We start from the raw sequence: 71613 nt of genomic DNA on the forward strand, positions 1-71613 counted from the left end.
TAGTCAAAAGGGCGGTGTGAGAGGGGGTGTGCGGGAGTTGCGGTCTCCGTCGGCTCGGTAACCGCACCGGAGCCAGTGTGAGCAAGGGGTTAGGGGCCGGTTATATTCCTGCAGCAGTGTGTTGCAGTGAGCTTGATGGAGACATTTTTGATTTATGCCCTGTATTGAAGCGTGGTCGGCGCTATACGCTGTGGGTCTAGATACGGCCGAGGTGGTGAAGAAGTGGGGGCGAGTTTGTCCGACAACGAAGGGGCATGGCGGCAAAAAACAGCGGGGATCCAGGTGGGAAAAGGGTCCCAGCTTTCTTGCAAACTTTGCTCTTCTAGCTGGTCCAACTTTACAAGTTGTTTACCGCAATTTCAGTCATAAAAACAAAACAAGCCGACCTCCTGTCTGCGGCACTGTCTGTGGTCACCTACAATTTGGGAGAGGTGCAGCGGAGTGTATGCGGAGGGGGCGGGGACGTCTTTTTGTGCACTGCAACACCTACGCAGACGACCTAGATTCAAAGTATAAATCAGCCTTTAGGCAACCAGTGGCCACCCCTACCATTTTTTTTCTCTAATACAGATGGTGGCAGCAGTAATATTCTCAAGTGGAATATTCAAAACATTTTATTTTTTTGTGGTCAATTGTACACATAAATATACTAACATCAAAGATGATACGTACAGAATTCCTGTTCATTTTGTGTTTTATGGAGTAAAGAGAAAATGATGTGTCTCTGCAAGTCATCTAGGAGTCTTCAGTGAAATCAAAAATAAAATTTTTATAAAAACTTTTCAAATATTCAATTTATGTAGATATTAGTGCTTGTAAATATAAATTGTATGCAGAATGTTTATTGATACAAGTAGGTAAGTAATGACAATGGTGATTGATTTACACCCCAGAGCTTAAAACTGAGTATTATCCACCTTTTATGTAGAAATTACAGATGTTTAAATATATTGGTCTATTTGTTAGCAAAGGTTGTAGGAAGGTATTTCTTTATTAAGAAAATATGGATGTTTTGCTTGTTAATTTTCCTGTTAGAACAGTGTAGAGTGACCGTGAGGTTCTGGTGCCTATCCGCTTTCAGCCACCCCTCAGTATACATTGGTTTTTTGCCTGGCCACCCTTATAAAAATGTCCTGGCTCCGCCTCTGCCAGCAAAGACTGAAGATGTCTTCTGTCATCTGCAATTCAAAGCAAAGACAAAGCAGCAGTAGCTGAAGCTGGGATGAGCTTCAGCTATAATAGAATCTGAGGGCTTAAAAATAGAAGGGAGGATTTTCAGGCACTGACCACAAAGCAAAGCTTCACATGTTTGGGAAATTTGAATGATCACTTTGGTGGGAGGCGACCTTCAATCTGCAAATGTAAAGTTTTTTTTTGTTTTGTTTTGTTTTGTTTTTGTTTGTCCAGTTCAGCTCAGTAGCTTTTATTTTCCCCAGTATGGGCAATGTTTGTGCAGTAGTAGTACACCTTTCACACACACATTCACACTTCACACATAAAAACACAAGAAACACATAAAATACTTTAAAAAGATAAAAGTAAGGTGGATAAATAAATACATATGTGCAGTGCAGAGGATGAATAAAAGCATAGGACTATATGTATGCAACGTATGACTATCTGCTTTTCCTAGTAGATTTTAGCAGCTGAAGAGCAGAGGGAATAAAGGAGTGTTTGTATCTATTGGTCCGAGCTGGTGGATATTTAAAACTGGAACCAGAGGGTAGAAACTGAATTCGTTATGTAGGGGATGGGTGAAAATATCCAAGATGGACTCAGCCTTCCTAATTACCTGCTCTTCATACATTTCAGTCATGTTTTCTGTTGACCACCCGTTATCTTACTGCATACCTTAATAACCCTTGCTTATCTTTTTACCTAGCAAAACAGTATTATGAGTGTGTTTGCCCTCCAGCATTATGCAGTTTTGCTCTTAAACAGGGCGGCAATGTATTATTATATGTAGTATTATTATTAAAGCCTAAATGTGAGTGTGCATGATTACATTTGACCGTTTTTTGGTGGAAACATTTGTGAAGGGGTTGATGTTGGATGATTATCTCTAAGATGCTCTGGGCAGACCAGTCATATTCTTCACTCATTCATGTTTTTATGAACCGTACTTTGTGCCTTTAAAGCTACAGTGTGTAATTTTCAGCGACATCTAATGTCCAGACTGCAGACCGCAGCAACATGAACATCTCCCCCCCACCGTCTCTCCCCCCCAACAGTACGGCGAGCGTTATGGGACAAAATGTCTTCCACGACGTCCACATCACCTACCTTCTCAAGTGATGAGGTTTGTTTACATAGATAATTTTACAGGTAGTATTTCATTAGTCTGTGTAGGGTATAGATTTCAGTACCGTCTCAGTTCATCTCTCTCAACTTGTCGTAGTTACTTTCGAGCGTAATGGGCGATCTCGCAATCGCTAGTTTGTTGGCTCTGCGCTGCCGTAGCGCAAAGATGTCTGCCTCCATGGCTGCGAGACCCGCTCCTATGTAATTATAAATAACAAATTCTAAGGCAACGCAAATATTAAGGTTAAGAGGCTGAGCTCGTAGATGATGATAAATAACATAGTTATGTATAATATATTACATTTCTGACTGTATATCCCTGTAATTATTACACACTGTAGCTTTAATTGTATACTTAAGCATTAGAAATTCAAACAAAAGGATGGACTAAAGACTCTTATCAAAAATCATTGATTTGCACCAAATGGACAAAATCAATTTGTACTAGTATTATTTATTCATTTACAGTATTTGTAGGACTTATATTATAGGAATAGTTTGGTTTCAAACAGGTTTGGACAAATTGACTTTTATGAAATATGACAGATTATGAATTTTGTTTAAATAAACCAAATTAAAGAGTACCTACTGTTACAGGACGATAATAACTGAAGTCATAAACTACACTTCTTTATTATAGAAAGTAGACAATTTCTTACAGGTACGAAATGCTTTCTAGGGGCTCTGAATGATGTAGGTTTTTCATTTAATTCTTTTGGAACATGGTTACATTCGATTCCCAGCAATGGTGGGGGGTTCAAGATCTCTCTTGCTGTCAGTTTTAGTGTTTAAAACTAAGAGGTTTTTGAACATCTAGATTAACCCTTAACCTAAAATAATATAGGCAAAAAGTCTTAACATCAAATGAGTGGAAATGTCAATATGAGGCTGTAAAATAAAGGTTAAAGTCCGGCTCTTTTTTTTATTACTCCTTTGTGAAATTACATAATCTCACCTATTTGTTTGATCTCCTGTTGCAGTCTGTCTTACAGGAGCTCTGGAGAAGCCTCTGACTGAAGATACTTTTGTTGTCTGACAGTCTTATATAGAGGAAGGCTTGGGGTCTTTTTGTGTTAATAAAGGATTCCTCTTTGTGAAATTAATCTCCAGAGGTTCTAAAGGAGTTCCCAGGACAGACCAGGCATTCTTTATCAGCTTGTTGAACTTCTTTAAATCATTTGCTCTGATGATGCAATCCCATCAAATGATGCCAAAAGAGATTGCACTCTCCACCAGAGACTTATTGAAAATATGCAGCATATTACTTCAAACAGTGAATGACATAAGCTAAGCAAAAATGAATGATCCTCTTTTATGTAATTTTATTCCACTTTTGCTGGCTTTCCTTATTTACTAATATCGTGTGTTTTCTAATTGACAATATATGTCGCTGGTTGAGAGGGATAGACACCGGCTGGTTGTCGGAATTGCGTTTCTGTTGAGCGGAAAGCTAAGCTTTTACTGTTGTGCCTCCGATGCCCTGTGCAGGCAGTGATAAAGTTGAATAATGTTCATCTGACCTGCAAGTGGAGGCAGTTACAGAGCAAAGTTCACATTCATTTGCAAAAGGAGGAAACAAGCACAACACCAAGTTCAATGTGACCATGTGCAAATCACAGACTTAGGCTTGTTTGCTTACTTTGAAGTAAACATGGCAAAGAAAGGTAGACAGCTACTTTTTAACGTAGGAGTATTTTCTTCTAAATAAGAGCCAAAGATATTAAAAGGCCACTGAACAGCTGGATGGATGGCACCACCTTTTACAGCTGCCTTTTGCATCTCTGCTTCTGTCTCCTTGAAACCCAGTCAGCCTTAGCAGATGGCTGCTCACACTGAGCCTGGTTCTGCTGGAGGTTTCTTCCTGTTAAAAGGGAGTTTTTCCTCTCCACCGTCGCTACAAGCATGCTTGGTGTGAGGGATTGCCTTTTGAGTCAATGAGTGGGATGGATGGATGGATGGATGGATGGATGGATGGATGGATGGATGGATGGATGGATGGATGGATGGATGGATGGATGGATGGATGGATGGATGGATGGATGGATGGATGGATAGATGGATGGATGGATGGATGGATGGATGGATGGATGGATGGATGGATCTGGGAGAAAATGTGGAAAAACTAATATTTTTTCTCATTCCCTATACCATTCCAGATGTGGCCTAGTTTCCTTTCGGAATGGGGAGTGTGATCTGCAGGAAAAAACAGTCTGTGAACCAACAGAATTATATAAATATAAAGAGTCTATAGTAGTTTTGTCGATTTTTGTGCATGTTAGAAAATACAACAAAATGTAACAGATGAATTTTAAGAGTAGATCACTGCATATGTTCATGTCAAATACCTTTAAATGTTTTAATTTTTGTTACACAATACAAGATGGCATGCAAGACATAAAACTTGAAGGGTGTTATTAAAGAACTTTGACCGCGACTGAGCTGTTTAAAGCTATTAAGCAACAAAACAATATCTATGTTCAAAGGTTTAAAGTAGCAGAGGTCAGATACCTGAACAAAACATGAATTTTCCTGCATAGACAAATCATTTTTTTAAGTATATTTCCAACGCATTTTTTTCTATAATAAACCACATCACCGTCTCATCAGTGCATTATGCTCAGAGCTCAGTCCAGAGCAGTATAAAACATTTTAATGCAGAGGTGTTTTGAAAAAGCCCTGTCTCCATGGCACCACATCTTTCTGCTTTTGTTACTATATTAAGCATCTGGACACATTGTGCGCATGCGCCCTGCTTGCCTATCAGAGGCCTCCAGAACAGTCTGGAACTCTGCGGAGGAGGCGCCAGAAGCCGCGCAGTCATTCCAGCAACCTTCGCCGCAGTCGGCCGCGTCCGGATACCGTCTTTCTCAAATACCTCCTGATGTGGAACTTTATACCGTTATAAATCCATTAAAACCATGGGAGTACAAATTTACTATTTTGGTGGATCGACCAAACACCAAAAAGCAAATGTCGTCATCTGTGGTTTTCAGAGTTGGATTACTTTGGACACTGGACCGTCAGGCTCACATTGTTCCCCATAGACATTTTTCGGAGAAGGAAGTGGAATGACATGTCAGAAAGCTTCTGTTGGAATATGTCTGTCTGCCCTCAGCTCCTAATAAAGACACGTCTTCACACCGACGTCAAAATGTGGATTTCACTCGATGTGGGTGTCAGAACATAAACCACGAAAAGACGACTAGTTTTGAAATACGACATCTTAATCTCAGTCGGACGTTAAAGCAGCATTTGGTGAAATTGGCTTAACAAATCGCCGATTCCACACTTCGATGAAATGAAATTTCACACATTAAAAAAAAAATTAAAAAGCCACTAGGGGCCTAGCTCTTTGTTCCACGCCATTTTGTGAGCCTAACATCACTGTTGGTTTGGTCAGCCATTTTGCTTTTTTCATTAAAATAACGTGAAGGAAGCAGCAAAACAATGAAATGTACACGTAACCTTACAGTCTGTTAACAAACACAAAATAAATATCAGTTATATGGAGAATTTAAATAGCGTCACTTGCTGCCTACTTTGTAATCGACGCTTGAGCTCGGATAACCTTATAATCAGTTAATAAAACATCTTGTCATGATTCAGGGGAGTTTAAACTCTACTGTAATGTTCAGCTTTAAAGTTATTTCATTTAGAATACTTAACAGTTAAAAAGAAAAGCAACTTTTTACTAGAAAAAAACTACCTCTAATGTAGGTGTACTAGCAGTAAGTAAAAGTAATAGGAAGCATTCATAAAAGAAGAAAGGTTTAAAAAAACATAAAAAAAAAAGAAAAATGAACAAGAAAAAATATTTTTTATTTTATTTAAATATAAGATTGCAACAATATATTGGTATCTAGGTTCTTTAATTTAAGCAATGAAAAAAAAACTTTAATGTCAGTAACACTAAAAATAAATACAAGCCTCTTGTCACAACTTAACTTTTTATCTTTTGTTTTTTTTATTTTGTTTTGCTCAGTCAACTTCAAATGAGAGTAGCATACAGTTCTATAAGTTTATTTATTCCTCAGAGTTTTAACTCTTTTATATGGAATCAGTTTCAAAATAAGTGTTACTGTAATGTTCAGCTTTAAATTAATTTCAAGAGATAATCCGCTTTTTACTAGAATAAAACTATCCTTCATGCAATTTTTATGTAGGTGTACTAGCAGTAAGTAAAAGTATTGGAAGCATTCATATAAGCACAACGGTTAAAAAACACATCAAAAATAAAATTAACAAAAAAGAAAAATCTTATTTTTTATTTTATTTGAATGTAAGATGGCAACAATATGATATTGGTATCTAGGTACTTTTATTTAAGCAATAAAATGTACTTACTAATAAAATTACTGTAATGTTTGGCTTTAAAGTTATTTCAAGAGATAATCCACTTTTTACTAGAATAAAAATATCCTTTATGCAATTTTAATTTAGGTATACTAACAGTAAGTAAAAGCAAGCAATAGGGAGCATTTCTATAAGCACAAAGGTATATATATTAAAAAAAAAAAACATCCAAAATAAGAGAAAAATGAACAAGAAAAAAAAGAAAAAAGTTATTTTTATTTCATTTAAATATAAGATAGTAACAATATGATATTGGTATCTAGGTACTTTAAATTAAAAAACTTAGCAAGACTAAAAATAAATGCAAGCCTCTTTTGTCTAAATCTACAGCTCTTTACCCAGAGGTCTGAGGGTTTTGTTTTTATTTTGTTTTGCAGTCAACCTCAAATGAAAGTAGCTTACAGTTGTAATTACAAGTGAATTTATAGGTTTACTAGCAATAAGTTAAGGCAATAGGAAGCATTCATAGAAGCACATAGGTAAAAAACATAAAAAATAAGAGAAAAATTAACAAGAAAATGTTGTTTTGCTCAGTCAACCACAAATGAAAGTAGCTTACAGTTTTACTTAGAAGTGAATAAATTCCTCAAAATCCTGTCTTTGAAAATAAAAAAATATATAGTGCAGTTTTTTTAGAGTAGTGATTTATTACTAATTGTATAGAGAGCTAAGGTATTAAATAATATGAGAACAACTTTATAAAAAGATTCATCAACGCCAGTCTAAACACTGTCCAGTAATCTGATCTTGCTCATTATCACATCCATAGAACAGTCCATGCTGTCTTTAATGCTGCTTCTCATGTGACTGTGATGTTTGTCCACGACGTCTCCTTGTGTAGTTTGTAAAATCTTCCTCCTGTGTGGAAAGAGCACATAAATAATTACAGATATAGAATATTTACAATTAAGCCATAAAAATCTGACTACTAACAGATAACGTGACTTAAATTGCACCGGCTATAAGCACCATGGGTCACTATATTCACAAAGATGTTACTTTACATTAGTGAAAACCGGATTCCAGCATCAACCGGGCCTGCCAGTTATTGCTGTTGCAGATTCCAGCAACAAAACAATTCAGAATTCTTTTAAAGACGTAGATAGTAAAGAAAAATCTTTTTTTTTTATGTGTCTTATATTAGCGTTAGAGTTGGTCTGCAGACTGAAATTAATAATGATTCAATTATCAGTTTAAATAGAAAATTCAATGAAAATTTTAACCTAATTGATTTTTAACCCTGATTTAAGATAACTAACTTTTTCTATTTCATTATTATTGCAGTTATTTGTGTGTTTGATTTAGATAAGTGAAGCATAAAAACCAAAGTGTGCCTCTGGGTATGATGGGTAGACTTGAACCAAAGACATCAGAGGTCTGGACAGTTTATTCCCTGAAAACAAGTCTGTCATGTATTTTATTTTTAAGACATACAGTGATTCATAAACTAAAATAAGTACTTTAAACTTCTGAGATACAGCAAGGACTTTAGAACTGGGTCGATGTGCTTTACGTCCTTAGTTGTAGTGAGGACGCAGGCAGCAACTCAAGTCATCTGACTGGTTTTTAGGCAGACCAGTGAGGACACTGTTGAAGTAAAGAATTTAGCTAAAGACAAATACTTGAATAAGTTTTTAAAGATCCTTTTGTGACATTAGTCTTTTAATCTTGATGATTAAAAGTCAGCTTTGCCTTTATGTGTCATTGAAGGTCCATTATTACACCCAGATTTCGGGCTTGATAAGTGGTTGCTAACTATATTTAAGTATCTGGCAGCTTCTAGTTGTTAGACCACCTGGAGTAAAAAATGAAGATGTTAGATATTTGAATATCATTATTACAAATCACGATTGATGTTTGACCTGAATTAGTAGCTCAAATCAAATTATATTATTGTTCCAATAAAGTCCTTTGTTTTCCTAAATTAGCATATTAATCATTTAGTTTTGTTTCACCTGCTCTGTTTTAACTGCATTTGCTTTAAAAACCCAGTTGTTAGATACAGTAGGAAAAGATCTGCAAAGAATAAATGGGCTTGTTTTTCCACAAGTTATAGATTACCCTGACCCAAATCTGTCGTGGTGCTCCTAAACCTTTCCTCCTCCTGGGATAAAAGTGGAAGAAGTTCCTTTTTCGCCCTGGGACGAAGTTTAATAAACACATTGCTATTCTGCCCCACTTTACTGGTCTCTGGAGAAACCGACCGACCTGTGAGGACGCCGCATCCAGAAGATCCATGTTTGGGAGGAGACAGCTGGCCTCACCGAGGAAACAAATTAGGATGTGGAACACATCCGCCCAGCGTCCCACAGTCAGCATCAGGACCATCAAACCCCCGAGACGCACAACAACTGCATTGAGGACAGCTTGACTGCTCGGCAGATTGTGCTGCTGTTCTGTAGGATTAAGATTTAAACAGAGGGAAATAAAAAATGATGGTTAGGTTTATCCAGCTGCTTAAATATTAAAAATTCTCTAATAATGAAGAGTTGATGGGTGTTATTCTCATGTTCAATGATGTCTATGCTATCTTAGTAGCCACAGATGCTGGGTTTGAATGCTTTGACATGACCCTCACCCTGCGTGTGAACCACCAACAATGTATAGCAGATGGTCAGCGGTGTCCAAAACCTCAAGGCCTCGGTTGCAGAGAGAAACTGCTGGTTGATGACTGATACAGCTGCCAGCACGGCCACGAGGAAGGCAATGATCATAGTCCTGCAAAGCATGGGCAGCAGGTAGCGGCCTGAGGTGAGCAGGCCGATGCAAATGCCGCAATAGCGCTGGGAGCTGTGGAGCTTATACAGAGCAATGACATGATGCAGAAGGGCTGCTGCCTTCTTTGCCAGATACCAGCTGAGGGCTGCTGCCAGGAGAAGACATAGCCAGCGCTGGGATGCCCCCTCATGGAGATAGTGTAAACTGCAGCTGATGGCACAGCCCAGGGAGAACTGGCTTTGAACTAACAACTGCTGCAGAAACTTCCTGCTGTCCTGGGAGGGAGAGTAAAAATATGATCAATCATGACAAATTGGCAGATTTATTACATTTAATAAGTCATTGTGACATAGTGAAATATAGAAATTAACTCATCAAAGACCCCACTGTGATATACTAAACATATATTAAAGATAAAGAGGAGGATTTTCTTGAATTTTTGAAAAGACCTGCCCTCTCGACTTTAAAAGCAAAATGCACATGCACAACCCTGTACCCGCTCCCAAGAGGGAACATCTATTAGATGCGTGCGAGAGTGTGCACAAGCCCATTTCTCCTTCTGCACGCTCTGTTTAAAAGTTTGCTGTTTGCATCTCACATACAAGCTTACTTTCCAAAAGAAGATTTCCAATTTTTCCAAAATGTCAGTCTCACCACTGGTAAGTGAAAATGGGGATGAGCACGTAGGACGGCCTTACATAAACATACCACCAGAACAATTAGGAGGACCACTTATTTTGATGATCCACCTGGAAAAAGAAAATCCTCCACTTTACCCTTAAACAATGAGGCTGTTGGGTGTGGTTTTAAAATTGGTTGATAAACCTTTTCTTTCTGTCTCATAAATACGCATAGATACGATATTAACTCTATAAAAAACATGGTCGCCATCTTTTATTCTCCTGTGCACACAAAATCTTTTTCAATGTGTAAGCTCTGGATATTGCAGAAACTCAATGATAATAAACAGATTTATTCTCCACTTTAGCTTTATCTATGCTCAGTCCTGTTAAGTAGACGTGCAGCTTTAAACTATAGTTCAAATAGGACAATTCTAAGAGGATGTTCTGAGAGCCATGGTACAGAAACACTCCATCTCATGTGGAATCAGTAACATAAAGTACCAGATTAATTCAGTTATGTTAAAAGATCTTCTACAGTTATATGACACCACCTCAAACTTCAATTGAGTTTAATCAGGATTTTACTTTACAGAACAACACAAGCTCATACATACATGTAGTGCAAGATAAAAGTGTGTTGTTTCCTTTTTAAATTTTTCTTGTCTAAATAAAACTATAAAGGAAGCTTGTATATGGAATCCAACCCCTTCACAGTTTTGCTGATAAATAAAATGCAGTTCAACCATTGACCCTCAAAAGTCACCATATAAGTAAATGCAACTCAAAAGTGTGTAATTTAATCAAAAAATAAATACAGATACTGCATGGAGACCTCTGCAATGGGTTAGAGAGCATTACTAAACACAAACCTTCATTAGAAAGAGACCAGACTGATGTGGGATAAGGTTTAAAGCACAATTAGGGTCTAAATGTGTCATATATCATAATTAAACCCAACAAACCCAACAAGAAATAACTATCTGACTAAGATGACCAGCTAGGCAGGTAGAGTATTTCCTTAGAAAAGCACAAAAGAGGCCGATAGTAACTCTGGAGGTGTTTCAGAAATGCACAGCTCAAATAGATTTAATTAACAACAATTAACATACCACTTAAAATCTGGCCTTTTACAAAAGAGTGGTAATAAGAAACTTGTCTTAAGACAGATAGAGTCTGAATTACAAAAAAAAAAAAATATATATATATATATATATACACTATATTGTATTTGCTCACCTGCCTTGACTCACATATGAGCTTAAGTGACATCCCGTTCCTAATCCATAGGGTTCAATATGACGTCGGTCCACCCTTTGCAGCTAGAACAGCTTCAACTCTTCTGGGAAGGCTGTCCACAAGGTTTAGGAGTGTGTTTATGGGAATTTTTGACCATTCTTCCAGAAGCGCATTTGTGAGGTCGCACACTGATGTTGGACGAGAAGGCCTGGCTCTCAGTCTCCGCTCTAATTCATCCCAAAGGTGTTCTATCGGGTTGAGGTCAGGACTCTGTGCAGGCCAGTCAAGTTCATCCACACCAGACTCTGTCATCCATGTCTTTATGGACCTTGCTTTGTGCACTGGTGCACAGTCATGTTGGAAGAGGAAGGGGCCAGCTCCAAACTGTTCCCACAAAGTTGGGAGCATGGAATTGTCCAAAATGTCTTGGTATGCTGAAGCATTCAGAGTTCCTTTCACTGGAACTAAGGGGCCAAGCCCAGCTCCTGAAAAACAACCCCACACCATAATCCCCCCTCCACCAAACTTTACACTTGGCACAATGCAGTCAGACAAGTACCGTTCTCCTGGCAACCGCCAAACCCAGACCCGTCCATCAGATTGCCAGATGGAGAAGCGCGATTCGTCACTCCAGAGAACGCGTCTCCACTGCTCTAGAGTCCAGTGGCGGCGTGCTTTACACCACCGCATCCGACGCTTTGCATTGCACTTGGTGATGTATGGCTTGGATGCAGCTGCTCGACCATGGAAACCCATTCCATGAAGCTCTCTGCGCACTGTTCTTGAGCTAATCTGAAGGCCACATGAAGTTTGGAGGTCTGTAGTGATTGACTCTGCAGAAAGTTGGCGACCTCTTCGCACTATGCGCGTCAGCATCCGCTGACCCCGCTCCGTCAGTTTACGTGGCCTACCACTTCGTGGCTGAGTTGCTGTCGTTCCCAAACACTTCCATTTTCTTATAATACAGCTGACAGTTGACTGTGGAATATTTAGGAGCGAGGAAATTTCACGACTGGATTTGTTGCACAGGTGGCATCCTATCACAGTTCCACGCTGGAATTCACTGAGCTCCTGAGAGCGACCCATTCTTTCACAAATGTTTGTAAAAACAGTCTGCATGCCTAGGTGCTTGAATTTATACACCTGTGGCCATGGAAGTGATTGGAACACCTGATTCCAATAATTTGGATGGGTGAGCAAATACTTTTGGCAATATAGTGTATATATATATATATATATATATATATATATATATATATATATATATATATATATATATATATATATATATATATATATATATATATATATATATATATATATATATATATATATATATATATATATATATATATATATATATATATATATATACTCTTGTCTTTATCTGACAAGAACCAAGCTATGTGAAGCGAACACTAAGCATTTAGGCAGCATTATTCAGTAGTGAATATGAAATAATAATGATCAGACATAAATACACACTGGATAAACATCTAGAAATAAGCAAACATTTCTTAAATTAAGTGTGTTTACCCTTAATTTGAGTACGTAAATTACCGTAGATGATTTGCCAATGGAATGAGTATTTTTACTCTTAAAATAAGATATTTAGATAAAATGCACTTAAAATAAGACAAAGCAATTGTCTTTTCTTATTTTTTATGTAAATTGTCTTGTTCCATTGGAAAAATGTCTCTTTAACCTTCTCAATTCAAGAACAAATGCATTTATTTTAAGAAAAAATTACTTATCTATATTTTGATTTTTTTTTTCCAGTTAAGGCCAATCCTATATGTAGGTCTGATCATTATAATGTCTTTGTATTAGTCTGTCAAAATAAACATCTAAGGTTCCTAAAAAGGAAAACTAATCAGAGAGGAATGTTTTCCTTTGAAAGACAACAAAATTACAAAAATGAGATAAAAATATAGCGCATAGCTGCAGTCAGCCTCTTGACTAAACTTTGAAGCACAACGTCATCAACTAAAACTCAAACCTGGTTTGCTTTGCAAGGAAGCATGTATAAAATAAGGCTCAGAGTGAACAAGTGTTTACAGCTCAGTAATAGGGTTTGGACCGCTCACCAGGCCAGGCAAAGCTGAGAAAGTGCTGCATCTATTTGGGATTCAAATAAAGGCCCAAACACTTCCCAAGTCTGACAGACACAACTTGTTTGAATTTTACCACTGTTACCTTACCGGCCCAGCTGTAAGCATTCCAGAGACAGCTCGCAGGCAAAACTCCAGAACCACCAGAGACGCCACACGGGACCCCACTACGGCCAGTATCCCAGTCACAAAGACAAATTGGAGCATTCCAATAAATCCATGTTTAGCCCTCACCGGGGTGCTGCCTGACCCCATACCTGATGTGTCATCATTATTTTTGGCATTCCAGCTGCAAATTATAGAAAAGATTAAATAAGAGACAGATTATTTGTAGAAAATATAAATATAAACCACAATAAAGACATAAGAAGGCTTAATTATGACAGAATCCAACATATATATCTAATTTTTCCTCACCTCTCTTCTAGATGTAGATGCACTCTCAACAGGGAACACAGCACAGAGATCCCACATGCCCCCACCAGCCCTGCAAGTCAACCAACAACCGCTTTAGGTCACATATAAGCTTCTAGATGCAGGTTCATATTTTTGGGCTCAAATCAAAACATGCATGGATCTGTCCTAAAGTTTTCTGTTTCATCTTCATGTCACAACCCACTTCTTCTTTTTTTTTTATCCAACAGCTACTCTGTTGTACTTGCCTGTATACCAGCCTGAAGTAGGCTCAAACAAAAAAAAAAAATACACCATCCTTGGTCTGGATAATTCAAAAGCAGATGAGGAACCAATGCATAAACATCTATAAGTAAAATAAAACATATAGAGGCATTTTATTTCCTATTCTCCACATAAGCAGAAGAGATGGGAGTCGTAGAACAGACGCAAATAAGACGTCTCAGTGATTCCCTTAGACTTTTAAGACGATATTCAGCAGGCTAAAACAAAATAGGAAACTTTTAGAGTGGCTCTTGTTACATCTAGCATAAAACTAACAGTGTTTGTGATGAAGAACATCATACTAACAGTATAACATGATTATGGTACCAATAGGAGGGGCTTCTGTACTCTTATGTACCAGGCCAATAAATCATTCAGTTCAGCTTATCTATACAGCACAATTTAACAACAAATGTCTCAGTGCATTCATCTTTGATGGACAGACAGACAGATTTTATTTGTCATTTTGTTTACACAAGTGTAAAACAATAAGAAATTTCGTTTGCAAAAGCTCTCTGGACAATTTCATCTTTTTTAAAAGTGCAGCCTTGAAAAATAGTAAAAATAGTAAAATAAATAAATAATAAATAGACAGTAATATAAACATATGACTGTATATGTTTTTTTCTATGTTTTTTTATATAACGATAAAATATAATAAATGAAATATAATAATCTATAACCTATCTATCTATCTATCTATCTATCTATCTATCTATCTATCTATCTATCTATCTATCTATCTATCTATCTATCTATCTATCTATCTATCTGTATAGTATTTAACAGGAATTTCATGGAATCCCCCAAATAATACAGTCTAATTTTGGCCCCTTATCAAAATGAATGACCAGACTTAGAAAAATGTGGATACATGCGGCTTTCAAAGGGACGCCATGTGAAAACTCCAGCCTTTCACACAGAGTCGCAACAGCCTGTTAAGCGTTCTTGATTTCTGGAAAATAAATGAATGAGGAGCTCACCTTGAAGTAAACCAACTAGCGGATTTGTGTCCAGAATCAGCCACCCTGGTAGGAGGTAGGAGGTCGGCAAAAAAGATAGAAGGAAGGAAAACATGTTTTACACGACTACATGGAGGAATGAACCTAATAAACCCTCCTTAGTCATATATTCTATCTCTCAGATCAGATTTCAGAACTGTTGGAGTAGTTGTCCCGTTTTAATTTCCTGTTGCTTCAGCGTTGAGCTTTGCTCAACCCAAACCCTGTTCAGGGTTCTTGTACCAAAGGTCATCTGAGTGCTGCTGGAGCTGAACTAGATAGTAGAGGCCATTCCTCTCTGACAAGCTGATACTAATGCTCCTGTGAAGCACTATAAAATGTAGTCTGACAAAGACAAGTAATTTTAGGACTATTCAAATGTACTAATTTACATGTCATGTCTATTAAAATACTCTTACATTGTTTATATATAAGCTTAGATTAACTATACTTTGCCTATCCTGTATCTAAAACCAACATTATTCACAATAATGTATTAGTTGGTGTTCATTTAATCACAAAAAAGTGGATTTATTGCAGTAATCCAATTGCAAAAGTGAAACCTGTATATTATATTAATTCATTACACACAGACTGAAATATTGACAGTGTTTATTGTTTTTATATTGATGATTAGAACTGACAACTAATAAAAAAAAAAACCTCAGTATCTCAGAAAATTTGAATATTAGAGACTTAGACCTAGAGTCTTAGTCTTAGAGACTTATTACTTGAAACCAATACAAAAAAATCTACATACCGGTATATTTCTAGAAATGTTGGCCACATGGAAACTTTGATCATGTACAGAAATCAACATTTTAGTGGGGCTCCTTTTTCTGGATTATTGCAGTAATGCTGCATGCCCTGGAGTCAGTTAGTCTGTTGCACTGCTCAGGTGTTATAAGAGCCCACGTCGCTATGATTGTGGCATCTGACTTGTTGAGATTTTTGCTCCATGGTTAAAGTATTTAGATTTTTGTAAATAACTTAAGAAGAAAATTCAGTGCAAGGCTACTTTATAAAGAACCAAATAACAAAAAAGTCATTTGGGTATTGGTTCCAATTTGTTTCTGGTGTTAAGCCATAAAATATTTTTATTAACTAGTCCTTCCGTGATGGGAAGTAGTATTGCAAGGAAATCTTCAATCCCTTCAGGCCTCCTGGGCAGAGTAGAAGGTATGAATAAATTAAAATGAATAAATTTAAATTATAAATTGGTATGAATATCTAAATGTCCAATCATCTTATCAGTGAAAAGCCTTTTAGAGTACTGAAAGGGTGTGTTCACATACTAAGGGGATTTAAATCTAAAGTCTGGAATTCCTCAATGATTAAAGAGATTTTTCTTGTGCATCTATTTTGCCTCAAGGGGGCGCCATAGCTCTGAAGTGCTTTTCAGGTCTTATAAGGACACAGTTTTGAGGGTGTCATTTCACATTTCTGCCCTTCTAGTAGGGATTCAAAAGGAACCAGTAGTTTCTTTTTGTGTGGGATGATAATCAGAATGCTCTACCGAGTCCTCATCATCCTCATCACTTAAATCAGCAGGGTCTTCAGGTTTTTATGGCCAGAAGATGCATTCAAGGGCCAGAAGATTACATGGTCTTGCTTGGTAGAATATTATCCATCTAGTAATAGTAAAATAAAATAAAAAGATGGGGAAAAAATAGTTACAAACCACAGTATTTTGCTAAGGTAACAGTATTAGTATCAGTATAGGTCATTTTCAGTGGTGTCAAAAGTGCACACATTTGTTACTTATGTAGAAGTATAGATATTGCAGTTTAAAAACACTGGTAAAAGTTGAAGTATCAACTTGACCTCTTTTCTCAAGTAAAAGTGAAAAAGTATGTGCTCCAAAAACTACTTAAAGTATAAAAGCATAAAGTAACCTTTAAAAAAAAAAACAGCCAGATGCCACTATATGAATAGAAAGCTTAATTTTTCGAGTATTATGAAAAATTCTTTGAAATAGGGCCAAGGATGGGGGAGGTCTTGTTGGTCTCCATCTCCCGATACGCTCTCGCCTGTGTCCGACCTTTCAGACAATTCAACATCTTTTTCTGAATCCAACATTGTAGCATGGCATAGACGATTCCCGTTTGCAGTTTGAAGAACTCCTGCTTGCTTCTGATGATTTCCTTTAGCTAACCAATGAGTGTTTGCGTTATATGACTCATCCAATGACACTAGTTTTCACTAGATGTGGATGGCGCCAATGATCTGCATTAGATGGTGCACATGACGTGAAATAAATATTTATAACCATTAAACTGAAACCAAGAGTAACGAGTAACGTTTGTTTTAAAAATGTAAGGAATAGAAAGTACAGATACTTGTGTGAAAATGTAATGAGTAGAAGTCAGAAGTAGGAATAAAAATAAGTAATGGAGTAAAGTATAGATACCTAAAAAGTGTACTTAAGTCCAGTAGTGAAGTATTTGTACTTCATTAGCTGACACCTTTGGTCATTTTGTTGAAATTGAATCGTATTGGAAATGATTTCCAAGTATTTCCATTAGATATTTAGCACATTGGCATTAGGGAAACATCTTAGAAAATGGACAAAGCTTGCAAAAACTTGTTTATCCGATTATTTCAGCGCATTAATGATACAATACGATTCATATTTAGAAAAATAAAGAAAAACGTTATGATTTCTAACCCTAACTGTAGCTAAGCTAACCATAAAGCACCAAATAATTTGCTTGTTTAAGAAAGTTTAAAAAATATATTATATATTAATTTTAGCATGGAATAAATAAACATAAATATGTTCATTAGGGTGGCTGACAGTCTGATATGTCAAAAAAATGTATTTACCTTAACGGTGCCTTTGTCATGATTTTATTAAGGTCTGACCTCAAGATGCAGAAGACCAAACAGAGAGACCAGGGAAAAGTTTAAACAGGTTTATTTTAAGAATAATGTGATGAATCCAGTGCTGCTCTGAGCACTGCTCAACAGGGACTGAAAGGTGAGGGGAGGACACTGCGGTTAGTTCAGGCTCAGTGGGAAATTTGAAGCTTAGGTTTAGAATTGGAGGAAAAGGTTGCAGACTCACTTCTCCAGGGAAAGATGTTCTTTATGGAATCCAGACTGAGAGGATTGTACCAGAGATTGTCTTGCTTGGTGATGGGTGGACTGGGTGACACAGACTTGTCACTTGGTGAATGGAGAAGCTTACTGCCACTCAGATTTCCTGCAGTACTTGAACAGGCTGAAGTGCAGAAGAAACCTTTGCTTGGTGTGAAGCTCAAACGACCTCTTGGGGAAAGTTGATCCAAACTTCCTGTTTGGAGTGCCGAGAGGCAAAGACAAAAACCAAGTTAAGACTCAGAAAAACTCAGCTTGGCTAGAGAATCCAAAACTGGCAAACAAAAACTCAGGTTAGACTCTGCTAAACTAAGCATGGCTAGAGTACCCTGTATTGGCAAACACTCTGGCCTCGAGGCAGTGGCAGTCAGCAGCTTAAAAACACCCTACAGGTAATGAGGCAATGAGCTGCAGGTGTGCAGGGAGACCCAATGAGGACAGGGCACCACCTGGTGGAGGAGGAAAGGAAACACAAAAACAGACCACACAAACTGGATTCCTGACAGCCTTCATGTTCTATAGTAATTATTGTAAATACCAAAAGCCAACATGTAAATTGCACATGAAGGCCCACTCATGTTGTAATTTCCACTGGAAAACTGGGAAAATTCTATGATACCCGAGTTGCCAAATTGAGGTAGATTTTGACCTTTCAACATGGTGGAGAGCAGCAGAACAATTCTGCATGGTGAATACGGCACCGTTAAGCATTTCCTTCTGTTGTGTTTGTAACCTACACAATGCTGGTATATATGTATTTAAAAAATATATCACCATTAAATTTGTGTTAGTTTTGAAATGACCGTTATTGTTTGATTGTATCAGATGCTCGCTTGCAGTCAGTCGATACATTTGATACATTCATTTCCTTCTGTAGCAGATGAACTAGGAAGTCTAGGCTGCGTCCGAACGTCCGCCCTAACCTCTACATCCCTCAATCACTATATAGAGCAGGAACTATATGGCGGACTTTATAGTGAAGTCAGTTTACTGACCGTTCAAACTTTGGAACACATACTGACTTTTCAAGGTGCGTGGTGAGAAATTTCGAGTCCCCTACTTTTTCATCCACTAGACGTTCAGACACTCATTTAAAAATGCCGAAACCACTATAAAGATCCCTATATAGTGATTAGTGAGGACATTCAGACACGGCCTAACTGTCTTGCCCATGTAGCATGTCGGGATAATCTTTGGATCCAACATGTTTCTCTTCTCTACCACAACAAAAGCATTTGAACACAACACGCTGGTAATTTCCACTTTACAAGTGGTAAGAAGCATTTTTACCAGACCTCATGAAGGCAGCATTAGTTTCAAGACAGGGCTACATGTCTGGAACAGTTTTCTTGTTTAAAAACATCTAAGTTTACTAATCCAATTAAGCACAGTTAAGTAAATTGAATATATTTTCTTAAGGCAACATGAGTAAGTGTATTTTGTATTTGTATACAGATTACTTGTCAAATACACTTATTAGTACTGGGCGTCTATAAAGCTAATGTGTAATATTACAGGGATTTACAGACAGATATGTAATATTTTTTACTATCCAGAAAATTAAAGTCTCAACCTTTATGTTTGTGTTGCCTTAGAAATTGCTATTCATGATTATATAGGACCTGTTCTTGCTTGTATGGAGGCAGATATCTTTGTGCTACAGCAGAACAGAGCTGACAAACTAATGACTAATGTAGAAATCACCATTATAGTCAAATGTGACTGCAGCAGGTTAGGCCTCTATAAAATCTATATGCACCTGCAGAAATACCACGTCTTCTCTGCCACGGATGGATAGAAGGCATAGGACAGAGAACTGGTCATTCAGTAGTGAAAAAAAATTTTTTATTTTTTTTTTTCCAGCTTTTATTGTCATATCATCACAAGTACAATGCAATGAAAGTCACTCTCTGTGTTTAACCCATCCCTTTGGGGAGCAGTGGGCTGCCATTGTGAGGTGCCCGGGGAGCATTGTGGGGGCCGACAGTCTTGCTCAGGGACCCAGAGTGGCAGTCTGTGGGAGTGGGTTTTGAACTTAGAACCTGAGGATTCCAAACACAAGGCCCTAACCACTAGACCCCCTGAGAAGAGGAAGAGACTTTTTTCACTTAGAATGGTCCCTCTCGTTTCTCCTTAACTTCAACTTAAACCTGTGTCAGTAGACAGAAAACATGTTGTCCAAACTTGATCTTAAATAGGCTGTCAATGAAAGGACCAGCATGCATCTGTGTGGGCTTATGGGTTGTTTTTTTTCCAGCCCAAGAGAAATATGGAGGAAATGCTTGTCCTTTTTTGTTTGCTCGCTTGCTTAAGGAGAAATAAACCACAAAATTAAAATACTTTACCTGGAAAATCGATTTCTTTTTGCCTGTGTGAAGTACTTTTCCATGTGCATCTGTGGCCCCTGTGTTGTCAAAGCAGGGTCACAACAATTATTGATCCACCTTAGCATTCTTCTCCTTAACATCTGCACGTCTTTTATCAAATATCTCTGCCAGGTTTTTTTTTTGCTGTTTTTTTTTTTTTTATAGAAATAGAAATTGAACTTTATTGATCTCAAAATGGACAAACCAGCTCTCTGCATTTAACCCATCCCCTTGGGGAGCATTGGGCTAACCCTGTGCAGCGCCGTGTGGGGTTAAGGGTCATGCTCAAATCAAGCTTTTTGTGATTAGTTTGGATTAATGGCTTTTTTTAAACATCAGTTTCTTGTCAGAGATGGGATTAAAGTGCAGATTTTGACTGGATCATCTAACTGCATGATATCAAAAGATATGTAATTGTTAAACAGCAGCTAAAGTTGGTATTTTGATATTGATTATTAATCTATTGCAGCTCTGGCTAAATATTTAAGATTGTTCTGCTGAAAGAAAGATCAACTTTTTGATCCTAAAGCAGGTTTATTTGAGGTTGCTGCTGGGCGTCTGGCAAACCTCATATAGGACATCTTATGATATTCTTTCAACAATGCCTTTCTACTTTGCATTATTTTATTAAATGAAAGAAAGGTTTGTAGGATGCACAATTCATAGTTCATAGATCTTCATGCTGTCCTTGCCCAGTCTCTCAGTTTAGGTGGACAACCATGACTTTCAGTAGGTTTCCAGTTATGCAACCTTTCTGAGAGGTAGGTAGTCTATGCAATTAAACAGCTCTGTGATATGCTCATAGTTTGATAAATATTGTTTTTTTTATAACCTAATCCATCCTTGAATCCTTTACAAACTTCATCCCTGACCTGTGAAAACTCTTAACAGAACCGTTGTTTTTATTTTTTTATGGCAGTTTTATACTTGATAATTAAACAAAGTTTAAATTGAATGCAGCTTCATTTTGATGGCAGGTTGCTGCACTAGATGTTATTTTAGAGCATTAGCTAAAAAGGTCCTTCATAGAAATAGATTTACTCAGTTATTTAATTTTTGTGGAGCTTAATTATCAAGGATGTTTGTTTGTCACTTGAAAGATTTTTAAAATACATAAAAAAAATTTTCTTTTATATTTAACTAATATAGAAAGTCTGCCTTTCAGCACAGGACTAATGATGCTGTTCTGTATTTAAATGAGTTAAGACCATTTAATCCAATAAATCTAGATATGAATGTACGTTTACAAATATTTTGATGCATAATTAAATCGGTTGTTTATCTGGCTTAAAGATTTCTAGCTTGACCACTTATTCAATATCGATCTATCCAGTCCCAGTCAGGTGCTGCTGGTTTTACTGGTCAATATTGCTTCCTCTTTTTCCATTTACATAATAAAATGACAAAATCATAAAAACTGTTTAAAAAGTCTAATTGTAAACAAAATGAACATTTATTAGCAAACAACACACTAACAATAGATAACAAATGGAGGAAGCAGCAAACATGTTCTTCACACAGTCTCAAGGTGTGGCTGCTGAAGGCACTAATGAACAGGCGTATTGGCTGATAACAACACAAGAAAAAAACACAAATATCAGCTGCCTGATCAGTGTATCAGTCTGACTCTAATGAGATTTATGGAAGGGAAAAGCTTGAATATTAATATTTAGATATTGGTGATATTAAAGATGAACAGGAGTAGGCTTAGTGCTGTCTGTTTGTGTTCATTGGTAAATAACGGTCCCATCAGTGGCCTGATTGGAATTATCTCTCTCTTCCAGTGGTTGCTGACATTTTGTGCGAGTTCCTGGAGGTCGCTATTCACCTCATCCTCTACGTCCGTGAAGTTTATCCCTCTGGATTCTTCCAGAAGAGGAAGAAATACAATGTACCTGTGCAGGTAGAGATTTCTATAGAAATGCACAGCAGTCAATTAAATTTCAATTCAATTCAGTTAATTTCACAACACGTCATCTCAAGGCACTTTACAGTTCACCAGATCAAAGAGTCAAACTGATTCAAAGTTCTCTATCTAAGGAAAACCAGTTGATTGCATCGACGTATTGACCCAGATGCAATCCCTCACACTAAGCATGCTTGCAGCGACAGTGGAGAGGAAAAACTCCCTTTTAACAGGAAGAAACCTCCAGCAGAACCAGGCTCAGTGTGAGCGGCCATCTGCTGAGGCCGACTGGAGTTCAAGGAGACAGAAGCAGAAATACAAAAAGCAGCTGTAAAAGGCGGCCCCATCCAGGAAACACACAGCCAGGCAGACAAGCTCCGAGCCAACTCCCATCAGAGGATGAATACACAATGTATACACAAATAAATCCTAAAACAACCAAATAAACAACCTATTCTCATTATGAGTGCGCGTGAAATCGTACGAAAAGTTATGCACCGTAATTTCGTACGTTTTGGACATTTTTTTCGTTGTATGCGCATGCGCATCTGACGCACCATTCACGAATATAGAATATAAATTACAATTAGCCCTAACCCTGACCCTAACCCTAAGATATAAAACAGCAAGCAAGTTGTTAGAGACAAGAATATGTGATGATTACACTGTTTTTCCCAGTTTTACGTCCGTCCGCGGATCTGCTTTTTTTTCCTGTCTGCCAGCGCATGCGCACTGATGTGGTTTTTTGAGGAAAAATGTCCAAAAACATACGAAATAGTGTGCATAACTTTTCGTACGATTTCATACGCACTCATAATTAGAATATTTTAAAATTAAAGGCATCCAGAGGTTCAGTGGTGTGGTATTTACAGATTTTCTTTACAACAGTGAAGGTTTACTTATTTGTACTGAGATGTGTGCTACTTCTTTGAATAAGGAAATAATAATTGACTAAGAGGAAGATTTTAAAGAACTTTGAGAAAAAATATTACAATTAGTTTGAGTCATTTATTTTCAACTGTTCATTATGATGCTGTTTAGGGCTAAAATATCTGTTTACTTCATTATACCCTCAATTCCTATATTTAAAAATGAAAAATGTAACATTTAAATAAAAAAGTAGATACATTTAGGATACAGTGGCACTTTTCTGACTACTTTGTTGTAAGAATTTATTAAAGCTGCAGTCTGTAACATTGAGGAGAGAGCAGACTTCGACTGAAATTTTGAAGAAAAACAGGTTTCACGCCACTCCCCCACCCTCTCTGCTTCACTCATGCCCCACCTCCAAGGGGGGGGGGGGAATTCAGCGTGTGTGAGCTGTGATTGACACTCCATCAGATGCTCCTCTGGCTGTGATTGGTTGTTTTGACTCGTCCCGAATTATTCTTTCCAGATTGAAATACAGGCATTAGGCGGGACCAATTGAAGCAGTTTTTTTCACAGGTTACATATCACATGTACTGCTGTCTGGGCATAGGGACAGTTTCAGCCAATATGACAAAAAAGTGATTTTTAAAAACTTACAGACTTCAGCTTTAATGTTTCTTCCATGTTTATTGAACTTTTCTATTTTAACAAACCTATACATACATTATATGAATACAGCTTATGTATGTATTGATATCAAGTAAAAATTGTATGTCAATCAATCACCCCTGCTTCAGTTTTTTATTGCTTGAGAGTTTTGTTGCTTTTCAGGTTTGGCTTATTTTTATTTCCTTTTTTCTCAAATGAAAGAAAATTAACTTTCTTTTCTTTTTTCACATTAAACCCAATTAGGTTAAGTATAAAGTGCTATTTCATTTACCTTCCTCACCTTTGACCTTTTATAGAAATCTATATTGGTCTTTGGAAAAGGAAGTTTGTAAGCCACTGGTTGATCACATAACAGTTTAACGCATTTTAATACGAATGCGACAAAGCACGAATAAATGTTTGTGTCAAGGCTCCAGTCTGTGTGTTTGTTTTGGTGTTGTCTCCCTTCCACCAACAGGAGGCGCCTGGTTCTGGGCCACCTCCTCACACACCTGCTGTCGGTTACCTCTTTAACGGAGTGCTCTTAAGCTGCTGATTGCCACTACCTCGACGCCAGTGTTTGCCAGTTTTTGGTACTCTAGCCAAGCTGAGTTTTTGCTGAGGAGGACTGAGTTCTTGTCTCCCTGGGTTTTAACTTTGTTTTTTGTCTTTGCCTCTCGGCAGGAAGTCATCCTGCAAACTGGACCTTTTCGGACCTCCACTCCCAGGAGGGATCAACTGAGCCTTAAACTTAGCCAGGGATTCAAACAGGAGGTCTGGATCCAGTCTCCTTGAGAGGACGTTGAAATTACTCTCTGAGCAAGGGAGTCATCTTCACTACGACCCATTCAAGTACAGCAGGAAATCAGTGTGGCAATCAGCATCTCCGTTCACCTACACCGTCCGAGTTCTGGGTAAACCCTGTTCCGCCCTCCACCGAATCAGACAAACTCTGGAAAACAACACACAGATTGGAATCAAAGATCCTTCACTTCACTGGAAACGTGAGTCAACAACCAGATGCTCTTCTTCAAATCAACGAATGAAATTTCCCACGGAGCCTGAACTAATAGTCTGTCTTCCCCTCACCTTCCAGGTCCGGTAAAGCAGAATTCAGAGCAACACTGCACTGTGCTTAACCTCTTCAATAAAACCGGTTAAACTTTTCATCTGTGTCTCTCTGAATTGGTTTCACTACATGTGGGTCCGAACCTTAGATAAAATCATGACAGAACACTGGCCAAACCGCTGACCCCGCAGAAGACATTCAGAGAGCCATTTACCAGCAGCAAACCACCTTGTCTAGGCATGATAACACCCTGGTTGAGCTGGTAAACCAGCAGACTGAATTAAACCGCCGAGTTACAGAGCTAACTGAGGCTGTACGCTTTTCTTTCCAGGCTTCGGGCCCTGCTGGCGAGCTAGTTTCCCAACAAGCTAGCCAGGCCGTTTGTTCTCCCCCTCATTCAGAGTGTCAACTGGCCAATCCTCCCAGGTTTGATGGAGATCTCAAGAAGTTTCGTGAATTCCTTATTCAATGCGTCATTCAATTCAATCACTCTCCAAGTAAGTTTCTCCAAGATACTACAAAGATCTCGTTTATCATCTCTCATCTTACTGTACGAGCCTTGGATTGGGCTGAGGTAAGATTTTCCTCATCCTCTCATTATGGCTGCACGTTTGATCAGTTTCTCAAGGAGTTCAAGTTAACATTCAACCATGAAACAGACAAGACTCTAACCTTTCGTGAACTTTTGAGATTAAAACAAGGACAAATAATTGTTTTCTTAATTCGCCATCGATTTCCGTATTATGGCAGCTGTCTCAGGCTGGAATGAAGCAGCCCTTAAGGTTTTTTTTTCTTATGCCCTTTTGTGATTCTCAAGGATGCATTAGCCTCCTTAGATGAGCCTGATTCTCTCGAGGAATTAAATAATCTCTCGATCCGTTTGGATAATCGGATTCGAGCCCGTGCTAAGGAAAAAAGTAGCAAGATGGCTCCTACCAAACCACCAGCAAACAGTTTCCCTGTCAGGCTGCCTGCTAATCCATCTCCGTCTGAACCTATGCAGATTGGCAGCATTCGTTTAAGCCCTGAGTAGAAGCAGCACAGAATGCGGTCCAAGCTCTGTTTATATTGTGGCGGGGCGGGCCATTTTGTTGCCTCTTGTCCTCTGTTGGGAAAAGCCAGGGTCCACCAGTAGAGAGAGGGCTACTGGCGGACCAGAAGATTTCCCCCTCCTCACCTCGTCTACTCCTTCCTGCATCTCTGCTGCTAAATAATAGATCCATCTCCTTATCGGCTCTGATAGATTCTGGCTATGAACAGAATCTAATTGACTTAATTTTGCTCAACAGATGGGAATAGAGCTTATTCCCCTACAGAACCCTCTTCGTGTTTTTGCCTTGGATGGGAGAGATCTGCCCCAAATAACTCACCAGACTACTCCTCTACAACTAACAGTTTCTGGTAACCACATTAAAAACATCTCTTTTTTTTTTTTCATTACAGCTAACTCAGCTTTAACTTTGGGTTGCGAATGGCTCCAAGCTCACAATCCCTCAATTAATTGGACCAACAGACATGTGGACTCATGGTCTGTTTATTGTCACTCACACTGTCTCAGATCTGCTGTTCCCCCAGGTTCAGGACTCTAGTGAGTCAGACACCATTGATCTCTCTTCCGTCCCTGCCGACTACCACGACCTCTCCCAGGTATTCAGTAAATCCAAAGCCTGTTCTCTGCCTTCCCACAGACCGACTCAGACAAACTCTGGAAAACAATACAGAGATTGGAATCAAAGATCCTTCACTTCACTTGAAACATGAGTCAACAACCAGATGCTCTTCTTCAAATCAACGAATAAAATTTCCCACTGAGCCTGAACTAATATTCTGTCTTCCCCTCACCTTCCAGTTCCGGCAGAGCGGAATTCAGAGCAACACTGCACCGGGCTTAACCTCTTCAATAAAACCGGTTAAACTTTTCATCTGTGTCTCTCTGAATTGGTTTCACTGCATCTGGGTCCGAGCTTTAGATAAATTCATGACAGTTTGAAGGGGTGAAAATACTTTCAGGAGGCGCTGTAGGCAAACAGAGACTCTGAGTGAAGTCAGCTGCTAGAATATGCAACTGTTTGCATGATTTTAGTCACTTATGCTCATTCGTCTTTGCAGGATTTTCCATGGATCGTCGCTGATGAGCAGGAAGTTCACATGAAGGAGCCCAGACTCATTCCACTGAAGTCCATGACGTCCGACATAATTAAAGTGAGCCGAAAGGAAAAACTTTCACAAAACCCTGCTGGGTTCTAATGTACAGTTCATCCAAAGGCTTCTTCCTGTGATGCTATTTTCTGTATTGTCCTCCATATTGTGTGCTGAAATGCGTCTGTTTACTGTTACTCATATTTGTTTGTTTGGCTTTCACAGATGCAGCTCTATGTGGAGGAGAGAGCCCAGAAAACGTAAGGAGAAAAACAACAGATCATTCTGGGCAAGCTGATCGGTGACAGCTGCACATAATCAGCTGAATATTTATCCCAGCCTGTCGCTGCAAGATCAGTTCTAATGAAGACATGGCGTCAGGAAATGTTTAATATTCCTCATGGAAACTATCTGCAGGGCTTTCCTATCTTTGCTCTTGCATTGTACATCAGACTGAAACATTGGGATGCTGTCTGAGAAATAAAAAATGAAACATCCTGCTGGGAAAGATGATTTACTGTGTGTGAAATAGTAACTCCACTGTTGGTGTAATGAATGATGTTGATGACATTTGTGAATCTTAAAGGAATAGTACACCCAAAACATGATTAGCCTTCATTTTCTACTCACCCCCATGCTGAACAACACTCTGGAGTACTTTTTTGATATCTCAAATGCATCTGGAGATCTGGGAGGCTTGTTGCTGTCTGCTGACATTCAAATAATGGAGGTCCATAGCGCCTGAGGCAGAAAGGTCCATAAAAGTCCACAAAAAATGTGTCAATATTCCTCCATACTGCTCGTCCAATGTATTTCAAGTGTCCTGAGTGGGTAGCGTCCATAATTTACTCGAAACGAAGTCATTCAGAATGTTTTTAGAGCATAAACAGTAGTGTATAGGATTTCCTAAAAGCGAGTTCACGAGCCTACAGAAACTGCGGCAGACCAAACCAGATGAAAGTGCGCATTCAGCGTCTGCTCTTGATAATGCAAGCGTAGAAGAAGAAATGTGCTGTTTACCTGTGCAAAGAAAGAAACAACGAAAGAAAAATGTCTGAGGACTTCAGTGTTGAGGAAGAGCATGAGTTCTTTGCCGAGCTGAATGCGCACTTTCATCTGGTATGGTCTGCCGCGGTCTCCGTAGGCTCGTGAACTCGCAGACGCGCGCTTTTAGGAAATCCTATACACTACTGTTTATGCTCTAAAAACATTCTAAATGACTTTGTTTCGAGTAAATTATGGACTCTACCCACTCAGGACACTTGGAATACATTGGACGAGCAGTATGGAGGAATATTGACACGTTTTTTGTGGACTTTTATGGACCTTTCTGCCTCGGGCGCCATAGATCTCCATTATTTGAATGTCAGCAGACAGCAAGAAGCCTTCCAGATCTCCAGATGCATTTGAGATATCAAAAAAGTACTCCAGAGTGTTGTTCAGCATGGGGGTGAGTAGAAAATGAAGGCTAATCATGTTTGGGTGTACTATTCCTTTAAGTACTGCTTTGTTTTGCCAATGATTCCCCTTGTCTTTTGAATTTACAGTAACTATATATTGTGCATTACAAAATCACATAACACCTAAGTCAGACATTTTAGTTGTGTTAGAGAAAAGGATTGTATGTATAATTAATCAGCAAGTTATTGGGGATGGTTAACTTTTACAACCGCTTTATCCCCAAAGCAGCACAACTTCTGCAGCCGCTTTACGGCGCTCTCAAACAGAAAAAAGCCACCGACAGCATCGAATGGGTCCCTGAACGCCTTCAGGGGTTTGGTGACGCTAAGTCTGCTTTAGCCGATGCTGCTCTTCTGGCCCACCCTTCCCAGTCAGCACAGATAGCATTGACAACTGATGCATCTGACGTGGCAGTGGGGGCAGTTTTGGAGCTGCGCGTCTCAGGTGTTTGGCAGCCACTTGCTTTTTTCAGCCGTACTTTGCGTGTCAATGAACGCAAATACAGTGTTTTTGATAGAGAGCTGCTTGCTCTCTACCTGGCTACTAGCCATTTTAGATATTTTCTGGAGGACCGCTCATTTACTGCCTTTGTGGACCACAAGCCCCTCATCTTCGCCATGTCCAAAACATCTGACCCCTGGTCCGCACCACAGCAACGCCACCTTGCTGCCATTTCTGAATTCACGACTGACATTCAGCATGTTGCCGGCGAGTCCAACTTAGTAGCCGACTGTCTGTCCCATGCTCTGATCTCCCCAGTTTATGTCGGTATCGATTTTTCTGCTATGGCTGCAGAGCAGAGCAGTTATGCAGACATCCTTGCATTACCGTCTACCACGGGCCTCCAGCTGGAGGAAAGACAGATACAGGAAGGTGGTCCTCCTCTGATCTGTGATGTCTCTACTGGCTGTCCCCGCCCTCTGGTTCCTGTTTCGTGGCGCCGCCGGGTTTTTGACACTTTACACTCCCTCTCACATCCCGGCATTAGGGCCTGAGTAAAACTGGTTGGTTCTAAATTAGTTTGGACTGGACTGCACAAAACAGTTAGAGAATGGGCTGCAGCCTGTGTCCAGTGCCAGCGTGCTAAGATCCAGAGGCACACTAAAGCGCCCTTGGAACCATTTCCCATCCCTAACAAGCGGTTTGATCATGTGCATGTAGACCTTTTGGGTCCCCTTCCTCCATCACAGGGTTTCACACATCTCCTGACCATGATCGATCGCACTACCCGGTGGCCGGAAGTGGTACCCTTGTCATCCACAACGACAAAAAACGTTGCCCAAGTGGACTGAAATGTGGCGTAGGCGAATCAGGTAAAAATGCCCCAGGGACACGCAGGGGCTGACCGAAAACCAGTTCAGCTGTGGAAGCGCCAAGGTCCTCTTTAACGGCTGAACGCAAACCAAGCATGACCCATGGAAGGCGGTCAACCCAGTTGCCATCAGTCAAAGAAGCACGGCTTTCAATGACCTGTGGAACCGCTCACACAACCCATTAGCCTGCAGATTGTACGCAGTGGTGCGGTGGATCTTGACCCCCCACACCATCGGCCATGACGGACCAAAGCTCTGAAACGAACTGTGGGCCCCTGTCAGAGGTAATGTCAGAGGGAGGGCCAAAGCGTGCGACCCAGGTGGACAGAAAAGCTCGGGCCTGTGTCCAGTGCCAGCGTGCTAAGATCCAGAGGCACACTAAAGCGCCCTTGGAACCATTTCCCATCCCTAACAAGCAGTTTGATCATGTGCATGTAGACCTTTTGGGTCCCCTTCCTCCATCACAGGGTTTCACACATCTCCTGACCATGATCGATCGCACTACCCGGTGGCCGGAAGTGGTACCCCTGTCATCCACAACGACAGAAAAGCCCGGTTTGACTGATGGCAACTGGGTTGACCGCCTTCCATGGGTCATGCTTGGTTTACGTTCAGCCGTTAAAGAGGACCTTGGCGCTTCCACAGCTGAACTGGTTTTCGGTCAGCCCCTGCGTGTCCCTGGGGCATTTTTACCTGATTCGCCTACGCCACATTTCAGTCCACTTGGGCAACGTTTTTTCCCTCAGGGAGACTCCTTTCGTGTTCCTACCCCTGTTCACCATTGTTTGCCCCAGTCCTTTGTTGCTGGGACCTCTAAATTTGTTTTTGTTCGACACAATGCACACAGATCACCCCTACGACCTATGTATGATGGCCCTTTCAGAGTCCTTGAACCAGGCCTAAACATTTTCTTTTGGATTTGGGAGGGCGTAAGGAAACTATCTGTATTGATAGGCTCAAACCTGCTCATGTCCTGGCGGAAGATCAGGTGGTAACGGCCCAAGCTCCTCGCAGGGGAAGACCCCCCTCCACTATTTTAATGGACCACTGTTCTCCCTCCAGAGATCCTCTTCTATCGGAGCTCAATTCCCCTGCAGCCCCTCCGTGTCGCCCTCGTCCTCAGGCACGGATGTCCCAGGATCATCCTACAGGTTCCAAGTTCAGCCGTTTTGGACGTTTGTTGGGGGGCATATGTGGCGGACTCTCACTCAGTGCAGAGGTTGCAGTTATGTTTGTTCAGATGTGTATATATATATGGGTTTCTGTACAGTTGCTCTCAGTTGGAGTAGAGTAAAGAACTGTTTAAACCTGCCTGCTTTGTGTCGTCATCTTCACTCCTCCAGAGTTTAATCATATTTTTTTCACTTAAAGTCAACAATAACATATAAAATATACAGATAAACAAATAAATATGCCAGGAGGTATAATAATATAATCGTAATAAACAAGTACAGTCAGGAGGAAAGATAAACAAACTTACAAACCGATGTGTTTAGGAGTGTCATATATACGTATGCATATAAACATACATACATACATATATTATACAACTACACATATCTTCTATGTAGATAAATTGTCCAGAATATGTAGTTGGGAACATGTTGAAATGTTTTTTTGTGCCTTTTGGTGAGAAGTGGGTTTAATAGTACTAAAATATTGTTTAAGCACAATTAGATAAACATTAAAGTCTGGCTTTTATTTTAGAAATTTGAATTTATGCAAAGGACATTTAGCCAAGATAATTAACAGATTGATAAGGAAAGGTTTGGGGGACATTTTTTTGCAACTGAAAACCAAAGTCTTAGAGAGTATGGACACAACCAAAACAAATGTGTAACAGATTCTGGAGGAAGGTCACAAAATGTGCAGTTCACAATAACACCAAAACTAAGAAAAATTTAGAGAAGCCAATTAATCAAATTTTCATCTTTTTTGGAAAGCCGGAGTGCCCGGAGAGAAACCAAGGATGTACGGGGAGAACACGCAAATTACATGCGGAAAGACCCCAGGCCAGAAATCAAACCTGGAACCTTCTTTTGAAATAGTCCAATACTGAACACAAATTCTGGCCAGAATTTGATATTTTGAAAGAACCTGTTTTTTTCAGTATGGGAATACTTCCGGTTGAAAGAAGTATTCAAATGCATTATAAGCCACCGCTAAGGCCATTTCTTCCAGTGCATAGATGAAAACAGTTTTAGCAAAATATTTCAGGCATGTTTTACCGACCTCCCAACAACTTTTACGCTTAACTTGCTTTACAGTTTGAGTGTCTTTTTCAGCGTTAGATTGAGGCTGTTCAGATTCTGCTTGAGTCGATTTGTTTGCTTTCTCAGCCAAGATATTTTCCCCAGCATTTTCCCATCTTCTATTTAGATATTTTTCACATTGTTTTTCCTCTAGTTTTTCCTTCTCGCGTTGATTCTGTTCTTTAAGACTCTCTATTTTCACGTAAATCTCCTCAATCGTTTTCTGACATTGCTTAATCTTGGCCTCTTGCTTCACTTTATTTGCACGAAGAATTTGATTCTCAGATCGAAGGTGTGTGTTTGTTGGTTCATGTTCTTTATATTTGTTTATCTGGGCTTTTTGTGTTGTTATTAACTTGCCCTTGTCCACATTTTCTTGTTCGATCTCGTTCACCAGATTTTGAAGATATGCGTAATCTTTGTCCTGTTCTCTTTTCTTGGATTTAAGTGAAATTATAACATCATCTATTTTATCCCCCTTTTCCATCAAATATGTGTTGTGTTCCACTAATTCGTCGCGGGTCTCCAATAGTTTTTTCTGTCCTTCTATCTTACCTCTTAATTCTTCACCTTCTTTCTGGAGCTGTTTTATTTGCCCCTGATACTTTTCTTCCAAGGCATCTAACTCATCCTGAAGATTGTTATTTTCTTCTGTCTTCTGTCTAATCTGATGTAAAATTCTTTCATGCTTTTTTTGCAAGTCCTCCTCAGGTAGCAGTTGTTTATCCATCTTCCTGTGTGTTTTTTAAATGCAGGTTATTTGCAGTAATTTGTCAGAGCGTCTAATCCTACCATTGTCAACAGAAAACTGACCCGCGGTGTACTTACTGGGCCTGTTACGTCATAGTGACGCATCAAAGACACATAGAACGATACGCCCATCTGACTATTTTGTGACACGCCTCTCGTTCCATTTCGCGGGAACGCCCATCGCACTGTAATCGTTAAGGAAGTCACTAGAATGGGACCGCGTGGGCGATTTCTATAATAGATTCCACATTTTAACTAAGGTATTATCTATGTCCTCATAAACCTGTGCCTTAAAGTGACGGTAAAGGCATTTTGTCGCACAAAAGTATCCGCTGTCAAAGAATTTGGTGATATAGATTATTAGTATAACTAAATAAAGAAATCAGCGTTGGTAACTGGTTGCACTTCTTTAAAATATTAACAGAGGCAGTGGTGTTATTTAAGATCAGACATCAAGTCTGATCCAAGGAGGCAGGGGCGTCAGCTGAACCAATACTATACAGGGGCACAATAGGGCACCAAAAAAAAAAAAAAAATGGGACAATTATTAATTTTTAAAATGCATGGGCACAGATAATTAATGCAAGCATGCGAGCAAATGTTTTATAGTACTTATTTATTGTTATAAAGCGTCATATGTAGATTGTACAATCAGATTGTTATTTTCTGCATTGTTAAATATCTACCTGAATCAAACTGAATTGAATTGGCCCACTTGTGAACTTAACTGTATATCTCTAATCCACTACTGATGAAGGCACAATTTATCTTCATTAAATACTTGAAAACTGAAAACTTGAAATGTGCAACTGTAAAAGGAAAAACAAAAAAACACCTCTACATACATACATGTCTATTTTTGCTCATCCTATGATGGTGTGATGGCGATGATCCTATCAGTTGTGTATATCATGATGGGAAAGATTGGAGAGCTGTATGATAATTTTTTTAACAGTAAATGGTAGTGTCTCGGCCAGTGGCGGCTGGTGGAGTTTTCTCCAGGGGGCGCTATAAATTCAAAATAGACGAATACTAAAAACCAGTCAAACATACACTAACTTATCACACCAGTATATTTATATGAATGCCAAGAACAAAAAACATTAAAAAAAAAAACATTAAAAAAAAATGTATGAAGACCTTTGCATTTTGTCCATAAATCTTGCCCTTCTGAGGCTTTATGAAGTAAAATCTGTTTTTTACATGGTCCAATAAGGTTTCACAAACCTAAAAAAAATAATGTACCAGTTTAAATTTGGAGAATCTATTGCCCAGCTTTATATTTTTTAATATATAAAAACCATTTGTTTTCTGAAAATGTGTTTATATAAGAGCAACTATGCAGATTGAGAAACATTTTTAAAAAGTACACTATAATATATCATTTTCAATGTGAATCCTTTTGTACAAAGTGCTTTAAATCAGTCCTAACTGTCTTTATCCATGCTGGGTTAGATCCTGATGTTTGAAAAAGGGAAAGCAGGGTAAAGCTACGTGCACTTAGCCAAGCTTCTTGCTAAACCAGGTCGTGGAAAAGGACTTTTCTTGCCTCATCTTTCTCTCTCTCTCTCTCTCTGGTGATCAAATACACTTCCTGTCATCTCGGGGCGCACAAGAGCTGTGGCAGAGCTATCAAAGTGGAAAATTAATTACTAAAAAAATCAGTGCCTCAGGCACCGCAGATCCACAACATGCCCCTGTGAAAAGGGTCTGCCGATGCAAGGAGGTTTATTTTATAGTATTTTATAGTTTATTCTTATTTAGACAATAACAAAAGTTTTACACATTTATCATAAAATGCCTCAAAACAGCTTATATGCGAGCAAATACATGTAGAATAAGAAAAACACACAGTTTCTGGTGCTGCTGAAACTCCACGTTGTCCCAATGAATTACTTTTACATTTAAATCACTGGATAAATACATTTATTCATAAATGGAATGGACTAAAAATGCTAATAAAAGTATGTAGTTTTGAATAAGCTTCAAACTAACTCTGATGCAGATAAAAAGCCGCACATTGGCCTGTTGAAATGAATTAAACGAAAAGCATAAAAGCATTCCAACTAAATAGAAAAAAGGACATAGCTATTTATAAAATTTTATTTCATGTTGTTTCCAGAGCATTTTCCTGTACAAAAAAGGTTGGAGCTACTTTGGTCAATGGATGGAGAAAACTCAGATTTAGAGTTGTCTTATGATAATGACCCCATCCTGGATTCAAACTACCAACCATCACCACAGGGCAGGCCCCCAGAGCCGTACGCGTCTCTTTAATGGCCCCCTTGCAGCTCCCTGAAGCTTTTTTAAAGATGTATGAGAATGGAAAAAAGATGGGGGTTTTTTTTGCCAGCAGGTTAAAAAAAAAAAAAAAAACATTCATTATGTTTCCAGTGCTGTAAAAATGTTTATAATAAATAAATATAAATTATAAATGTAAACATGTCTCTCAATGAAGATGGCGTTAGGTTAATTGGCTTCTCTAAATTGTCCTTAGCTGTGAGTGTGTGTGTTTATGTGTTGCCATGCCACAGACTGGCAACCTGTTCAGGTTGTACTCTGGCTCTTGCTACTGGAGATAGGCACCGTCCCCACTGTGACCTTGACAAGCACTAAGCTGGAAAAATAGGATGGATGATATAAATATACAAATATATTCAGCAGATGGACGTGAGCGTTATTGATTGGAAAGTAGGCCATTCTTGTGCATGTGGGGATTTTCTAGCTCCCTTCCATAATGGTCCACTATTTTCTCCATTGATTGATTGACTCTATTGATCTCACAGTGGAGAAATTCACTCGTTACATCAGCTCAAATAGTCAAAGAAGAAGAATGTGCCAAAGGAAGAAAAAGGTGAATGGGATGTAAACAGTATATACTGTGCATCCAAATATTTAGTTTTTTTTTTATTTAATTTTATAGTAGGATCATTATACCTGCTTATTGCATATAGATGGGTATTTATATATATAGTTATTGCACGGGGTATCAAATGTTAAATTTCACATTATACGTAGCACAAGTTATTGCCGTTATAGTGTTGCATTGTAGAGTCTGATGGAAGCGGGGATGAATGACCTGCGGTAGCGCTTCTTTTTACAGACAGGGTGTAAAAGTCTTCCACTAAAGGAGCTGCTCAGCTCCTCTACAGACTGGTGCAGAGGGTGGAAGGTGTTGTCCATGATGGATGTGAGCTTGGACAGCACCCTCCTCTCAGCCACTTCCTCAACTAATTCCAGAGTACAGCCTAGGAAAGAACTGGCCTTTCTCACTAGTTTGTTCAGTCTCTTTCTGTGCCGCTTTGCGCTGCCAGGCGCCCAGCTGACGACAGCGCAGAGGAGGGCTGATGCTACCACAGAGTTTTGGAAGGTTTTGAGCAGGAACCTGCTCACTCCAAAGATCTCAGCCTCCTCAGGAGGTGGAGCCGCGGCTCTGGCCCTTATGAGTCCAGTCTGGACCTTTAATGATTAAATCTGTTAACTGCAACCGTAAATTATATTAAACAAGTATGGAAATATATGGATGGGTTATTAGGATCAAACAGGGAGTAATAAATGGAAAAGATAAATAAGACCTTAAGGACTGGGTATAAAATAACATTTCACGAATCAAAATATTGTCAACAACATACAACAGAATGTATTGAATCTTTTTAGAAAAGAAATTGATTAAATACTGCAACTTCATAAAATGTGGAGAAAATACAGCAGGGCAAATACTTTCCTGATGCCTTGCAAATAATGTAAGGTAATAAATCTGATTTTGCATCAATATATATATAGCAAATATTTTGACATTTAATTAAAAGTCCTTATTTAATTAGACAACTTATTTTTCACATAAATTTAAGAAAAATGTTTAAAACAATGTATTTTTCTGTTGTTTTTTTTTTCATTCACAATAACATAATTATTTATTACTATTTGTTAGATTGACATTGAATATAATTGTGTCCAGATGCAGCAGAAATATACACAGGCTGCCATAAGTATGTTGCAGACCTGAATTGCCACCACAGCAGAGCTTACACAGCACTGGCAGCAGGTAAGATGGTTTTCAGAGTAAGGAAGCCATTAGGGAGAGATTTCTATTATGCAGGAAGGCTGCTGCAATGATTTTCTCCCATGAACCCGGCTTCAAACACCTTTAATCAAAGGTTAGTTCCACCATTGCTTCCTGCATCATCGATAGGGGTTTGTTCTCATCCAGCAGCTTTGTGATAAATCTATCCAAAGACACTTCAAAGAATAAAGAATGCCGTTTTTTGTTTTTATTGCTGATTAATTATACATACAATCCTTTTCTCTAACACAGCTAAAATGTCTGACTTAGACAAGAACATCATATAAAAAGGCGTTATATAATTTTGTAATGCACAATATATAGTTACAGTTAATTCAAAAGACAAGGGGAATTATTGGCAAAACAAAGCAGTACTTAAGATTCACAAATGTCATCAACATCATTCATTACACCAACAGTGGAGTTACTATTTCACACACAGTAAATCATCTTTCTCAGCAGGATGTTTCATTTTTTATTTCTCAGACAGCATCCCAATGTTTCCGTCTGATGTACAATGCGAGAGCAAAGATAGGAAAGCCCTGCAGATAGTTTCCATGAGGAATATTAAACATTTCCTGACGCCATGTCTTCATTAGAACTGATCTTGCAGCGACAGGCTGTGATAAATATTCAGCTGATTATGTGCAGCTGTCACCGATCAGCTTGCCCAGAATGATCTGTTTTTCTCCTTACGTTTTCTGGGCTCTCTCCTCCACATAGAGCTGCATCTGTGAAAGCCAAACAAACAAATATGAGTAACAGTAAACAGATGCATTTCAGCACACAATATGGAGGACAATACAGAAAATAGCATCACAGGAAGAAGCCTTAGGATGGGCTGCACATTAGAACCCAGCAGGGTTTTCTGAATGTTTTTCCTTTCGGCTCACTTTAACAATGTCGGACGTCATGGACTTCAGTGGAATGAGTCTGGGCTCCTTCATGTGAACTTCCTGCTCATCAGCGACGATCCATGGAAAATCCTGCAAAGACGAATGAGCATAAGTGACTGAAATCATGCAAATAGTTTTATATTCTAGCAGCTGACATCGCTCAGAGCCTTAGCCTGCATACAGCGCCTCCTAAAAGTATTTTCATCCCTACAAACATTTTTTTACGTTTTGTCGCATTCATATTAGAATTTTTTAAACTGTTATGTAATCAACCAGTGGCTTACAAACTTCCTTTTCCAAAGACCAATTTAGATTTCTATATAAGGTCAAAGGTGAGGATGGTAAGTGAAGTAGCACTTTAAGCACAACCTCATTGTTAAAAAAAAAAGAAAAAGAAAAAGAAAAAAAGAAATTGAATTTCTTTTCAATTGAGAATAAATAACAAATAAGCTGAGCCTGAAAAGCAACAAAACTCTCAAACAATAAACAACTGAAGCTGGGGTGGTTGATTGACATACAATTTTTACTTGATATCAATACATAATCAAAAATAAAGTTGGAAAAACAAAAAGAATTCTTACAACAAAGTAGTCAAAAATGTGCAACTGTATCCTAAATGTATCAATTTTTTTTTTATGTTAAATTTTTCATTTTTTTAAATATAGGAATTAAGGGTATAATGAAGTAAACAGATATTTTAGCCCTAAACAGCATCATAAAGAACAGTTGAATAAAAATGACTCAAACTAATTGTAATATTTTTTCGCAAAGTTCTTTAAAATCTTCCTCTTAGTCATTTATTAGTGTTTTCATTACACAAAGAAGTAGCACACATCTCAGTACAAATAAGTAAACCTTCACTGTTGTAAAGAAAATCTGTAAATACCACACCACTGAACCTCTGGATGCCTTTTATTTGGTTGTTTTAGGATTTGTTTGTGTATATTTGTGCTGACGAGGAGTAATTTTTGCTCCCAGGGAGGTTCTGGGCGGTCCTCTTTGCTTTAAAGGAAAAGTCCGGTCATATTCAGAATACAAACTTCTGAAAGTACTTGAAGTATGAAATTGTTAGATATTTTTCAATAAATGATCAGTGTTTGTAATTAAGAGTAATTTCATTTGAATGTGCTTTACTGGAGACATCCAACTTTGTCAAAGAACACTACTGCCACCTACTGGTTTGTGACATCACGGTGCAGTATCGGCTGTTGAGCAAGTCCCAGAGCTGTATCTGGTGTTTTTTTACAACGCTCTATTATCCGTGATGGTGACGACCAGTGCACTATACGAAGCAGTGTGTTGGAGTTATTATGATTTCTGTTGTTTTTATCATTTTATTCATTTATATCTTTTATATTGCTCTCAATCATTTGTTTTTCTATGTTACTCTCATCATTGGAAATAGTGTATGAAGGCCATAAGACAGTCCAATGTTTTGCAAGAATGCTTTCCTGTTTTTCATTTGAGAAGCAGAGAAGTGAAAAGTCATAACCCCGACACCTTGTGTAAAGCGTATACTGAAACCAGGCAAGTTCCCTATCTTAAAAGTTCATGCTATGTCTAAGAGACTGCGTAATCGAAACTAACTCCTGCTGTTGTAATGTGTTGACTGCTCAATAAAAAGCCTGGCAAGTGTTGAGCCAAGCGGAGATGCAGAGATTGACAGTTCAACTCTGGACTCTCCTATGCAAAGCATTTTAGGAAAAATCTTACACTGTTTTTGTTTCATTTTTTATAGGTTAAAGTTGGGGAAACTGAACAACCCTAACAAGTGAGTAACGGATTAAGGACGTGTTTTTTTTCCTGGCCAGAAGTTTGATGGCAAATCCTCCCTCTTCAAGTTGGAAATCCAACGACCAGGACCGCAGTAACTCGTACGTGGACGATCATGAGTCTGAAAGGTGAAATAACTAATTTTGTTTCACTTTTACTCGATGTTTTGCAACAACCCACTGCCATGCACGTGGGCATTGTCAGTTTAACTATAGCTCTTGTGAATTTCAATGGTGAGGTCCTCTGGAAATCATAAATAATTGTTGATTGCAGATGTGTCTAGTAGTTCCCAATGATTTTGCTTGTAATGATTGGCCTTGGCTTACCGCACTGTGACGTCACTGCCGGAAGATGTCAGGAGTGAGGTGTTACTATATTTCTGCAAAAATGGCCGCTCCCAGACTCAGTGATTGTGACGAAAATTATTGTTTTTATTTTTTTACTTATTAACGCTAAATTCATTAAATCACAGCGATCGTATTAGTTTTAACGACCCCGTGGTTATTCCTTGCTGACCGGACTTTTCCTTTAACCCACTGTCCGTCTAGTTCTATGAAGCAGTTTCACTTCACTAACAAACATTAAACACAGGTTACGTTGGGGTTGATGTTTAAAGGACTGTCTGACAGAAAGCCTTTAGAAAACAACCAAATTGCAAATCCCACCTTTTAGGTTTGGATCTATATAAAAAAAATCGCAATATAAACATGGAATAAATTGAACGTAGAGATAATTTCACCAAGAACTGCATTGAGTCCAATAACAGCTCACCTTAATGACTTGAACCTTCTCCATGTTGCGTGTGGCAGCATCTCTGGTGTGCACAAGCACCGTGAAAGAACAACCTGAGGCAGGAACAAAACGTTTCGCTCTTTTCCACATTTCAACGCATCTTTTCTTTTGTCCACCCGTTAGAGCTTCTAATCCCCCTCGTTGTTACCTGGTGGGTTGTTGTTTAAAACAGCGTCACACACGCTGATCTTCAGGATGAACGCTCTCAGCAGCTGCTCCACGTGTGACAGCAAAGTCTCTGAGCTGTTCCCATCAAACACAGCGGTTAGTGATCAGAAATACCCCCCCAATTGGATTTCACAGAAAAGCTGGAAGCAAACCTGATTGAGAGGAGAGGAGGTTGGGAAATCTCAAAGACAAATCTCTCGACTGGATGATGCTCTTTGTCCATGATGACCACCACCACTTTCTCTGCATCGTTCTAAAGCACAAAGAGAATGATTTAGACTTAAATGGAAATATCATGAAAACTGACAAACAGAATTTTGTTTTGTAAAGTTTTCATGACATTTCAATTATTTAAAGTGCAGCATTGATCATATGTAAGCAGTGCGGCAGAAAAAACATGGTGCAAAAAACATGCATTGATATGGAAGTTCAGAACATTAGATATATATGGTGCAATAATGCAATGTTTTGGTTTGGTGTTGTCAGTTTGATGCAGAGTCGGAGACATGATTAGGAGTTTTTCAGCAGTCTGATGGTGGTGGGGAAGAAGCTTTTTCAGATTCTGCTGAACCTGCATTGAATGCTGCAAAGCCTCTTCCCAGAGGGCAGCAGGTAGAACAGTCCATGGTGGGGAAGGAGGAGCCCCGATTATCTTCTCTGCTGTTCTTACTACTCTTCACCTTCTTCCAGTCTGAGGAGCTGCAGCCTCCACACCACACAGTGAGACAGCTGGTCAGAACGCTCTCTATGGTGCTTCTGTAGAAGGTGGTGAGGATGGGTGGGGGCAGGTGGGCTCTCCTCATCCTCCACAGGAAGTGCAAAGTGCGCTTCTGTGCCCTTTTGACCAGTGAGGTGGTGTTTACATTCCAGGTGATGTTGACTGTGATGTGCACCTCCAGGAATTTGGTGCTGTTGACCACCTCTACAGCTGAGCTGTTGATGAGCAGTGGAGCATGGTTAGGCTGGTTCTTCCTGGAGTCCAGGGTGATCTCATTCGTCTTCTCCACATCCAGGATCAGGCTGTTATCTTTGAACCAGTCCACCAGCTGCTCCACCTTCTCTCTATAGTCTAGGTCGTTGTCGTCTCTGATGAGGCCCACCACCAAGGTGTCGTCTGCAAACTTCACGATGTGATTGGTGGTGAACCTCGGTATGCAGTCATGTGTCATCAGGGTGAACAGCAGGGGGGTCAGGACGCAGCCCTGAGGGGAGCCTGTACTTAGGGTGATGATATCAGAGGTGTTCTGTCCGACCCGGACTGATTGAGGTCTGTTGGTGAGGAAGACTAACAGCCAATTGCAAAGGGTTGTACTGAAGCCCAGCTGTTCCAGTTTGCCCACCAGATGCTGTGGGATGATGGTGTTGAAAGCTGAACAAAAGTCCAGGAACAGCATCTGCATGTGGGTGTTCTCCTCCAGGTGTGCCAGACTCAGGTGGAGAGCAGCAGAGATGGCGTCCTCAGTGGACTGGAATGCATCGAATGTTGGGGCGAGACTGGAGACGATGTGTTCTTTAACCAGCTTTAAGTCATTGAGTCAGGTGACCTGAGGGTTCGTTGGGATCGCAATTATGGTGGCAGAATCAAAGCATGCTGGCACTATGGATCGGTCCAGCGAGGTGTTAAAGATGTCTGTGAGGACACCAGCCAGCTGACCTGCACACTCCCTGCCCAGGTATGTTATCTGGGCCTGGGTCCTTTTATGGTAAGTGGAAACTAAGCAGAAACAGCCTGTCAGTATTAGACTCATCTTACCTTCTCAATGAGCGGCTTCACACAGTGTAACGTATCCTGGATGTATTGATTCAGCTCAGGGTGACAGGACATCTGGAAATGATTGTACCAACCAGAAGAGCAGGGTCAGACTTTTCAAACAGAATAGCCTTAAAGCTAACTCCTGTGCATTTCTATAGAAATCTTTACCTGCACGGGTACATTGTATTTCTTCCTCTTCTGGAAGATTCCAGAGGGATAAACTTCACGGACGTAGAGGATGAGGTGAATGGCGACCTCCAGGAACTCGCACAAAATGTCAGCAACCACTGGAAGAGAGAAATAATCCCAATCAGGCCACTGATGGGACCGTTATTTACCAATGAACACAAACAGAGCGCACTAAGCCTACTCCTGTTCATCTTTAATATCACCAATATCTAAATATTAATATTCAATTTTCCCTTCCATAAATCTTATTAGAGTCAGACTGATAGACTGATCAGGCAGCTGATATTTGTGTTTTTTTCTTGTATTGGTATCAGCCAATACGCCTGTTCATTAGTGCCTTCAGCAGCCACACCTTGAGACTGTGTGAAGAACATGATTGCTGCTTCCTCCATTTGTTATCTATTGTTAGTGTGTTGTTTGCTAATAAATGTCCATTTTATTTACAATGAGACTTGTTTAACATTTGTTATGATTTTTTCATTTTATTATGTAAATGGAGAAAGAGAAAGCAATATTGACCAGTAAAATCAGCAGCATGTGTCTGGGACTGGATAGATCGATATCAAATAAGTGGTCAAGCTAGAAATCTTTAAGCCAGATAAACAACCGATTTAATTACACATCAAAATATTTGTAAACGTACATTCATATCTAGATTTATTGCAATAAATGATCTTAACTCATTTAAAGTACAGAAAAGCATCATTAGTCCTGTACTGAAAGGCAGACTTTCTATATTAGTTAAATATTACAGAAAAACAGTTTTAATGTATTTTAAAAAGCTTTCAAGTGAAAAACAAACATCCTTGATAATTAAGCTTCACAAAAATAAAATAATAGAGTAAATCTATTTCTATGAAGGACCTTTTTATCTAATGCTCCAAAATAACATCTAGTGCAGCAACCTGCTATCAAAATGAAGCTGCATTCAATTTAAACTTTGTTTAATTATCATGATAAAAACTGCAATAAAAAAACAACGGTTCTGTTAAGAGTTTTCACAGGTCAGGGAGGAAGTTAGAAAAGGATTTAAGGATGGGTTAGGTTATAAAAAAACAATGTTTATCAAACTATGAGCATATCACAGAGCTGTTTAATTGCATAGACTACCTACCTCTCAGAAAGTTTGCATAACTGGAAACCTACTGAAAGTCATGGTTGTCCACCTAAACTGAGAGACTGGGGAAGGAGAGCATGAAGATCTATGAACTATGAATTGTGCATCCTACAAACCTTTCTTTCATTTAATAAAATAATGCAAAGAAGAAAGGCATTGTTGAAAGAATATCATAAGATGTCCTATATGAGGTTTGCCAGACGCCCAGCAGGCGATCCAGAAAACTTTCTCTGATCAGATGAGAAAAACTTGCTTTAGGATCAAAAAGTTGATCTTTCTTTCAGCAGAACAATCTTAAATATTTATCCAGAGCTGCAATAGATTGATAATCTATATCAAAATACCAATTTTAGCTGCAGTCTAAATACATAACTTTTGATATCATGTAGTTAGATGATCCAGTCAAAATCTGCACTTTAATCCCATCTCTGATAAGAAACTGATGCTTACAAAAAGCCATTAATCCAAACTAATCCCAAAAGCTTGATTTACTTCTGCATTTCTGTAGTGTGATACGACAGCAAAATGAAGCCAGTTTTGCTTAATTCCTGCAGTTTTCCTTTGTAAATTATCTGTTGTACTTCATCCAGAGAGAACAGGGAGCTATTTGGTTCACACGATATCCACCTCCTATTTGTTAACCTTCTTAAATCCACTTTAAACTTTAAATCTCTCCACACCAAAGACATGTTTGGACCATTTGGTGTTTCATGTAGAAATTAAAGCCCAATAAAACGTCTGAACCTACATGAATGTTAAGGATTACTCCATTGTTATGTTTTGTCTGACTAAAGCCTTAAAGCGAATGATGTTGCATACATTTATACCTTTATAATATCCCCAACACCTTCAAATAATGCCCTTCATTTGAAACAGCAGAGCAAACACCTATTATATTTATTCGCTTCAGTGTTTACGGGTCTTACCTTGTCCAAAGTTAAGATCTTGCCTTGTCAGAGTTGTCATTGTTTATTTAAAATAAAATAAAAAAGTGGGGCAATGATTTTTATTCGGCTAGCTATACATGGGAAGCGACAGATTATATTTTTAGATTCAAAAGCTCGACATTCCTCTTATGTTTGATAAAAATGCCAGCGGTTTAAATTTATTCCAAAAAGAGTCTGATAAAAACAACAACAGCGACGCCAACCCGATTAAACGTTTATTTGTTCATATTTTTCAAAGCGAAAGGTATGTTATTAGCCTCCTCGCGCATAAAAATGACGTAGCTCTTTCCCGCTCCTCGACGTCCAGTGATGATGACGCTTTTGTCTTTTTTTTTCCTGATTTAACATCTATTTAATATATATAGATCCTAAACAAATGTATACTTTAAAATGTGAGGGTAAACATTGAGATTATTTGAAAATCATTTCCTAAACGTTTTTTTCTTTTGTAGTTGGAAAACAAACATCATTGTTTTAATTAAAATAACAAAAAATAATTTCTAAAATCGAGATAAGTTATACTCTGGGTTGTACACAACTTCCCATCCCCGAAACTATACGATTTCGTCCAAAAATGGAGCAAAACAAATAAATATGGGATAGTTTCAGATTAAATACATTTTAATTATTCTCCTGCTGTTTATATGATTCTACATATTCCTGTTAATTAAAGTCCATACAATGTGTTGTGACAACTATATGTGGTGTTATCAAACTTCCTGACAGAATGCTTTTTCTTTTCTTTACCCTTTACTCCATAAAATCGGTGTCAAGGTTCGCCTACGCTGATAACTTGTTCCAACAAGTTGGTGGAAAGTTTTTTACCTCTTGCATATGAGAACAGTGTTCTGACACTCAGCCGTAAAATCTTTGCCGTAGGTGTAAAAGCACCAGTGATAACACCAACATTTCCAACCCCAAACCTTTACAAACAGAAAGCTCCAAATGCGAAACCTAAATAGGAAATAAAACAATAAACAAAAGGTACATGAAGGTTGCTTACACATATGGATTCAAATGAAACTATATTGATCCCCAAATGAGCCTCAGGTGGGACTCTCTGTCTGACTTAGGCAGTTCTCAAATGGGAATGAAAACAGTTCATTGACAGTTAAGAAAAATTAAGAAGAATAGGATTAATTAAGGAAATTTATTCATTTATTTGCTTGCTTTTCCTCCTACAATTTTGTGTTCTAAGTTGCCGTTAAGGAAAAAAATTGGGGGAAAAAAATACATTTTAAATGTAGCTGGAAATATATATATGCTTTCTATGAATGAGCATCGAGCTGGGATTTAATAACTTTTCTTCTTCCCACTTCCTTTCAGGCCTGTTTTTTTTTTTTTTACTTTTTTTTGTTATTTATAATATGACTCGTAAGTTTAAAATGATTAATTGATATTCACTTGTATGTTTCAATGCATGTATTTGCCTGAAATGAAAAAAATAAAATAAATAAATAAATAAATAAGTTACCCCAGTCTGATACCCCAAGCCTGTTTCAGGAATATTTCTCTGTACTTTAACAAATAAAATTATGTTGTGTTGGTTTGTGATGGACTGGTGACCTGTCCAGGTGGTATCCTGTCTTTTGCCCATAGATTGCTGGAAATGGGCACCTGTCACATAGACACTAGCAGAAGATGGATGCTGGGTGGATCCCCAGAAGCCATTAGGAAAATGTTAAATATTATTTTCTCTACTAGCAATCAAACATTTTTTTCTGCGTAAAGGTTGGTCTCTCATTGGTCCTGTCCAGCTAAGCAAATTCTAGGTCATTAGATTTTATAACATGGAAAACATTCAAGATAATAACTCTTCGTTTACTGCTGTGCCTCAAACAAGTTGGAAAAAAGCAAAGCAAGGTTTGCCAGCACTGTCAAAGGTTATAAAAAAACATCTAACCATGGAACAAATATCTGTCAAGTACTGAACATAAAAGCATCGTCAATATAGTGTTAAACCTGAGAAATAAATGGATGTCAGTTAGTTATATAAATAAATAAATAAATAAATATACATATATATATATATATATATATATATATATATATATATATATATATATATATATATACATATACACACTCACCGGCCACTTTATTAGGTACCCCATGCTAGTAACGGGTTGGACCCCCTTTTGCCTTCAGAACTGCCTCAATTCTTCGTGGCATAGATTCAACAAGGTGCTGGAAGCATTCCTCAGGGAGTTTGGTCCATATTGACATGATGGCATCACACAGTTGCCGCAGATTTGTCGGCTGCACATCCATGATGCGAATCTCCCGTTCCACCACATCCCAAAGATGCTCTATTGGATTGAGATCTGGTGACTGTGGAGGCCATTTGAGTACAGTGAACTCATTGTCATGTTCAAGAAACCAGTCTGAGATGATTCCAGCTTTATGACATGGCGCATTATCCTGCTGAAAGTAGCCATCAGAAGTTGGGTACATTGTGGTCATGAAGGGATGGACATGGTCAGCAACAATACTCAGGTAGGCTGTGGCGCTGCAACAATGCTCAATTGGTACCAAGGGGCCCAAAGAGTGCCAAGAAAATATTCCCCACACCATGACACCACCACCACCAGCCTGAACCGTTGATACAAGGCAGGATGGATCCATGCTTTCATGTTATAGACGCCAAATTCTGACCCTACCATCCGAATGTTGCAGCAGAAATCGAGACTCATCAGACCAGGCAACGTTTTTCCAATCTTCTATTGTCCAATTTCGATGAGCTTGTGCAAATTGTAGCCTCAGTTTCCTGTTCTTAGTTGAAAGGAGTTGCACCTGGTGTGGTCTTCTGCTGCTGTAGCCCATCTGCCTCAAAGTTCGACGTACTGTGCGTTCAGAAATGCTCTTCTGCCCACCTTGGTTGTAACAGGTGGTTATTTGAGTCACTGTTGCCCTTCTATCAGTTAGAACCAGTCTGGCCATTCTCCTCTGACCTCTGGCATCAACAAGGCATTTCTGCCCACAGAACTGCCGCTCACTGGATGTTTTTTCTTTTTCGGACCATTCTCTGTAAACCCTAGAGATGGTTGTGCGTGAAAATCCCAGTAGATCAGCAGTTTCTGAAATACTCAGACCAGCCCTTCTGGCACCAACAATCATGTCACGTTCAAAGTCACTCAAATCACCTTTCTTCCCCATACTGATGCTCGGTTTGAACTGCAGGAGATTGTCTTGACCCTGTCTACATGCCTAAATGCACTGAGTTGCATTATATATATATATATATATATATATATCAGCCCCCTTTGAAATGACCACCCCCCCAAATACCATCCCCTATGACATTTTATTACTAAATGTGTAAAATTTCTACTATATATTAACAATAATGGCAATATTTTGCCCTTTCAACATTTGGTGGGCTGCGGGTTTACGAGTAGCCTGAGCAAAATAAATAAAATCAAAGAAGTGGCCTACCATGACTATGAAGCCGATCCCAGTGGGAAATTAGTCCCTAACCGTGTAGGGGCAGTGATAGCCATGCCAGTCCAGGGACTGACTGCAGTTCTACTATAAGATTTCTTGGTCAAGATCAATGACTGGCATACCTGACATTTAACAACCATACCATGCATATTGTTTTAGTTTAATAGATTATATTAATTAGGCTATGTGTGCTTCCCAAAAAAATAACAGTTCCACCTTCCCCCTTCTGTTTTCTTTCACAACTAGACTGCTGTATATATATATATATAAGATATTATTTGTCCATTCCTTTTCCTTGTTTCATATCTGATTTTCATTTTCTCCTCCTTTGCTTTTCAGATTCAGTCAACTAAGCTTCAAGGAAAAGAGATTTCACAAATATTTCAATAGAGAAACTGATGACCTGTGTGTCTTCCATCCATCCTTTTGCATCACGCTTATCCCAAGCAGGGTTTCAAGGGGTCCTGGATGGACAACCATCCATGTGCACACTCACACCTAAGGACAGTTTAGCGACGCCAATTAACCTAGTGTAACAGAAATGTTTTTGGACTGTGGGAGGAAGCCGGAATACCCAGAGAGAACCCACACATGCACAGGGAGAACATGCAAACTCCATGCAGAAAGACCTCAGGCTAGGAATTGAACTGGAAAACTTCTTGCTGCAAAGCAGCAATGCTATCCACTACTTCGCTGATGAGCCCTGTGTGTCTTTATACCTTGTAATCCTTCAATTTTGGTGAAACAAAATATTTCTTTTGGCAAATTCCCTTTTAATGCTGCCATATTACATTGGCTGCATACTTTGGTACTTTGCAATATATAATCATTTAAAATAAAGTTTTCGTTCAAAGGATTGATACAACACAACCTTTGTGATATAATGTACGTGGAGTTAAAAGTAACAAAAACTGGATAAATGTTGAAGGGTTATTATACATTTGAGAAGTGTATTATAAAATGATGGTTTGAACTTGTTTCTGAAATAAATAATTAGAGTCTCTAGGGACATGTAGTATTTCAATCTGCAAAACTCACATGAAGAGAAAAGACAATTAGGAGAAATTTATTGATACAATTACTTGCTTGGCTTACTTCCCATTCAAGGTTCATCATTTCAGGCAAAGTTTTACAGTCCATATTCTGTGTTGCGACAAGCGTCTGCACAAGACTATTCTACCCCAGATCGTAAACGTCCAACTCAGCTTTATCATCTAAACTTATTGAAACCTTATTTTGGTCGCACTTTGGAAGAAAAGGTTGCGAAGGCAATTGCCTCTTCTATGAAAGTAGACTTGAGCTACAGCAGGATTAGATGAGGATGTGCAGCACTTTGATGTGTATGTGGGTGGAGGTGCATTTCCTGTTGTGGTGTATTCAGATCATAACCCTTTGACCTTTTTGCACTCCTTACAGATCAAATCAGCGGTTGATGCGATGGGCCTTATTCCTGCAACCTTAGAACCTTGATATACGGCACATTCGAGGCACTGAAAATGTGCTGGCTGATGCATTTTCTCGTGCCATTGATGGACCAGACTAACAGAAAAATAGCTACAGAGGTCCTAGTTGGGATCCTCTGTTTTAACCCCTAGAACCCTACGGAACCACCGGTGGGTCCAGCTGCCACGTGACCTCGTAATTTTAACAAACCCCCAGTATTGATGTAAAAAACACATTTGGCACAGTTTGGTGACATTTTTGGATAAATGTGCCAAAATGGCCTCTCCGCCTAAGAAATTTCTCACTAATACCATTCTAAAATAAATATGATTCATCTGATTGAGTCCAAATTTGGTATATTTTTACACAACATTTAGATTTAAAAGTCTGTACTACTTTTTTTGTGCTATAAATATTTTGGTAGTGTTTTGCAATGTTTATTTCAAAGAAAATTTTGGCGAGGTTGAAAAAATGCAAAATATTTTGTATTTTATCCCTAATATTTCAGGCAGGGTCAAAGCTACAATGGTGCTGACACCAGAAAACCATTCTATGACATCTTACCTTTACAGACGTACCAAAAGTTTCTTCTTAAATCTAATAGCTGTGAGGCTATAAGTGATTTACTTTTGTGTGTTTTTGTCAGGCAGAAATTTATTTATACCCCCTTAGGTTGTAAGAGGTTAAGGGGGGAGGTGTGATGCCTGCAGCGTGTTTCTGCCCTTTTCCTTGCGGGGCTCTGGGGGCAGGCCTTCTGCAGGTGATCTGTTTTGCCCTAATTGGTGCTTGTCAGCTTTAAAAGCTGTCATACAAGCAGCAGACAGGAGGCTTCTTCCTCTTTCCTCCTCAGAACCCCATTTGGTTTGGTTTTTATTCTATGGTTGGGTTTTGTTAGTTTTGCTTGCATTGGCTTATTTCTGTTTACTTATAGGTTTTGTATTAATCCATTTCCGATTTCCCATTATATTTATCTATTTGTTTTAGTTTTTTTGTTTCTTTAGTATAATTCAATAAATTAAATTTTCAGTTAATAAGAAAATCCTGGTGTGGTCCCCTTTAATGTTACCCCCACCAAACAAGCCTGGTGGACGTAACATTGTGGACAAGCAATTACTTTGTCTTTGGCGCTCAGGCCTCGGCAGGAAACATAGCGCTGTATTTTGATAGATATGCAGGAACAGGAGTAAAGAACAGGGCTGTTTCCTCCCCAGGCCTGAAACTGGTGGTGGAGTGGAGATAGATGAAGTTGGTCAGTCTGTAGACTGCTGGTTAGCGAAACGGTATGCTGAGCTTTATGGAGAGATCCAGTGGACTGCATGAGCTGATACTAGAGCTTCACTCAGGAACCTGAAAGATGAAAGTCAAAGCATGAAGCGACAGTGGAGAAGAAAAACTTTGGCTTTTGTGGAGGTGTGTTTCAATGCTGATTGACTGAGTCGCAGGTGGATTTAGTAAAGTAATTTGTTTCTTCAGTTGAACTTCTTCCTAGGCTCCATATTTCTAAAATATGTTTCTGTAGCTCAGTCTTAAAAATTGGTTTTCAAAGGTTTACTTTTGATAACCAGATCAGAACAAATATGATCTTACAAGAATGTAATCTAGTAATTGTTATGTTATTGTCCTCCATTTCGGTTTTAAAGGAGCAAATCTGTTATCCATGCTCCGGAGCAGAGGTTCTCAATGTGACAGTCTGGGGATCCCCTAAAAATTCATATCAATTCACGCTATATTACATATGAAGGGAAATAATGATGGTAATTAATACATTATCTTTTTTATCAAATTGAATTATTTATTTATCATTTATTTAGATTCAGGCTATTGATTCCCAGAGTTGGGGTCGGGCTCACACTCGAGCAACCCCCATGGGGTCTAGAGATCCACTACAGAAATTACAATTAAAAAGGTTAAAGCGCTTAAAGACATAAAAACATCACTTAGAAATAATAAAAAAAAAAAAACTACTTTGGCCAATGTCATTACACCCGTGGTTGTCTTGTAAAAGAAATGTAAAAACTTTAGTTAAACCCAGGCACCACTTTGTGTGTCAGAAGCGAACATCAAAGTCACATCCCCATAAAAAATAAATAATAAAGACCAAAAAGAAGAGAAAAGAACAACATCTTTAGACCAATATTTTGTATATATCGTTGTAACTTAGTGTGACAAAATAAGTTTCTTAAAAATCCTTCTATGTTGCTTTGTTTTCTAACGTAGGCACAATGATGTAATCAGAGAGAGCTTTTATTTTGAAAGGACGGCCATGCTGAATACACAACCTGTTCAGAGCTGGAGCCAAAGATCAACCACAAGCTGCAAAACTATGTGAAAAAAAGATCTGTAAAGACGTTCTAACAATGAGGCGACGCTTTCAGATGGTAAGCACTGCTGGCTCATTAGCAAACCTCTTCATGCTCCACCTTAGGACAATCTGTCACCTGAATTACTATTTCATACAAGGTTAAACTATACAACACAACTTAACTTAAATAAACTGCATTGCTATGAAAGGTTTTACATCTTGTTTTAATTAAATAAGAGAGACCTACATATTAAAGAAAAGTCTTACAGCCCAGAGCAATGTTCCCTTTTCACCTGGTTAGTTTTTTTTAACTCCTGTCTTCATTAACTATCCAACAGCTGGTTATGGTGGAGTTTGTACATAAGCGGCTGTAAATGTACTGCCTCAAGGAAACGAATCGCTTTGTTGATTGTGAAGTCATGCCTTTTTTGGAGTTTGTAGCTGGGAGCATTTCAGGTAAAAACAACATTAGTGAAGCCTCTGAAAACAGAAACACAGATTGATGCTTGAACGTCTGGAGTTAAAACTTCTCCTCAATGGTTTTTGCAGGTGCAGTGGGGATTGCACTTGGACATCCGTTGGACACAGTGAAGGTGACGCGGTGCTCAGAAACCTCCACATATGTAATCCTGTGTAAATCATAAAACATCTTGTTTTGCTTGTAGGTGCGTCTGCAAGCAAAGTCTGTGTATAAAGGGATGTTTGACTGTGTGGCTAAAACATACTTGAATGAAGGAGTAGGTGACACATCCTCACTTGTTTTTATATTAAACCTTTAAGCATAAGCCCTTTGACTATTCTGTATCTTCTCTGTACTCCAGCTCCGTGGATTTTTCAAAGGCATGTCCTTTCCTGTTCTGACCACTGGCCTGGCCAACTCCATCGTCTTTGGCTCTTACAGCAATGCTTTACATTACATCTCTCAGTCTGACTGCAATATCCGCAGCCCCTGCAAACAAGCCTCTTCAGTGCAAGTCTTCACTGCGGGCTGCATCTCAGGCGTTGTGCAGGTATGGTCCCTTTAGAATCAGTGGTTTTCACACAACAAACTTCTATTTGCTAATATACCCAGCGTGTATTGGTATGGCTTCTGTGGTGCTTTGGCCTCAGAGTGAACGTTTTTCAGTCAACAGTCAATGGTAACAGCAGGGTAATTGTGATATATCTTTGATGTGCCTTATGATAATTTGAGAGATTTAAAAGAAAGGAGAAAAAGTCATTTAGCATTTAAGTTAATGTTCTATTGAAGTCATAAAACCTAGACAGAGAAGATTATTGGATCAGTTTCCCTTGTTTTTTTTATATAAGATAACAAGACATACCGGTACATAAGAACAATCTCAAGTGCTAAACCTCCAAATCTAATTGAGACATTGACCAATAGTCCTCAACAGACCTCATCATTGCCTCTTAGGTTCCAGAATAAGTTACTTTACATATTTATTTTTCCTTGGATAGACTGAGGTGTGGAGTACCAACATCAATCTCTCCTTACCTGCTGGAAAAGTGGGGATGTTTTGGTTAATGCAGAGGTATTATTGTTGCCTTCTTACAGTACAACTCTGTCTGATAGACTTCTCGCCTACTAGTCTGGAATATTCCAGACTAGTGGATCGTGATGATTCCACAGCTGAGCAGTTCTGTTGTCATGTATCTGCCCAGACCCTGTGCTTGAAAAATGTCTGAAGACTGTTTAATATGGTGAGGCATGGGGTTCTACTCCAAGTTCCTGCAAGATCAACAAATTCCCTGCATCTTTTCTGCATGTCTTAAACTGGCAAATAGTTCCAAAACTATACATCCATTTGTTAAAATGTCGCTATGATGTTCTTTTTTTTCGGGGATGGCATAGTTTTACATCAGATTGAACACAGTACTTAGCTTTTAAAAGCATGATGTTTGGGCTGAAACAAGTTTCTCAAGGGAATTCATCAATGGAAGCCATTTTTGTTGCGGGTCATTCTTAATGGTGAGACGAGTGAGAACTGGAGGGCAGTAAATGTTGTTTTGTTCTTTTACCTCCTGGATGAGTCTTTTATGGTGGAATGATGGATGTAATGACTTCAAATCTTTTCCAGACTGATAGATGTCAAAGAGTCTTTGTTATCTCAGTTATTTTTTGGAATCGTTTAGCCTACTTCCTGTTGTTAGATGGGTTCTGTTTGTCCCATGGCTCATTTATGCTTTAGCGAACTTGACCTCATTACTAAAGGTAAAAGAGGTAGAGTGAGTGGAGAGGTACAATAAGAGCTTTACCTTTTGACTGCCTTTTCAGCTTCTCACCTACGGCAGAACAAAGAAATAAGGTTATTAATAAATATAATTTTTTTTCATCCTGGTCTCATGCCCTCCTGCTGCACCATGTAGGTGACACTTATGGAGATATTTCTCCATAAGGCAAAGACAGACCTAACTTGCTTTCACCTTTATCTTGCTTAGAGCCATGAATCCATTGCTTCTCTCCTCTCCTATATCCCGGAAAGCTTAGAAATTCAACCAATTGAAATAGACAAAACAAGTGATAAAGTTGGGATTCCCTGATATTAATCTTTGTGTGATGGGGAATATGAAACATATTTACGATTCTGCTTAAGTGGCTTTTAGCTATTTAAAATGTAAAACAGACCTGATGATCAGACTTCTCTGTACCGCCATCAAATATGAGTCAAAAACGTCTTTTTGTTGAAAAAAAAAGGCAAAACTTTAAAAAAACAAAGCTTTAAAACTATGCCACTCAAAAAGTTGTGGTGTCATAACTAAGAGATACATCAAAACTTTAAATTATCTACCAGAGGGAATCAATTTGATGAGTTTTCAGATAGCTGCTGACCACATCTATTTTATGTTATTTCGTCAGAGTATTCCCCATCTAGCTCTAAGTAGCCCAAAAAGAGGATTTTTGATCCATCATAAATATTGTTTTACTTACCTTCAGATGGCAGCAAACCGCCATTACCAAAGCATTGAAGTTATATTAGTGCTATGCAAAAGGTAAACTGACTAAATACTAAAAGCATTTATTGTAATATTGATTCTATCGTTGGACGTTTAGCAATGTTGATCCGTCCCATTTCCAAATACTGAAGGAGAAAAGGAAGGAGATCACTGATCGGACAGGATGTTTGTGCACAGGACACTGTGTTGGCCGCCCTGCTCTGCAACTCTGCACAATGTTTCCTTCCCAATCTTTACTCTGTTCACAAAGGATCCCTGTTTGCTACAGCCTTTCAAACACAGGTCTCTCTTTTAACAGTTGGACATCAGTGTTGCAGAGAACAGTAAGAGGAGGGACAGCTAAAAGTGGAACACACTGCAAAAACCATCTAGAAATAAGTCAACTTTTTTAAATTAAGTGTATTTGCCTTAAATTTGGGCAGGTAAAAAAGAGGATCTGCCAATGCAATGAGTATTTCTACTCTTAAAATAAGACAATTATATAAAATGCACTTAAAATAAGACAATGCAATTATAAGACAATGCAATTATTTTTTTCCTATTTTAAATGTAAATTGTCTTGTTCCACTTGAAAAGTTTCTCACTTTCCTCCTCAATTTGAGACAAAAATAATTTATTTTAAGAAAAAAATAGTTTATCTCAATTTCAATTTTTTTTTCCAGTGCAGAGCATCGTTCACTCTGAATGGACATTTTTTTTAATGAAACCTGGAGTAGCAGCTGCACTGCTGGACATACTGCTTTAAAACAAGCAAAAATATCTGATAAGAATGTATTTAGAAGTTTATTTAAGATCAGTTTGATGAACGATAAAGAAAACCTCCAAATGCATTTTATATCTAACAAAGTGAGAAGTATGTGTTAACATAAGGCCAGATTGGTTTGAGGCTATTTTTTCATTAACAATTAAATTTATCTGAAATCTGCATTTTGTATTAACTCTGATAACAATGAAGAGAGGCATTTAAGTGCAACAAAAGAGAAAAGAGAAATAACCAAAGAGGAGATTCAAGTTTTTCATGTGTTTTTATAAGAACAAATGTTTAAAATATATCTATGTAATTTTAAAATAATTTGAGTTGACTAATACTTTATGATCCTGTGCCTCCAGGTGCTGGTTTGTGCTCCAATTGATCTGGTGAAGGTGCGTCTGCAGGGTCAAACTGCTGCTGAGCGCTACCGTGGACCCATACACTGCGTAGCTGTCATACTGCAGGAGAAGGGTCTAAAGGGTCTGTACAAAGGAGGGGTGGCTATGGCTCTGAGGGATGTACCCTGTTATGGACTCTATTTCCTCCCTTATGAGGTCATCCGTAAGACCCTGACTGAGACTGGAGAGGAGCCAGGTCAGTCTGAGATTCCTGATGCAAGAACTCACGTCTAAGAATCTTTTTTGAACATACTAGAGCAAACTTTAATTTCATAATCTTACCTAGCACTAAGACACCCCTGCCACTAGTTGGAAATGTACAACTATTATTCAGCTTTTCTGCTCCGACCAAAGCAGAACAACGAGATATGCTTTCCAGAGCCGTATAATAATAGAAATTGAAACACATAATCTTTGTTACTGTAGGATGTCTGGATAAATTGTATCGTAACACACGTATTGTGATATGTATCATATTGCAAAATTTTTGCCAATTCATAACCCTACAAGCTACAAATACGTGACTGAAAGTATTGTTTTGTAACCAAACCAAACTTCCAAATCAAATATGACTTAGACAGATCTATTTTGTCCTTATGTATACAGTACACGAGTGTAAACAAAAAGACATTTCATTTGAAACAGCTCTAGACAATTTCATTTTTTAAAGTGCAGCCTTGAAAACAGTAATAAATACATAAAAAATAGTAATATAAACATATGACTGTATATTTACAGTTCTAACATACTTTTATTTCTTTAAATAAAATAACCAATTTTTCACAACAGTCAGCAGTCTAATGGCAGTGGGGAAGAAACTGTTATGGAATCTGCTGGACCTGCATATGGCTGCCAACTTTATAATAAAAATGGAACTTATGTCAAATCTTTCACAGACCTTAGTTTTAAGGAAAATTTAGAAAATGTATTTTAAAGCTTATTTGTATAAAATGTGGAAAAACACCCCCCAAAAATATCATTTAACACACTACAGTACAGTAACTGATTTTCTTAATAATTTCTAATGTTTTCTGTTTCCTCAGGTACCTTTGCAATACTTATGGCGGGGGGCGTAGCAGGTGTGGTGACCTGGGCGTGCGCCACACCCATGGACGTCATAAAGGCTCGGCTCCAAATGTCTGGAGCTGGCGGTCGGCACTACAGCGGCGTCCTGCACTGCATAAGAGTCAGCTTAAAGGACGAAGGAGTCAGAGTCTTCTTCAAGGGTCTTCTACTGAACAGTGTCAGGGCTTTCCCTGTCAACGCCGTCACCTTCCTCACCTACGAGAGTCTGCTGAAGATTTTCCGTTCACCTAGTAAATAGAAGCATCCTCACCAGTAAAAACGGACTTTGTTTTTCAAAAAGGAAGCAAGAAAGTTAACTTTAAGTCTAACAGTTTCCAGGTTACATTTCATTCATTGACAAATAATAACAAAATGAGTTCCAATACCTCCTGTTACCTTATGTTTGTACAGAAAAATCAGCTCATTACTCAAATTCTGAACGCAGAACCATCAAATTACCAAAACTTGCTTTTATTTAAGTACATATATGATCTGATTAAAGATACACAAATAAAAGTAGTTCGACTAAACCTAAAAGCCTCAACAGCCTAACAGAGAAACCATGTTTTTATTACAATACTCTTTCAACACCAATATAGCATACATCATTAGATTTTCTGCTAAGCTAGGGTGCTTCTGTGATAGATGAGAGTTGCTGACATTAGCTTCCCAACTTTAATGCCACACTGCCATGATTTATTCTAGTACTACTGAAATATTTTAGCTAAGATCCTATAATGGGACTATCTGATGTCATGTTATGCAATTTTTTTAACAACCTACAAACTTTAAGCTTTTAAGATTTATTTTCTAAGCACATACCTACCTCAAATATGCTGGTTCTCCTTACAGGCTTGAATTATCTGTTAGACCACTCCTAATCCAAGGACATTTGAACATTTGCATTGCCTTTTTGTTAGTGTTAAATCTATAAAGTGTTCTGTTTTAGCCTTGCTATATATATAAGGGTTTATTTCAAATTAGGAGAGTGAAAGATGTGAATTATTGCATTAACTTAATAAGTTTTATGACGTTCAAAGATGAAAATAGATTTCTCTTTAGTCAGATCTTCAACATAATACTTGTTTTTTCTGCACTACTGGCACAATTTTTATTCTGTATCATTTAATGATCTTATGAAGGGTTACCATTGTTATAGCTTCCCTTTCCCCAATTGTTTTTCAGAAAATGTCAGAAAAACAGCATTTTTACATTGTTTATTAAATAATGATTGGATTTTGATGTTGATGGGTTTTTGAAAAAACATTGAGGTGTGAGCAGCAGTGCTTCTCTTACTAAGGTGTCAGGAACAGGGTTGTTGAAAGATAATTTATATGTCTACAGATACTCGAAAACTTCTGATTACATTATATTTATTCCTAAACTTGTGCCAGAAATATGATTTTATTACTTTTTAGAGTGTTTTAAATAAAAGACAAAACTCTCTGGAAAAGGAAGCCAAATGGGCCTTTAAACCAAGAGGAAATCCGTCTCTTAAATCAATCCCAATCCTGCCGTGCCACGTAAAGGAACCTTTTTAAATTTTCTCACATTACAGCCACATGTAATATTATCTAAATGATCAACAAAAAGGAGTTTATATTTAATAGGCTGGAGGTAAATTATTAGTTTTCAATCAAACAAACAAGAGTATCTGTCTATCGGACATGTTTCACCATAGTTTGTTCCCAAGTGGCCAAGCTTGACCAGACTAAATAGAGAAAAACTTCAATATTCAATTCTTGTTCTCAGTTGCATTTATTTTTTTGATGTTGAATGTACATTACGTACACACATAGATATATATTATTATGTAGTTCCTGCAGAGGGCCTATAGCCATTATTATTTCTGAAAAACTTCCAAGATTGGTCCATATTTAGCAAAATCTGTCTCCCTATAGAAGAAGTCACAGATTAGCGGATCAGGGTCCAGATCCGGACCCAACCTGATTTAAAACATTTATAAATTACTGCATGTTGTCCGACAAGTGTCTAACTTCACTTGCGCTGCTTCTCCTGGTAATATGGTAAAGCCCTGCGGAGCGTCCTTTAAAGTACTTTCAGACACAGCAGGCGGAGGGAAAGGAGAAGACGATGAGAAAACGAAAGCAGAGAAAGTGTGGAATGGAACTAGTAAAAAGTGAAATGGCGTGCTCAAAGATGACCCTGCACATTTTAAGTATGTTTGGCTCAACCTGCTGCTGTGAAGCAGGATTCTCCACCATGAACATAATTAAAAATAAATATGGATCCAGGCTCAAAATGAGCACCTTGATATGTGCTTTAGAATGGCTTTGTCTTCATTCAAACCCAGATTTAAAGCCTCGCAGGGCAGCCTGAAGCCCACTGCTCTCATTAAGCCAGAAAAAAGAAAGAAAAAAATAACAAACCGTCATTTCAGGTGTTTTATAAAATATGTGAATCAGGAAATTGTCTATATACAAAACTGAAAGAATGTTGTTCTCTACTTAAAAAAACACTTTAGATTTAAAAATGTAAAAATGTTCACCTTTTTTAAATATTTCTTTATTTGAAAATTCATTATATAACATGGATGCATAAACACCTCATTTTATTTCAGTGTTAAATTCTGTTTAAATGAATAGATTCTAATTAAAAATGTCTCTGGACCTTTACTGGTTGTTGATTTTCTTTATTCGGATCCCTGCCCTATAGTCTGAGACCTGCTCCACTGTCTCCAGTTAGTGAACACATCCCCCCAGCATTATACTGCCAGTACTATGTTCCAACATCGGGATGGTGTATCCAGGGTGATGTTTGTTTTTCATGCACACTAGCTTTTAAAAAAGGTCAAATGACATAATTCAGATTTTCGTCTAAAATCCTTTTTAATATTGCTTTTTTTTTTTTTTTTATTCTCCATAAATGCCAGACTGGATTTTATAGAAATTATGTTCTTGCTTTTTTCAAAAGCAAGAATATAATTTTTATTTAATTCTATATTGGATTAAAATGTGGAGTTACCATCTGGGCTCTAAACGGTGCATAACACTGCAGATAGAGCAGTTCCTTCGCATTTAAACCTCATATAAGCTTGGCTCGTATCACATGACAAGAGAGCACTATACATCTTTCAGTAAAGAATACGTTTAAGGCTGTAATTAGACAGTCCATGTTTCTTTAAAATTATGGGTTTAACATATCTGTCCTATGTTTGGCTGTACCCAAAACCATGGAGCATTTCCACTAAACTTTATTTTATCTTTAAATATACTACCTGTTTAAACAGAGGAAAGAAAATAATTTTTCCGCAAACATATTCTCCTATTACCATGAGCATGTTGGCTGCTCCACAGAGCATTTTGAAATGCTCATAACAGAAGATAATCTTTTATGAACCAACTTTTTCCAAAACACATCTGTAGTGCTCCTTGGTCCCCGCAATGCTGTTTGGTCTCCAGCATCTCTCGTTCTCTAACAAACCTTTCCTGCCCTCACAGAACAGCTGTATTTACACACAGGTGGACTATAGACATTAGGTATATTTGGAGTTATAAAAGCAAAGGAGGCTGAATATAGATAAATAAAACCCTTTTCAGGTTTGTGCTTTATGTTGCTCCTAATAAAAGACATTGCCAGTTGGTATTTTTTTTTAGAATAGTATCACTGAGATTAAGTTACTAAGGCAATGAAAGGGACCTCTGTAATAATAAACCACTCTATGCTCTAATTTCTGCACCATGCAATCATTACACCTTTTACCAACGCAGGCTGTAGATTTCATCTAAGCTGCTGCGGACGGGAAACTCAAACCAAATAAACGACAGAGCAAACCCGCTGCAGGAAGGATTTGTTTTTTATTTTTCCATGGAGGACAAAACATTATTATATCCACAGTGATATATTTACATTAGAGTAGAAAACCTCTTATCGCTTCATCACAGTTTACAATTAGTTATTCATTGTAAGCAAATCAGTTTTGAACAAAAAAAAAAAAAACAGCTGTTTATGCGCACACATGTGAAAATATAACAAAAAGCAGCGATGAGAAGGTTTAACGTCAATAAAAAATGTTTACGTTCAAGTCAGTCAGCTCTTAATGTAAATCTGAGCACAAGTTGCATTTTTAGTCACAGAACCTCATTAAAGAGTATAAAAAATATGATTAATAAAATACATATTATACAAGACCCTTAATTTGTGTGCAGACACTACAGCCAACATGACTGTGGTCAGAATGTATGTTTGTAATTTTTCTTACAGTAAGTTAAAGAGAAAAAATAAACACACTTACATGACAGAAGCATTCCTAGAATGCAAATCATGGCTCTCTAATTTCATATTTCCTTTAAATGTGTCAAAGCAAAAGAAAAGAAATGAGGCATCAAATATTTCTTTTACACATCAAAACTCCAAGTGAGCTTTATGTTGCATCAGGTGGCGTGGCAGAGGCTGCACCACCTGCAACAGTTTAAATGGTGCAGCCGTGGCGCGTCTAGCAGCAGCTGTACCACAGAAGAACCGAGCAGCAATTCCCTGAGTTTACAACTTTAAAATGCACGCATACAAAAAAAAAGGAACAAAGAAGTGTGGTAAGGAAATACTTTTCGTCTAGTTCCACAGGAATGCAGATAGCTTCGCCTGACAGGTGGCGCAGGTTAACCTCATCTCCATAAAGACTGTCTTTAACTGGAATGTGAGGCTTTTAATCCTCACTTTGGCTGTGAGGGTTGGAAATCCTGGTCCCGCAGCAATGGTTTGTTGCTCTGCTCAGCAGCCATGGCCTGCAGGGTCTCCCTCTGGAATTGACGCGCTTTGTTGTACAAGAAGACTCCGATGAAGACGAGGACCGTGCCGGTGGCGCTGAGGATAGTGATCTGGTTGCTGAACACGATGACGCTCAGCCAAACCGACAGCGCATGCTTCACGGTGCTGGCGACACTGAGGAGGGGAGAGAGATGTTACTGCTGGTTTTTAAATGTCAAGCACAGCTACTACAGTTTCACACAGAGTAACGGCCGATATAAACAGCTTTACAGGTGCTGGTCATAAAATTAGAATATCATGAAAAAGTATATTGATTTCAGTAATTCCATTTAAAAAGTGAAACTTGTATATTATATTCATACATTACATACAAACTCATATATTTCAGATGTTTATTTTGTTTAATTTTGATGATTACAAATGACAACAAATGAAAATCTCAAATTCATCATATCAGAAAATTAGAATATTGTGAAAAGGTTCAAAATTGATGGCCCCTGGTGCCACACTCTAATCAGCTAATTAACTCAAACCACCTGCAAAAGCCTTTAAATGGTCTTTCAGTCTAGTTCTATAGGCTACACAATCATGGGGAAGACTGCTGACTTGACAGTTGTCCAAAAGACGACCATCGACACCTTGCACAAGGAGGGCAAGACACAAAAGGTCATCGCTAAAGAGGCTGGCTGTTCACAGAGCTCAGTGTCCAAGCACATTAATAGAGAGGCGAAGGGAAGGAAAAGATGTGGTCGAAAAAAGTGTACAAGCAAGAGAGATAACCGCACCCTGGAGAGGATTGTGAAACAAAACCCATTCAAAAATGTGGGGGAGATTCACAAAGAGTGGACTGCAGCTGGAGTGAGTGCTTCAAGAACCACCACACACAGACGTATGAAAGACATGGGTTTCTGCTGTCGCATTCCTTGTGTCAAGCCACTCTTGAACCACAGACAGCGTCAGAAGCGTCTTGCCTGGGCTAAAGAGAAACAGGACTGGACTGCTGGTGAGTGGTCCAAAGTCATGTTCTCTGATGAAAGTAAATTTTTCATTTCCTTTGGAAATCAAGGTCCCAGAGTCTGGAGGAAAAGAAGAGAGGCACTTCATCCACGTTGCTTGAAGTCCAGTGTAAAGTTTCCACAGTCAGTGATGGTTTGGGGTGCCATGTCATCTGCTGGTGTTGGTCCATTGTGTTTTCTGAGGTCCAGGGTCAACGCAGCCACATACCAGGAAGTTTTAGAGCACTTCATACTTCCTGCAGCTGACCAACTTTTTGGAGATGCAGATTTCATTTTCCAACAGGACTTGGCACCTGCACACAGTGCCAAAGCTACCAGTACCTGGTTGAAGGACCATGGTATCCCTGTTCTTAATTGGCCAGCAAACTCTCCTGACCTTAACCCCATAGAAAATCTATGGGGTATTGTGAAGAAGAAGATGCAATACACCAGACCCAACAATTCAGAAGAGCTAAAAGCCACTATTAGAGCAACCTGGGCTATCATAACACCTGAGCAGTGCCACAGACTGATCGACTCCATGCCACGCCGCATTGCTGCAGTAATACAGGCCAAAGGAGGCCCAACTAAATACTGAGTGCTGTACATGCTCATACTTTTCATGTTCATACTTTTCAGTTGGCCAACATTTCTATAAATCCTTTGTTTTTATTGGTCTTCAGTAATATTCTAATTTTCTGATATGATGAATTTGAGATTTTCATTTGTTGTCATTTGTAATCATCAAAATTAAACAAAATAAACATCTGAAATATATGAGTTTGTATGTAATGTATGAATATAATATACAAGTTTCACTTTTTAAATGGAATTACTGAAATCAATCTACTTTTTCATGATATTCTAATTTTATGACCAGCACCTGTATGTTTAAATCTGACTCCTGAAACCATTAGGGACTGATATGAACATTTTGGCTGATAGCTTTGGAGGGAATTTTTATTCTTATTGCAAGCAAAGAACATGTTTTGTAAATCGACATTTGAAAATTCTTTCAATTAAATTTTTTCAAATTAATAAAAACTACAGAATTTATTTGTCTTACTTCCAGGGCATGCAATCCTCTGGACGGGGAAATGAGGACACATTTCTTCCTGTCTGCATGGGTATATACACACAGTCCAAGGAAAATGTTTGGGCACCCCATTAATCTTAATTTATTTCTAAATATTTGGGTGTTTGCAACAGCTTGTTCTGTTTGATATATGTAATAACTGATGGACAGTAATATTTCAGTATTGAATTGAGGCTTATTGGACAAATAGAAAATATGTAATAAGCATTAAAACTAAATTTGACAGGTATTTTGAAATGGAAAAAAAACAAAAGAACAAAAAGAAAAACAAATAAGATGAGTAAAAAAAAGAAATAGAAAAAATAAGGGGGGACAGTGTTATAAAATGTCTGAGAAACTAAAATGATCACAAAAGCTTTTTATCTACTTAACTCAGGCAGCTGCCTCTGTCTGATTCGGTGGGAAAATATAAACCAGGGCTGCATCTAATCATTCTTTTGCTAATCGATTAATCTGTTGATCATTTTTACGATTAATTGATTAATAATCAGATTGCAAAAGGTTCCTTAAAAACAATTTTTTTAAAGAATTAAACCAGGTCAAACTACATCTTTTCTACTTGAGGAGTCCTGGATAGAGCATATTGACAGATAAAAAATTTATTTTTATTTTAAATGCAAAATATGTAGATATTTTTTTTTTTACAATTTTGGTATAATTTCTGCTCTAATTGGGTCGCTCTGTCAACTAAAGGCATATTTTAGAGTCTCTACTCTCATTTAATAATTCATCAATTACTAAATTAGTCAACGATTATTTTAATAATCAATTAATCACAGTTATTCAAATTAAATGTAAAACTAAGATAAAATAATACAGTAAATCTTTATGCATATAGCAGATTTCAAGACAGTGCTTCAACAAACAAAACAAACTAAACAAATAAGGAAAAAGCCGATTTAAAAAGATGCATTTTTAGTTGGCCTTTAAAAGAAATCAATGAGGTTTTTATTTAAACGTGTGAAGAGCACATTAGAAAAATCTAGACATGACGAAACAAAAGCATGAATTAAGATTCCCACTTCTGGACGAGAGACATTGGGACTAAATGTTTTGTAGATGGTAGAAACAGGAACGTTATAAATATTTTCTCTAACAGCTGCCATGCAGATTGCAGCTGACGTGCAGGTTTGTTGATTAGCGATAGCAAAGACAGGGAGCTGACAGTATCGGCACGATCCTGTGGAAAACGCCTTTGAAATCTGCTGACTCATCAAAAACACACAAATTTAAAGTAAAGAAGTGATTTCATGAGATGGATCCCCCTTTATTCTGGATAAAAAAAATAGCACCATCGTCTGCTGATCTCTTTATTAGGAGGTATTTTTGTTATGAGTGTAAAAAGTGATCATTGTTTTTATTTATTTTTACCTTGTATCTGCTTAACTGTTACAAAGAGATTCAGTTTTATCGCGGGTTTGGTTCTTTAAGCTTGTTTGCTCCTGTTACCTTCAACCCAAAGGTAATGAATGACCGCAACCACAAGCATGACAGTTTAACAGATGGTTTATTATGTTAAAACTCTTAAACCAGCAGAACCAGTTACCATTCTTTTTATTTTCTTTCTTTTCTCTTTGTTAAAATGTGGCAGTGTGGATTATTAGGATTAAGACTGCAGTGCACATTAGATAAATGTGGGCTTGGTATCTCAGGATTATTCTTGAACTCTATTTGGACTTTGGTGTGCAAAAGATAACGGTGATAGCAGGTTTATCTCATGAAGTAGGCTAAATAGTGTTTTGAATTCACTTCAGTATTCGCTCTAAGACAACATTTAAGTGGATCCAAACCGAGATGGTTCTGGGTCCGTTACCTGAAAGTGACGGGGGAAATGCGCCCCATCAAGGCGTAGGCGGTGACGCTCTGCAGGTGGAACAGGCCGCCGTCAAACAGCAGCAACAGGATTATGTCCTGACTGAACAAGAACCTCTGCCCTCCTTTTCCCACAGCTGGAAAATCCTGGAAGCACGGAAACAAAGAGCAGCGGCCTTCAACTCCCAGATGCTGAATATAACAGAAATTAAAGCATTTTTATTTTAGCTTTGGATTAGAAAACACAGCTGGTCTTCTTATCTTCTTATTATCAGCAGAGGACCTTGGTTGGTACCAATGTGCGCCAGACGCTGCCTTGCAGATTATATCTTGAAGGTTGATTTATTTAATTTTTTAACAGTAAAAACACAAACTTAAGAGTCAACTTGTGTTCAGTTTAGTGTAAATTTTGCTTTTCTTTTTAGAGGAGGAGAGATGGGGGTAAAAATCTCAAGCGGATGGCGGAGGATGCAGCATCAGACGTTTTGGGGGGGATGTAATTTGATAAGATGTGGATGTCTGAGGGTTATGAATCCTTTGGCATGTTTTTAGATAACCACTGGCTTTAGCTTAACGTGGACGTTTAATGTTTATTTAGCTAGAACAACATTTCAGATCAGAGGTTTTGAGTGTTTACCTACCAGCAGGAACACCCAGGCAGGGATCAGCATAATGACTGCTGCTGCGCTGGTGTAAAACTGCAGCTCTGGGGGGCTGAAAAGATGCTTCTTTAGAGTCTTGAGCATACAAATAAAAAAAATTTAGGCCATTTTTTATTTGTTTTACCTGAATCTGTACGTGTCTCCGCTCAGCAGCTTCTTGGAGAAAACGTTCTGCAGGCTGGGGTCAAGAAAAGCGCAGTTAGTTAAAGGTTACGGCGTGCTGAGGATGGGAGCGATGGCCGAGGTACAGACCAGTCCATGATGTTGGTGGAGAGCGCGGCGGAGAAGCCGAGCATGTTGAAGCTGATCTCTGAGGCCGTGCAGAGGGCCAGGCCGGCCATGACAGGAAACAGGGACAGGTTTACCCAGAGGCCTGCAGGTCGGACAACAAACAGAAACAATTACATGAATGATTCAGGGCTGCTGTCAACATGACACCAGTGAGCCGATTCCTCCTGGCTGCTCCACTGGTGTGACCAGATAGAGACTCGTATTGATGGTTTTTGCCCTACAGCTCCGGGTCATGAGATCATCTAGCATAGAGATGCAGGTCTACCTCAGTTTAAATCTTTAAATTATCAGATGTTTGGTTTATATCTTCGTAATATGAGGCCAAACCAATGAAATCTGATCTGCTACTTAACCAAACCAAGCTAAAAATACAGCTTTAACTACCGTTAAAGCACGTCTGCTCACCCGTATATTCTCCGAGGATCAACCTGGACATGATAACAGTAAATATGGGCGCCGAGCTCTTCACCGTCTCAGCGAACGACACCGCCACGTTCTTCAAACTCACTAATCCCAGAACCACAGTGGTGAACCTAAAAGAGCACACACAAGGATTTTTTGTCAAGTCAGATTTTTTTTTTTCCTCCAAATGGCTGATTCGGCATCAGCTGCTGCATAATGGTTGATGTGGTTTGAAGCACCTCATCAGCCCAACAAACAGCATGATCATGATGAAGTTGGCTGGGTACTCAGATCTGGATTTGTGCTTGTAGAGGCAGCAGGGAATGAACATCTTCAGGCAGCCTATGATGGTGGTGGACATCATCTGAACCGCACCTAAAGGGGAGGCAAGGAGAAATGAACAAATAAATAAATAGACGATAGTGAAGCTGTTAGTTTAAACAAACAGTGTCAGACAGCAACGTTATAATATACATCTGACACTTTAAAGGGCTTTACAGGAGAAAGCTCCTTCATAACCTCGAAGGTGTTTCATATTTATTCAAATTACAGCAACAAAATTCTGTGTTTTGTTTGTTTTCTCTCAATCTTTACGACATCCAGACCGGCTCACCTTGTATGAAGAAAGTCATCTTTAACAGAAAGCTGCAGTTAGTCACAGGAAGGTGATAAATCAGCGAAGAGCAAAACTGGACCTTCTGGTTTAAAACCAGGGCCGTAACTAACGATTATTTGATTGATCCATTAATAATCGGACAGCGAAAGGTTCCTGAAAGAAGATTTTATACAGAATTAAACCAGGTGAAACTAAAACTTTTTTGACTTGTTGAGTTCTGAATCAAACATATCGACAGGAAAAAATATCTTTTTATCTAAAATGCAAAATATTAATATTTTTTTTTCTACAATTTTTGTACAATAACTGCTCTAAGTAGGTTACTGTCAGCTAAAGGATTTTTTTTCCTATACTCCAATTAAGGATTAATCAATTACTAAATTAGTTGACGATTATTTCAATAATCACGATTAATCTGCCCTACTACAAGCTTAACAGCATTATACTGTGGGGCTAATTAAGGGCAGATTCTACTTCTACAACCGCACACATCAAATGTCGCTTGCGTCTGGTTGTGAACCAGTTTTGCTGGCATTCTTTTGCACCGTCAGTCTGGAATTTCTAGGGATGCACAGCAGTTTCTCGCCAAAGCGCAAGGGGGAGCCTACTGGAGAACTTGCAAGAACTTCGGCGGATGTTCACAAGAACTTTGTTTTGGCAGAGACTTTGGCATCTTTATATAATTTGTCTGATGCATTGTACAAGTGGTTGCGAACCTCCTTTTGTCGTAGTTGTCCATTGTAGTTGTTCCTCGGTTTTTAAAAATGGAGCGCCCCGGCACCGAATCGAGAAGGACGACCACACAGACAGTCGAAATTGTAATTGAAATGTATTTGAAAGTTAAGGAACTTTAAGTTTAGTTACTTGTTCATTTAACTTTAATGACTTTGTGGGTTTGATTCACAGCGGTTTGCTTAGTGTTGTACAGTTTATCATTTCCTTTAAGTGGAACTAATTTATGTAAGCTAACATGGTAAATGGTAAATGGCTTGTACTTATATAGCACCTTTATTCAGGTTAGGAGACTTGACCAAAGTGCTTTACACTACATTCATTTACCCATTCACGCACACACTCACGCAGCGGGGCTGCCGTACACTGGCGCCACCGGGCCCTCTGACCACCAGAGGTAGACATTGCAGGTGAAGTGTCTTGCCCAAGGACACAACGACACTGAAAGTCGGAGTCAGGGCTTGAACCGTCAACCCTTCGATTTCAGGACAAACTCCTACATCCAACGCCACTGTCGCCCCATTCAAATCAGTATTTATTTTTCTTCTTTTGGGTTTGTTTAAAGGTTTTTACCTGCTTCTGGACCAATTGTAAATATATCCTGACACTCACTAAATAAATGGAGGATAAAAGGAAGAAAACTGTGTGGTCCTTTGAGTAAAACCCATTGAACAAAGTCTGCATCAATTTATCCATCCCTTTTCAAGTAGGGAAGCTGCATAAGATTAAAAATAACTTGACACACACCAAGGACCAATCACAGCTGCTTTTTGTCTGCGCACTTCCGCTTGAGGTCTGCGCTGGTTTGCGACTGTCTGACGCGTCGTCAGGATTTTTTTTGACAGATTTGCACAGAGACAGATTTGACGGATGCAGAGGCTAAGCGTCAGAAGCATAAATCGGCCTTTATCTGTAGCAGTAGCATCTAAATACTACAGAGATCAGAAGCAGCAGAGCTGCGGTGAACTAAGTCTTCTCTGAGAAGTAGGTTCACCTTCCAGCATGAACATTAAACAAGCAGGCATTTTGTTCCAGTATTGTTGCAAGCAAAGAACATGTTTTGTAAATGTAAATCTGGAAAAAAAAAAAAAAGTGCCATCTGGAAGTTAAACTTCAAGAAAAGGTTTTGAGAATAACTTTGGTCCGTGTGGTTTTTTTTTTCTTTCAGAAGAACTATTTTTATTATTATTTTTTTTTTTCAAACCTTTTTTTGTCAGATTTTAGATTTTTTTTCTTTTAAATTTCTGTTCTGTCAGAAATAAAACAAAATGAAATATTAAAACTGGCAACAAATTAATTTTTCCAGAAAGAAAATATGGAAAATATAAAATCTGAGAAAAAAAATGAAATAAATGAAAGAATAAAATCTGAGGAAATGGCAAAGTTCTTTAAATACTTTTTTTTTTTTTATTCAAATACTTTTTCTCATTTCTATTTCTGAACTGGTGAAACCGTTAGATGGGAAAAGCAGCATTCCTACCCAACATGCTTGGCTCTCCCTCCAGCAGAGACAGGATATACTTGTTGAGAAACAGGGTGCAGAAGCTGAAGAAGTACCAGAGACCCAGGTAGGACATAGAGCGCCAGTTCCACACGCCGGACTCCGTCTCAATCATGGTGGTTTCCGTCACCGTTATCTTCAGCACCTGCTCCCCTGGCAGGCTCTCGCTCCGGGCCAGCACCACCCGCTCTTGCCGGTTGCGGAACGGCGAAAACAGGTCCCTGAGCGACTGTTTGGTTGGGGGTCTGTTACCCTGCATCTTGCCTGCTCAATAGATGGTGGGCAGGGAATAAGGGATGATAGGAGCAGCTTAAAAAGGGGGTTTGATGGTTAATCCATCTTCTGGAGTGACCATGAATTTATAACTCCTTTGAGCCTGCCTGCAACACAATTAAAATCCAATAAAAATGCAAGTAAATTCAGTGTATATGTTCAGATGCATAAAAATAACACAGTCTGCTAATTACAGCATGAAAAAATACTGTTTTGCAACCACAAACCCTAATGAATTTTATTGGGTCTCCATGTGATATATATATATATATATATATATATATATATATATATATATATATATATATATATATAAAAATCTAAAATTGTATCTCTGCTTCTGTCTCCTTGAACCCCAGTCTGCCTCAGCAGATGGCCGCTCACACTGAGCCTGGTTCTGCTGGAGATTTTTTCCTGTTAAAAGGGAGTTTTTCCTCTTCACTGTCGCTACAAGCATGCTTAGTGTGAGGGATTACATCTGAGTCAATAAGTCGATGTAATCAACTGGTTTTCCTTAGATAGAAAACTTTGAACCAATATGACTAAATTGTAAAGTGCCTTGAGATGACGTGTTGTGAATTGGCGCTATATAAATAAACTAAATTGAATTAAAATTTGTGGCAGGCCCTGTACGAGATGCACAGAGCTGCAGGGATGTTTTTTTTAATTCTAATCATGGCAGAGAAGCTTGTCAGAGAGAATGGATGAGCAAAACACAGGATGACCCTGAACATAAACATATCAGAGGCTATAAAAGACAGCACCGGGCCAGAGGTTTACCTTCCAACAGGTCAAACACACTAAACACACACCCCGGCTTTAAATCAGAGCATGCTCATGTGTCAGAGTGATCCAATCAAAGTCCAGTCCTAAATCTAATCACTAATCGATGGTCTTGAATATTTATGCCCACAGAGAGTCTAAATCCAATTTGACAAAGTTTGAGAAATATGAAGAAAAAACAGCCCTGTAGAAACCCAATTTTGCAAGATTTGCAGCTGTAAATAACCCTGCAAGGTGGGTGTAGTAAACATTTAAGGTGACTGAACAAACATGCACAACACACTGTAAAGCAGACAGCTACAGAAGATCCTGCCTGTATGCAGCTATCAACACCTGATTACAAAAATAACACATCCTGCAACATTTAGCTTCCCTTTGGGATGAATAAACTGTTTTTGAATTGAAGATTTGGACATTTGAAAAACATGTAATCCATCTGTTTTTCCTATAGAAACTACCATATGTTTTATTTAACTTCATCCTAAAAATAAAAACAAAACAGGGTTGAAAAGCAAACCTGTTGGGAGAGTTATGAACAGTTTTGCTACAATCCCTTTTTTTTTTAAACAAACTTAAAAGTTTCTGCAGGCTTTTCAAACGTTTAAAGCACCACTTTTATTTAATATAATTAAATCATTGAACATATCTGGGTCGTAAATTCTTGTTAACTAAAAGATATGACTGCCATTCACTTTATAATGTTTGTTTTCGCTAACTTTATTGCATAAACCAGAATGTGATCAAACAGTGGATGCCATACGAGCCACTAAAG

General features: G+C 38.5%; 4 protein-coding genes across 8 annotated transcripts in view; 1 reads left to right on the forward strand and 3 right to left on the reverse strand.

The window, feature by feature from the left end:
* Positions 1–6851: 6851 nt before the first annotated feature.
* On the reverse strand, positions 6852–15312 carry tmem82 (transmembrane protein 82). 2 transcript variants are annotated; one of them, XM_038298520.1, is made up of 6 exons: positions 15004–15274; positions 13760–13829; positions 13433–13631; positions 9233–9647; positions 8863–9050; positions 6852–7512 (listed from the first exon to the last, which is right to left on the reverse strand). In XM_038298520.1, the coding sequence occupies exons 1-6, from the start codon at positions 15095–15097 to the stop codon at positions 7441–7443; spliced, it is 1038 nt and encodes a 345-aa protein (XP_038154448.1). In that variant the 5' UTR covers positions 15098–15274; the 3' UTR covers positions 6852–7440. The 2 variants fall into 2 exon arrangements, with proteins under 2 accessions (XP_038154448.1, XP_038154447.1); XM_038298519.1 differs by lacking the exon at positions 6852–7512 and having other exon boundaries at positions 8613–9050; positions 15004–15312.
* A 15712-nt stretch (positions 15313–31024) lies between these two features.
* Positions 31025–57335, forward strand: LOC119792075 (solute carrier family 25 member 45). 3 transcript variants are annotated; one of them, XM_038298538.1, is made up of 8 exons: positions 31025–31043; positions 51736–51857; positions 52117–52237; positions 52331–52374; positions 52447–52518; positions 52603–52791; positions 55847–56081; positions 56929–57335. In XM_038298538.1, the coding sequence occupies exons 3-8, from the start codon at positions 52156–52158 to the stop codon at positions 57207–57209; spliced, it is 903 nt and encodes a 300-aa protein (XP_038154466.1). In that variant the 5' UTR covers positions 31025–31043; positions 51736–51857; positions 52117–52155; the 3' UTR covers positions 57210–57335. The 3 variants fall into 3 exon arrangements, with proteins under 3 accessions (XP_038154466.1, XP_038154468.1, XP_038154467.1); XM_038298540.1 differs by lacking the exon at positions 31025–31043 and having other exon boundaries at positions 51717–51857; positions 52120–52237; XM_038298539.1 differs by lacking the exon at positions 31025–31043 and having other exon boundaries at positions 51733–51857.
* On the reverse strand, positions 37404–44883 carry mad2l2 (mitotic arrest deficient 2 like 2). The gene is made up of 8 exons (XM_038298541.1): positions 44572–44883; positions 42508–42626; positions 42340–42411; positions 40739–40839; positions 40567–40661; positions 40398–40471; positions 37851–37943; positions 37404–37688 (listed from the first exon to the last, which is right to left on the reverse strand). The coding sequence occupies exons 1-8, from the start codon at positions 44609–44611 to the stop codon at positions 37650–37652; spliced, it is 633 nt and encodes a 210-aa protein (XP_038154469.1). The 5' UTR covers positions 44612–44883; the 3' UTR covers positions 37404–37649.
* Positions 57336–61275: 3940 nt separating the features above from the next.
* LOC119792079 (solute carrier family 35 member E2A-like) overlaps positions 61276–71613 on the reverse strand; it is a 10740-nt gene continuing 402 nt past the window's right edge. Inside the window, exons 1-8 of one of the 2 annotated variants that reach the window (XM_038298543.1) lie at positions 69765–70044; positions 67176–67311; positions 66940–67067; positions 66496–66616; positions 66368–66421; positions 66223–66295; positions 65583–65728; positions 61276–61852 (exon numbers count right to left, since the gene is read on the reverse strand). In XM_038298543.1, the coding sequence (XP_038154471.1) occupies positions 61624–61852; positions 65583–65728; positions 66223–66295; positions 66368–66421; positions 66496–66616; positions 66940–67067; positions 67176–67311; positions 69765–70044 (1167 nt within the window). In that variant the 3' untranslated portion in view covers positions 61276–61623. Of the gene's footprint in view, positions 61853–65582; positions 65729–66222; positions 66296–66367; positions 66422–66495; positions 66617–66939; positions 67068–67175; positions 67312–69764; positions 70166–71613 lie in introns of those variants that run through there. The other variant, XM_038298542.1, reaches the window with a different exon arrangement.

This window comes from Cyprinodon tularosa, unplaced genomic scaffold, assembly GCF_016077235.1.
Source record: "Cyprinodon tularosa strain WSP-4 unplaced genomic scaffold, ASM1607723v1 ctg409, whole genome shotgun sequence".
Lineage (NCBI taxonomy): Eukaryota > Metazoa > Chordata > Actinopteri > Cyprinodontiformes > Cyprinodontidae > Cyprinodon > Cyprinodon tularosa.

Coding starts and splice junctions, on each gene's coding strand:
- tmem82 (XM_038298519.1), bottom strand. CDS start 15,097: ATGTTTTCCTTCCTTCTATCTTTTTTGCCGACCTCCTACCTCCTACCA. Junction 13,830..15,003: donor GCTAGTTGGTTTACTTCAAG/GTGAGCTCCTCA, acceptor GTTGACTTGCAG/GGCTGGTGGGGGCATGTGGG. Junction 9,051..9,232: donor GTTGGTGGTTCACACGCAGG/GTGAGGGTCATG, acceptor TTAATCCTACAG/AACAGCAGCACAATCTGCCG.
- mad2l2 (XM_038298541.1), bottom strand. CDS start 44,611: ATGACAACTCTGACAAGGCAAGATCTTAACTTTGGACAAG. Junction 42,412..42,507: donor AATACAATGTACCCGTGCAG/GTAAAGATTTCT, acceptor AATCATTTCCAG/ATGTCCTGTCACCCTGAGCT. Junction 40,840..42,339: donor TGAAGCCGCTCATTGAGAAG/GTAAGATGAGTC, acceptor TTTGTGCTTTAG/AACGATGCAGAGAAAGTGGT.
- LOC119792075 (XM_038298538.1), top strand. CDS start 52,156: ATGTACTGCCTCAAGGAAACGAATCGCTTTGTTGATTGTGAAGTCATG. Junction 52,375..52,446: donor ATCCGTTGGACACAGTGAAG/GTGACGCGGTGC, acceptor TTTTGCTTGTAG/GTGCGTCTGCAAGCAAAGTC. Junction 52,792..55,846: donor GCATCTCAGGCGTTGTGCAG/GTATGGTCCCTT, acceptor CTGTGCCTCCAG/GTGCTGGTTTGTGCTCCAAT.